Source organism: Lathyrus oleraceus, chromosome 6 (assembly GCF_024323335.1).
Source record: "Lathyrus oleraceus cultivar Zhongwan6 chromosome 6, CAAS_Psat_ZW6_1.0, whole genome shotgun sequence".
Taxonomy (NCBI): Eukaryota; Viridiplantae; Streptophyta; class Magnoliopsida; order Fabales; family Fabaceae; genus Lathyrus; species Lathyrus oleraceus.
In genome coordinates, this window is record NC_066584.1 from 53,621,322 (window position 1) to 53,693,410 (window position 72,089).

The following is a 72,089-nucleotide window of genomic DNA, read 5'->3' on the forward strand; positions in this document are numbered from 1 at the left end:
ACCCTCGCTAGGCGAGCCATTCTGCTCGCCTAGCGAACATGACAGACCAGCTGAGGTTTATAAGTAGCAGGTGCCACTTTTGAGCACCAGACCTCATTTTTACCAACTTTTTCCACTTTTGTACTTTCTTCTAGATATTTTTGCAGCATTTGTTCTTGGGATTTTTATGCCCTAGTTTTCATTTTCTCTTCATCTTAGAACCATCTTCTACAAAAAGAAGGTGGATTCCCATCCAACTTCGATTATCCGACTTGGATGTTGATCAACCTTCTTTCCTTACTTGCCGACCAAGCTACCATGAAAATGAGTAGCTAAGTCATCCATTTGTCAAGGTTAGATGTAGGTGATTACTAGCTTTGTGTGTAAATGTAAGGATCCTCATATGTAAACTCTTTAACGGTAAATATATGATGAAAACCTTGTTTCTATTTAAAACTCTTTGTGTTGGTTTATGATCGAGAGATGTTTACCGACTCTTGACCTAGGTTTTCATCCAAACTTGTTTGTTAGCTAGAGATAGTAACGAATGATTTTGTTCACCATAAGGTTGAACCAAAAAGTTGTCATTTTGATAGATTGTGTTCGAGAGAAACAATGGATCAAAATGGCAAAACTCACAATATGTGTTCGAGAGAAACATATTGAGAGGACTTTGTGAAATGATTTATCATCTAAAGGAGTTTATAAGATTGTTGACCGAGCAAATACATGCAAAGTGATCATTGAAACCTAACTTTGACAATATTTCTCATTTAATCAAACCATAACTTTTACCGAAACTTATTACTTTTTATGCAAGATAACTTGATTAAAACCAAAACCCTATTGTTACATTGAGCTAAGATTAATACAACCATCGAACGGCGGTGATATCTTACAATCCCTGTGGATACGATAACAAAAACCCGACACGAAATATACATTTCAACAAAATGGCGCCGTTGCCGGGGATTGTAAATTGATATTGCGAGCATCGCAATGGTTGTTTAAGTTTTAGCTTGTGAATTTTTGACTTGTGCTTGTAATTTGTTTGGTTTAGTGTGCAGCTTACGTTTTATGCGAGGGCAAATCCCTGTGGACGAACTTCTTTTTGATCCTGAGATCGAGAGAACCGCAAGGAGGCTCAATAGCAAAACGAGACGTAGGAGGCAACAGGCTAGACAACGCCAAGAGCAAGGAGAAAGTTCTTCAACCACAAATCCACACCCATTCATACCAAACATGGAGCCACAACCACCACCACCTATTTCTACTCCATGTATCAATAGTCCAAGGAACACCGCTCAGTTTGCCAACCAAACAGGAAGGCAAGCTGAGATGAAGACGGGAACTCTGAATTTATTATATGGGAGTCCATTCACCGGAATGGACCATGAAGACCCATTTGCTTTTCTCACAAAATTTTATGAGATAGCATTGGCTGCCGGAGTGGATCAGGCTCAGGAGCTTCCGTTGTTCAGACGATTATTTCCCCACGCTTTGCTCGGTAAAGCAAAGGATTGGTATCTTGATCAAACACCAGCCGTAATGACAGACTGGAACGTGTTAGAAGAGAAATTCATTGAAAGATTTTTCTCCCATAACCGATTCATGGAATCAAAGACGGCCATCTCGGTGTTTTCTCAAGGAACCAGTGAATCTTTGAATGAAGCGTGGGAGAGATTCAAGTCCATGCTTAGGAAATGTAAAGGGCATGGATTTGATGAATTAACTCAAATCCATATCTTCAGAAATGGACTTCAACCAAACTGCAAGACGTTGTTGGATGCCACCTCGGGTGGCTCGTTGATGTCAAAAAGTGCCGAAGAAGCCACCAACATTATCAATCGAATGGCTTTGAATGATCTTCAGAGTCAAAGTCGTGGAAATTCTTTGAAGAAGGCGGGAGTGCTTGAGTTAGGGACGAATGATGCCATCCTTGCCCAAAACAAGCTCATCTCACAACAAGTGGAACTCTTAACGCAACAAATCAAAGAGTTAAGGGAACCGTCAAAAGCTAAACAAATAGCTTGTTGTGAACTGTGTAAAGGTGAACATGACACCGGATTTTGTCCACCTCCCGGTTTTGACGAAGTAAACTACATGGCCAATCAACGGGACTATCAACCGAGACAACAACAACCTTATCAACCGCACCCTCAACAACAACAAAGACAACAACAACAACAATTCCAAGGGAACCAAGGGTTCCAACCTAGAAGCAACTATTATCATAACCAAGGTTATGGAGGTGGTTCTTCTAGCCGTTAAAACCCTCCCCAAAATCCGTATCAATCTCAACAACCGCCGGTCGTCAATTCTAAATTGGAAGAGACATTGACGCAATTCATGCAAATGTCAATGGCCAATCAAAAGAGTAATGACGCGGCCATAAAAAATCTTGAAACTCAAGTTGGGCAACTTGCCAAGCAACTCGCGGAACAACAAACTGGTCCTTCTTTTTCGGCTAATACGCAAACAAATCCTAAGGAGCATTGTAAGGCGATTATGACGAGAAGTGGGAGGGAGTTGGGTAGTGAGAATGAAAAAAGAGTTGAGAGTGAACAAAGAGAGAAAGAGAAAGAAATTGAGGAGGAAATAGTGGAGGAAAATGTTGATGGTGAAATAGGAGTGTGGAGTGATGAGGAAGTAGTTGAAAAGAATAAAAATAATGGTGAAGTTGAAAAAGAAAAAGGTGTGGAGATTGAGGAAAATAAAAGTGATGAGGTAATAAGGGAGGTAGTGAAGAAGCCTAGATGGAAAAGTGCTAGAATTTCAAAGGGAAAGGAGGTAGTGAGCGCTACTCCTGTCCAAAACCTTCCTTATCCTCATGCTCCTTCCAAAAGGGAGAATGAACGGCATTACGCCCGGTTCATGGATATTTTTAAACAGTTGCAAATCAACATTCCGTTTGCTGAAGCCTTGGAACAAATGCCAAAGTATGCCAAATTCATGAAGGACATACTAACCAAAAAGCGGAGGTATACGGAACCGGAGACCATCGTCCTTGATGCGAGCTGTAGTGCCATTATTCAAAGGACGCTTCCTAAGAAAGAGGTTGATCCGGGAAGAGTTACATTGCCGGTTAAAATTGGTGACGTGTATGTCGGAAAGGGACTTATTGACTTGGGGTCGAGTATTAATCTTATACCTTTGTCAATTATCAAGAGGCTTGGCAACATCGAGATTAAGTCCATCCGAATGACATTGCAATTGGCGGATAAGTCGACGACCCATCCTCATGGCGTAGCCCAAGATGTGTTGGTGAAGGTCGACAAATTCTTTTTCCCGGTGGATTTTATTGTAATTGATATGGAGGAAGATGATGATGCTCCGCTCATATTGGGCCGACCATTCATGAAGACCGCAAGAATGATGATAGATGTTGATGACGGTTTAATGAAGGTGCGGGTTCAAAATGAGGAAGTCTCATTTGATCTATTCGAGGCGATGAAGCATTCCAAGGATAGAAATGATAGCTTTCGCATCGATGTGATCGAAGACGCTATTATAGAGGTTTCAAAGCATATTCATGAGATATCTCCTATGGAGTTAGCTCTTGACGACTCATTGGAGGTTTTCACTGTTGAAGAGGAGCTAGCTCTTGAGGAATGCTTAAAGGAACTAGATAGTTTGGAAGACCTACAACCGTGGGAAGTAGAGGAAGAAAACTTGAAGAAGGAGGTCATTGACGAGAAAGCGCCAATTGAATTAAAAGAGTTACCTTCGACTTTGAAATATGTGTTTCTAGATGAGACCGAGGCAAAGCCGGTCATCATAAGCAACCTCTTGACAAAAGAAGAAGAAGCCCGTCTAATCATTGTGCTAAAAACCAATCAAGAAGCTATGGGTTGGACTCTTTCCGATCTAAAAGGAATTAGTCCATCCTATTGTATGCTCAAGATTTTGATGGAGGAAGATTTTAAGCCGGTGGCTCAACAACAACGCCGCTTAAACCCTACGATGAAGGAGGTTGTAAGAAAGGAAGTGGTGAAGCTATTGGATGCGGGAATGATTTACCCGATCTCGGATAGTCCGTGGGTTAGTCCCGTGCACGTGGTTCCGAAGAAGGGTGGAATGACCGTAATTCGAAATGACAAAGACGAATTGATCCCGACTAAAGTTGCCACGGGGTGGAGAATGTGTATAGATTATAGACGGTTGAATACCGCGACTCGTAAGGACCATTTCCCACTCCCATTTATGGATCAAATGCTTGAAAGACTATCGGGCCAACAATACTATTGTTTTTTGGACGGCTACTCCGGGTACAACCAAATTGCGGTTGACCCGGTTGATCATGAGAAGACGGCTTTCACGTGTCCGTTTGGAGTGTTCGCATACAGAAAAATGCCCTTTGGGCTGTGCAATGCACCGACGACCTTCCAACGATGTGTCCAAGCCATTTTTGCCGACTTAATAGAGAAAACAATGGAAGTCTTCATGGATGACTTCTCGGTATTTGGTGGGACGTTTAGCCTATGCTTGGCAAATTTGAAGACGGTGTTGGAAAGGTGTGTGAAGACCAATTTGGTGTTAAATTGGGAAAAGTGTCACTTCATGGTGACCGAGGGGATCGTGCTAGGCCACAAAGTCTCTAAAAGGGGGCTTGAAGTGGATAGAGCTAAGGTTGAAGTAATTGAAAAATTACCCCCTCCGGTGAATGTGAAGGGCATCCGTAGCTTTTTGGGGCACGCGGGGGTTCTACCGGCGCTTCATCAAGGACTTCTCAAAGGTGGCTAAACCTTTGAGCAATTTGCTCGCCAAAGACCAGGTATTTCTCTTCACCGAAGATTGTTTGCAAGCTTTTGAGGTTTTAAAAGAAAAATTGGTTACCGCTCCAATAATAGTCGCTCCCGATTGGAATGAAAATTTTGAACTAATGTGTGACGCGAGTGACTATGCTGTTGGAGCGGTACTTGGCCAAAGAAAAGACAAAACTTTTCATGCGATACATTATGCGAGTAAGGTTCTTAACGAGACTCAAATAAATTATGCCACAACGGAAAAAGAACTACTCGCAATAGTGTATGCGCTAGAAAAGTTTAGGTCCTATCTTATAGGGTCTAAAGTCGTTGTGTACACCGACCACGCGACGATTAAATATCTGCTAACCAAGCCGGATTCGAAGCAAAGGCTCATCCGTTGGATCCTCTTGTTACAAGAATTCGATGTCGAAATCAAAGACAAGAAGGGGTCGGAAAACTTGGTAGCGGATCATTTATCCCGCTTAGTGAATGTCGAGGTTACCGCATCTGAAAAGGAAATCCGGGAAGAATTTCCTGATGAAAAACTGTTTAAGGTTCAAGTTAGGCCGTGGTTTGCAGACTTTGCAAACCACAAGGCTAGTGGTTTTGTGCCTGCCGACCTAACTTCGAACCAAAAGAGGAAGTTCCTTTCGGATGCGAAGTATTATGTTTGGGATGACCCATACTTATTTAAGTTGGGTAGCGATAACCTGTTAAGAAGATGCGTAACTGGTGATGAAGCCCAGAGCATCCTTTGGCATTGTCACAACTCGCCTTATGGCGGACATTATAATGGGGTTAGAACGGCCACTAAAATTCTTCAATCGGGATTTTATTGGCCAACTATTTTCAAAGACGCACATATCCATGCGCAAAGTTGTGACAGCTGCCAAAGAAGCGGTGGGATAGGTAAGAGAGATGAGATGCCTCTCCAAAATATCCAAGAAGTGGAAGTGTTCGATTGTTGGGGCATAGATTTCGTAGGACCTTTCCCACCCTCTTATGGGAATGAGTACATGCTTGTTGCTGTTGATTATGTCTCTAAGTGGGTTGAGGCGATTGCCTCACCTCGGGCGGATGCCAAAATGGTGATAAATTTTTTAAAGAAAAACATATTTTCCCGTTTTGGAACCCCCGAGTGTTGATAAGTGACGGAGGGTCACACTTTTGCAATGCACCTTTGGAAACAATTCTAAAGCATTATGGTGTATCGCATAGGGTGACAACTCCGTACCACCCTCAGGCTAACGGGCAAGCGGAGGTCTCTAATCGAGAGATTAAGAGAATCCTAGAAAAAACCGTGTCTAATTCTAAAAAAGAGTGGTCCCAAAAATTGGACGAAGCATTATGGGCCTACCGTACGGCCTTTAAAGCTCCAATTGGCCTAACTCCCTTTCAATTGGTATTTGGTAAAACTTGCCATTTGCCGGTTGAATTGGAGCACAAGGCCTTGTGGGCCTTAAAGTTTTTAAATTTTGAAAATGAGTCGGCCGGTGAAAAAAGGAAAGTACAACTACTTGAGTTGGAGGAGATGCGCAATGCCGCATACCACTCAAGTTGGTTGTACAAGGAAAAAGCAAAGAAGTATCATGACAAGAAGATCCGTAACAAAGAATTTGTGCTCGGACAATTGGTCCTATTGTTCAACTCCCGGTTGAAGTTGTTTCCCGGGAAGTTGAAATCAAAATGGTCCGGGCCATTTCGGGTGAAAGAAGTAAAAGAGTACGGGGCCATTGTCATTGAAGACATGGACGAGAAAGATAGTTGGACCGTGAATGGCCAACGATTGAAAGTGTATCTCGGCGGTCATGTGGATCGCGAGAGTTGTGCTCAGCCGCTCGATGCTCCTCTGTGAGCATCGCACCGTCGAGCTTAGCCGACGTTAAACAAGCGCTAGTTGGGAGGCACCCCAACATTGTAAGTATTTACTGTTTTATGTTTTATGTTGTATTGAGTACACTGTGCTAAACCCATGCTGGATGACTTGCAAGTGCTGCATTTGTCAATGCACTTGCTGTCATGCTCGCTTGCAGCTCGCTAGGCGAGGCAGCAGCGAGCGCTGCAGTACTGTTTACTATTTAAATCTCAGCAGGGCCATTTTGCCCCAAACCTGCAAAAAAAATTCTGAACGGCTCTGCTGAGGAATTTGTGTTACACTTCTCAAACTCTCTCATTTGCATCTTTATCACCAACACTTGTTCGTTTCGGTCGATTGCAAACTCTTCTCACTTCACATTTCCGAATCCGTGTAACTAAGGTTTGCCCTACTACATTTGTCTTTTTGTTTTAACTCTTAATTTCCAAATGTGAATGGCAAATAGGATGAGTGTGGTATGGGAACATTGAGGTTGCATGTGGTATTTTCGAGTTTGCAAGTCTTGAAGATTTAGGTTTTCAAATTGGGGATTTAGTGTTACTTTAGGTTTTGCATGCAAGTAGGCAATCCCCAATAGCTTAGAACGATTAATTTTCATGAGAAATCATTAGGTTCTGATGTGGGAACCATTAGAGTACGGGTATTGGGGGAAACATCTTTGAAAATGCAGAAAACCCCAAAACCCGTAAGGTTCGCTAGCACTCGCTAGGCGAACCTGGGGCGAGCGTTCGCTGCCACTTCGCTAGGCGAAGCAGCAGCGAGCAAGGCAGTATTTTAAATTATGCTTTGTTGGCTAATCTGTTGTTTGGTGTGTGTTGTTTCTTTATATCTTTTGCAGATGGAGTCTAGATCTGGAGCTGGTAAGAAAAGAAAGGGAGCATCTGCATCTCGAACGGTTCCTATTCAATTCGACCAAGACAAATTTGTCGGCCCGAAGCAGGCCGCCAGATACATCGCTCTGGAGAAGCGAAAAATACTTCCAGAGAAGCGATTTCTGATCAACCCACAGGGCACTTACAGAACTTTCGCCGGGTTGATAGACGCCAAGAAGTGGGATACGTTGATAAGTCCCTTAGAGCATTACGACATTGCAACAGTGCGGGAGTTTTATGCTAACGTACTGCCCGACGACGACGAGCCCTTTACTTGGGTTTCTAGAGTTGCCGGGCGTGCAATTCCATTTGACCGGGATGCTATCAACCGAATCCTAGGGGAACCGCTCCAGCTGGGAGCTGACCAGAGAGACCAATACCACACCGACCTCAGGCTTCACCGAGATGTCCCTGCCATTACCGTCGACCTGCTTTTACCTGGGAAATCGGTTGAGCCGAACCCATCTGGGGTTCCAGTGAGGTATCACCGGGAGGACATGACTCCCATGGCTCAGCTGATTCTGCTCTTGGTTTTGACCAACATCCAGCCCAAATCACACACCTCTACTGTGCCGATCCCAGTGGCACATTTGGTCCATTCCATCCTCACAAATGTTGAGATTGATGTGGCGAGGATAATCGCCAATGAGCTGAAGACGGTGGTCGAGAGCGGGCTTAAGTCGGGTTCGTGTTAATTGTCCCCTGGCCTTCCCGTGTTTGATTATGAGCTTATGTGTTCAGGCAAGGGTGAGACTTCCGTCTTGTGGGCAGGTTAGGATCCCGGCACCTATCGATGATAGGTATGTGGCTAAGTATTGTAGACCTAAGACTACCGGTGGCAGTGCAGCCTCGGGAAGTACTCGGGCTGCTGATGGTCCTAGTGCTTCTACTCCCGGGCTTGATCCCTACCTACGAGCGGTGTGTGACTACAGTTTTGAGTGGATGGCGGCATCCCAGAGAGCTATGATTGATATGCACAACAGTATGCAGAGGTTGGAACTGCAAGGTAATGACCCCTCCGGTGCTCGAGCATTGTTGGCGCGTGAGCAGTTTATGCTTAACGCTAATTGGCCTGTGGACAGGCCAGTCTATGGTGAGGGGGTGAGTGCTGATGCTGATGCTGATGATGATGATGTTGATGATGAGGCTACCGGTTCTGAGGCCGGTAGCGAAGAGGAGTCCTGAGCCCTTAGTGGGTTAAGTTTTTGTATTTTTTTCAGTTTTTATGTTATTTTTATTTGTATCTTCGGATTTTGTATTCTGACCATGGTGTTGTACTATTGGGGTGTTTTGTCCCCCATGAACAAATTTATATTTTATGTTAACGTTATTTATTTATGTTTTTAATTTTGTGTGTTTAATAAATTTTTGGTTGATTGAGTGACAAACCCTTCTAGATTGGTTGCTCCTCAAGAAGTACCCAATGAAGGTGCATCCGAGCTTGGATGGCAATGATAAGAATAAACAAGTGAATGAAGCTAAGGTACATGGTTACCGTCGGCTAGAATTTTAGAATGCATTAGGAACTTTACTCTTTTTGGTAAATTGAATATTGTCTTTTTGCAACATAATTGAATGAATGCTTCATCTAGAACTTAAAACCACAAATTGTGAGGAAACCTCCATTGTTCACTTAAATGCTGGATTCTAATAAGTTTTGTTGATTCATTATTTGTCTTTTATTATTGTGAAATTGTGGAAGCAATTAGAAATGATCAAGGCACTTGTTTTCTTTCGAGCACAACTACATCCAAAAACAACTTACCTGTGAGCAGAGAGAGTATTTGTTAACCCCTTTGAGCCTAAACAGTTGAATCTCGGCTTGAAATAAAGCGAGATCTCAAAAATCTTTTCTTTACAACCCGGAAAATCTTGTTTATTGTTCTTTTGCCGTAAAAAGTTAAGAGCATTCACTTAGGGTGTGGAAGAAATAAGTTGGGGAGAACGAAAAAGAATTGGTAAGTACCACAACTCTTGAAAAAGAAAAGAAAAACCGAGCAAGCATAGAAAAATATATGTATAGAAAAGATAGAAAAGAACAAATAAAAGAATGAAAATGAATGTTTGCTTGGAAGAAAAAAATAAAAATGGAGTTGTGGAATATGTGTTGTGAAGGTTTCAAATAAGAAACAAATGAAACAAAAGTCGAGTAGTGTGAATAATACTGTGAATGTCTTTTTTGCATCGGCATTTTCGTTTCAATGGCCTTAGAAATGACCCTTGTTTGTTAACCTAACCAAGCTTCAACCGAAAAGCCCTTAGTGATCTTTATGCTTCCACAGTACCATTTTTAATTGTTAGACATTGTATGAATCTATTTGATATCTTCATTATTTGTTAGTGAGTGAGATTAGTCCCGCGGTTGCAAACACGCAAAATCTTCATTCCTTATTCGAAGAGGAGAGATAGGATGATTCATTCAGAATAGTATTGTTGTAGATAGATAAATATTTTGCATTGCTATTTAAGTTTTAGTTCTTATGTATTATTTTATTCGAACCGTTGGGAACTTGTATTTGCTGATTTCGCTTGTGTTTGAGCCGTTTATCCAACTTCGGAGAAACCAGTTTCTTAAAGCAAATCCTCTTGTCCTTCAAGAGGCATACTTTGCTTGAGGACAAGCAAGAATCTAGTTGGGGAGAGTTGTTAGATGCCCAAAAGTGCTTATTAGAGCTATCATATGTGGGCATCTTTCACTCTTTTTCCTTGCTAAAACTGTCAAAACCACATTTGTTTTACATGAAATGCATTACATTGATAAACAAGCTTGGTGCCTTTGATTTGTGTGTTATTGTGCAGGAAAGACATGAACTAATTGAAAATGAAGACACAAAGAAATTGGCAAAGGAACCAAAGAATACAAGCATTTCATCTGCCTGCTCGCTAGGCGAGGCTGTGGCGAAGCTTTGGTTCGCTAGGCGAGTTCCAGGCGAAAAGCTCCAGTAAATTAGCAAATTAATTCGCTAGGCGAGCTCAAGGCGAAGGTGGTAGCGAATTCATTCTGTTTTGGTGAAAAAACGCAGCCAGCACTCACTCGCTAGGCGAAGCTCTAGCGAGTCCCCAGCGAGCATTCCAGTAGCAAAACCTCTCAACCTCGCTGGGGCGAAGGTTGAAGCGTGTCCTTCGCTAGGCGAAGGTATGTTCGCTAGGCGAACATCACAGTTCAGCAGGCCCTGTTCTCTCTGGGCGCAAGGGCCTTTTGTGCCCATTTTAGACCCTCGCTAGGCGAGCCATTCTGCTCGCCTAACGAACATGACAGACCAGCTGAGGTCTATAAGTAGCAGGTGCCACTTTTGAGCACCGGACCTCATTTTTACCAACTTTTTCCACTTTTGTACTTTCTTTTAGATATTTTTGCAGTATTTGTTCTTGGGATTTTTATGCCCTAGTTTTCATTTTCTCTTCATCTTATAACCATCTTCTACAAAAAGAAGGTGGATTCCCATCCAACTTCGATTATCCGACTTGGATGTTGATCAACCTTCTTTCCTTACTTGCCGACCAAGCTACCATGAAAATGAGTAGCTAAGTCATCCATTTGTCAAGGTTAGATGTAGGTGATTACTAGCTTTGTGTGTAAATGTAAGGATCCTCATATGTAAACTCTTTAACGGTAAATATATGATGAAAACCTTGTTTCTATTTAAAACTCTTTGTGTTGGTTTATGATCGAGAGATGTTTACCGACTCTTGACCTATGTTTTCATCCAAACTTGTTTGTTAGCTAGAGATAGTAACGAATGATTTTGTTCACCATAAGGTTGAACCAAAAAGTTGTCATTTTGATAGATTGTGTTCGAGAGAAACAATGGATCAAAATGGCAAAACTCAAAATATGTGTTCGAGAGAAACATATTGAGAGGAATTTGTGAAATGATTTATCATCTAAAGAAGTTTATAAGATTGTTGACCGAGCAAATACATGCAAAGTGATCATTGAAACCTAACTTTGACAATATTTCTCATTTAATCAAACCATAACTTTTACCGAAACTTATTACTTTTTATGCAAGATAACTTGATTAAAACCAAAACCCTATTGTTACATTGAGCTAAGATTAATACAACCATCGAACGGCGGTGATATCTTACAATCCCTGTGGATACGATAACAAAAACCCGACACGAAATATACATTTCAACATGGACCTACTTTCTCGGATACCACTGTATAACACCCTAAACTTCAAAATGCGAAATAATGTGAATATAAGACAACAACACACACATGGTGTCACTCAAATACAACACAAACCTGCTCCATAACACAGGTTATATAAAACATGCCATAACTTAAACACTTGACATTACATGCTCGCCTTTACATAGGCTCATCGCAACAGAAATAAGTAAATCAAAGTAACTTAACAACCAAATAAGTCTCATAAAATAAAACATGTTTATGGCAAAATGCCTTTAATGTCAATAACTTCAAAACATATAACAAATAATGAGACCAAAATGTTCGCCCGCTTAGTGTTACAGATCAGAGAACCGAAATCAAAATATCGCTTAAAATAGGAAAAAAAAGAATAAACTCAACACCATCTTTCATCTTCTAAGCAACTACTCATTTACATGCTCATATGTACCCCAAGAAGGAACACATAACAACACAAAAAACAAAGGGGTGAGAATACGCTCATAATATATAATGGTGCAAAAGTGTTCCCGGGTAGCCTAAGCAACATCAATAATTATTCAACATAATTCATTCATATACACCATAAAAGTATTCTCAATCACCAATATCAATAGAACCATTCAATTACATATGTAAACACTGGATGCAATGTACTTAACATCACGACAGTACAATGTATATGATACCATTATGGACAACACATGTCCATATCACTCCTAAATCCCAATCATAGGACCATAGCACACCAACTCGCTACTATCATCATAAGTAACACTTCATCGATTCCCATATGGAACCAGCTACTGGCTCCTGAATCCACACCATTGGATTATAGAACACCAAAATTGGATCGAAGTCCGTACACCATGATGCATGATCTCATCAACATGCAATATCACTAATTTATCACCATTATGTACAACATCATTCTCCATACAAAACAAGTGAATTAATCCAACATAATGTGATAAACAACATAAAATACCTCAAAATAGTCACAACACAACATAAAAAATCGGAACCTATATTCAATTCCAAGCAACCGAGCAAACAACGCTCATTTCTGGATGTATGACGGTTTATCTGTCACCCAGGCGAAACTCGTCACCTTGCACGTCATCACTATGACGACCGTCCCATAAAATTATGCATGAGAACCATGATGGTATACCCGTCAGACATGTGAAATAGATGAAATATTTTTATTATCCATTGCATGTGAAATTATTAATGAAAATGATGATCCTGAACCCATAACTATAAATGAATGTCAAAATAGATATGATTGGAAAATTTGGAATGATGCAACAGATACTAAGTGGAATTCTCTTAAAGATTGAAAAGTATTGACCCTATTGTGGCTATACCTAAAGGTGTAAAACCTGTTGGGCGTTTGTAAGAAGAAAAAAAAGAGAGAAAAGAGATTGTCAAATACAATGCTCATTTTGTTGCACAAGGTTTTCACCAACGACCATGAATTGATTATGAGGTAACATATTCCTCTATTACGAATGCCATTACTTATGGTTATTCAATTGGTTTGTCAGTATTTAACAATATTGATATGTATCTTATGGATGTTGTTACTACATATTTGTATGGATAACTTGATAATGATATATGCATGAAAAACTCAAAAGGATTTAAGATGCATGAGACACTAAAACCTAGAGAAATGTATGAAATTAAGTTGCAAAGATCATTGTATGAGTTAAAACAATCCATGCACATGTTGTATAATAAGCTAAGTGAATATTTGCTTAAATGAGAATATGAGAGCAATCCTATTTGCCCTTGTGTTTTTATAAGAAAAATAATATTCGAAATTGTAATAATTGTTGTCTATATTGATGATTTAAATATCATTGGAACTAATAGAGGAATTAGGGAAGCACATAATTACTTAAAGAAAGAATTTGAAATGAAATATTTGAAAAAAAACAGGTTCGACCTTGATTTACAAATTGAGTATACTAAAAATAGTATATTGGTACTTCAATCAAACTATACATAAAGGGTATTGAAAATGTTTATCATGGACAATGCAAATATTTTGAGCACTCCAATGATGTGTAAAACACTCAATATTGAAAATGATCCATTTAGACATACAGAAGATAATGAAGAGGATCTTGGCTCTGAAGTATCATACCTCAGTGCCATTGGGACATTAGTGTACCTTACTAATTGTATAAGACTTGATATAACTTTTGCAGTGAATTTACTAGCAAGATTCGATTCATGTCATACAAAGAGACATTGAAAAGGAATAAAACATATATTTCGATATTTCCGATGTACGTTTGATCTTGGTTTGTTTTATTCTAACAATACAAAACCAATTTTGATGGGTTATGCAAATGCATGATATTTGCCAGGTTCACAAAACGCTAAATCACATACTGGATATGTGTTTACATATGGTGACACTACAATATACTAGAGATCTCAAAAGCAAACACTTGTAGCAACTTCTTCCAACCATGCTGAAGTAATTGTCCTTCACGAAGTAAGGAAATAATATAGAAGGTTAAGATCGATGACTCGGCATATCCAAGGAGCGCCTGGTTTACCAACTGATAAGAATCCAACAATTTTGTACGAAGACAATGCTACATGTGTTACCTAGATAAAATAACGTTTTATCAAAAGTGATATAACCAAGCATATTCCTAAAAAAATATTCTCATTCACACAAGAACTCGAAAGAAACAAAGATGTTGAAATTAAATATATTCGTTCGAATGATAATATGACGAATCTCTTCACAAAGGTATTCCCTACATAAGTTTTTAAGAAGCATGTACAAAATATTGAAATGCATCACCTTCAAAATCTTTGAAGAAGAAATATATGTGTTTGGTTGAAAGGGAGCATAAAGTTCTACTCCCTTTCTTTTATTAAGGTTTTTATCCCAAGGAACTTTTTCTAATAAATTTTTTAACAAAACAACATATGTTTCCATAAGATTTTTCTCAACAAGACTTAAATAGAGCACAATCACATATTTCAAAGGGGGTGTGTTAAAAGAAATTAGAAAATCCTAATTATTCTAGAGTTATATGAAACACAAGTCTTATTATTATTTAAAAATATTTATCTAAAATGTCAATTTAAAATAATAATATGAATCATTTATCATAATGTTAATTTAGAATAATAATATTTTATCTACAATGTCAAATTATAATAGTAATATAAAATATAAATTACATCTATGTAATAATTATAATTCTATTAATATAAATACATCATGATTCATGTAAAGATTCACATTTTTTTCTTTAAAAAATCTAAAATATATCATCATACTTTATTCTTTCTTTATTTTATTAATTTAATATATTATAAAATAATAATTTATATCATCATATTAACTCATAAATATCATAAAAATTATATTTAAATATTCAATTTTATTCACAAATATGATTATTTTTCATTTTCTCTCTTCTTCTTAGTAGTATTATTTTGCATTTTACTATTACTATTTTATTTATTTATATTATTTCTATTATAACAATAAAAATTATTGACCATGACCACGAGTGTCCCTTTATTTGTTTCCCGCCAAAAATTGCCAGTTTTTTCCCTCCTTCTTACCAGCCTCGTCTCAGTTCCCTTTCTGCCCGCATCGAACATTTTTGAAGCTAACCATCTCACTCACCGCCATCAATCAATCCTCTACAATGGACGACATGGACATGATGGACATGGAAGAACTCGAATTGCTCGAATCAAGCTATCGTATCTACGAACAAGAAGACGATAACCACTACCTCTACAACCCTCCCGAAGATGAACCCGAACTCCAACCCGAACAATCACCACCAGACCTCGCTTCTCCTTCCGAACCCCAATCCAACAGCCACAAGCGTTCTCGCTCGGATCCGAATTCCGATTTGGATTCGGATTCTGCCGATGTTGAAAAGAGAGAGAAAGTTAGGGTTAGAGCTGAAGATCCTCCCGCGGACGAGGATTGGCTTCGGTACTCTCCTCCTCCTTCTCCAGTTAGAGCTGAAGAAGTGAGATTATCCAAGGAAAAGACATTGTCGCGATTTGCATCGGAGATTGATGGTGAAGTTATGCCGGTGACTGCACCTAATGGAGACAGGGTTTATACTAAGCTAGATAGGTACTATGGTGAAGATCGAGCTACGAAGCTGAATAGCGGAGAGTTTTCTTCTGGTACTAATTCATTTTCTGAGTTAATTAGCTGTGTTCAATTTTTTCATAACTTTACTAGTTACAATCTCATTTAGCTTACTAGAAAGTAAGATTTGTATTGTTGTTTTTTAAGTTCATTTTGATTTGATGAGTTACTTTATTTTAAGTTCATTTTGATTTGTATTGTTATTGTATTGCCAATCTCTATGAATAGATTGAAAGAAAAGGATATTACATATTTCAGATTGGTATGCTGTGGATAATTGGATTTTTTTGTATTTGCTTGTAGATCTTGCTTTAGAACCGATCAGTGTTCTGTTTGAAAGGTTGGAGGAAGAGACTTTTGCTAAGGTTTGGACTTAAGATTCTCTGCTGTGAACTTCAAGTGGCTTAAAGTTGATCAATAATTTGTTATGTTTTTTGGCTGCAGTTGTAGGATGCTTGAAAAATGTTTAGAGTTGGTTATATAATATGTGTTTTGATGTTCTTTTTATGGTTTTTATGATGCTGTAGACCTTGGAAGCTAGTTCTGAAAGCCAAAGTGTTGTAGATGTTCCTGAAACGCTAACGCTCCATGAAAAACTTTGGGTAGATAAATATGCTCCAAAATCGTTCACTGATCTTCTTAGTGACGAACAGACAAATCGCGAGGTACATATTTATTGCAGCATTTAACTAGGGGAACTGTTTTGTCAAAATGAAGCTGTAGAATCTGTTTATTTAAGCTACTATAATTGAAGATACATTCTTTGGTTATCACGGGTGACTTGGCTGTTGTTCCCATAGCTGATTAGAATTTTTGTCTAAGACAGGTACTATTATGGTTAAAACAATGGGATTCTACTGTCTTTGGATCTGAAATTCGAAGTACATCAGAGGATGTTTTGTCTGCTTTGAAACGGCATTCTTCTATTTCCCATAGTCAGAAACCTCTGGGTTCAGGTTTTCCAAGGACAAAGGGAGGACACGTATGGAGTAATAATAGGTATACAAATTCTAGAAGTATGGAAGGGAGTAATAATAGGTATACAAATTCTAGAAGTATGGAAGGGAGTGATAATTCAATGAGTAGTCAGGATACACACAATACTATGACACGGCATATCGGCGCACCAGAGCAGAAGGTACTTTTAAATTCTTGTTTTTTCCTCTTGAGAGTTTTCGGGATTAATAAGCATTGTATTTTCTGATTGTATTTAGACCAGTATTAATTTTCTTACACTTACTTTCACCTCACCTCTTTCACACTACCCATCTTTCCTGCCATATATCCCTTCATCACATCTCCCTCTCTTCCTTAGGTGGACTAAAAAATTATTTATCCCCTCCTGACACAGCTTCATCACATCTCTTGCTTTCCCTCTCTCTCAATCTCCTTTCTATATCTCTTTATTCCTTACTCCTCTTACATCCCATAGGGGGTGCAAAATGATATGTTGTTCTTACATATCCATTATTGTACTTGTCATTTTGGGGAAGCAAATATGAAATAGTGAAATATTGGTATTGTGTCTGTTTTAGATTTCTTTTGTAATATGTCAGGTATAACATACACTAGGATTAACTATGTATTTTATTCTGAAAATATGACTTTTTTTGTTGTAATTAGTCCCTTTTTAAAATTTCTACTTTTTATACATTTTAGTAATTATGCACTTGCAGTGTACTTTTTAATAGTTACTAAACATGAGGAAATATAAGTACATTAATTTTATCAAAAATAAGGGTTGAAAATAAATAGAATCTTAACAGCAACTTAAATAACAAGAATGGTATATTTATAGAGACTAGAAATATACCTATCCCTTAACAAACATTATACTCCAGCTGGTGTCAGCAATGGTGTTATAGTATGCGTAAATTAGAATTTGGTATTATCTGATCGAGTTATGTTTAGTGTATAAATTACTGCACATCACTTTTACTCTACTTGGCCAGCCTTATGCATACTCACAGATACTGATGCACACACTGGTCTGGTGAATAACAATAAAAGTATTAGTTAATCTTTTATGTTTTGGTCCATTTTCCGTTACAAACATTCATAGGGGCTCAATTTGGATACGAATGCACGATAGCAGTTTATCAACTACTAAGCAAATATAACTTAATGTTTTTCTCTGAATGTAAATGTTTTGGTTGAAATATGAAACTGTTGCCGATATTTTATATGTTTGAAACTTAGCTCTTCAGCATCTAACCCGAGTATTTTTTTTTTAAGCTGTGATCATTTACTTCTTTGAGAGAAATACTTATATTCTCTCCAATTACATTCTAACACGTGGAATATTAATAATTGGCACATACTGCATCTTTTATCCTTTGCTCTCTAGAACTAGAATATTCATTGGTGTACCAGCACACCAGCTGCAAGTTGACCAACTTCCTATCTCTAATGTTTTTGGCGGGCTGTACAAACAATTCTGTTAGTTTTTGAGCTTTTGGGACTTCCCAATTCTTTGCCATTATCATTAATATTGAAGCACTTTCAGTATAGGACATACTAGAACTATAAAGTTTCTGCCATGACAGCATGGTCTATAAATTTTCATTATGCAATACAGGTCTATTTTAGGCATTGCATGAGGCTGATTCAATAACTAAAACCTGTTACCTCACATAATGTGTTAGCAATTGCAACCATTATGCCTAACCTAGGCTCCCCTTATTTGAAACAGTTTTTAAAACACAAACATGTTAGTAATAATGTTATCCCTCTAGTCCTTTTAATCATGCAGTTGCACAGTGGTTATGGTTTTGTGAGCACATGGCTTGAGATGCGTTTATTTGTCTTGTTTAAATGTTTTCTCAATCCCGTTGTTAGATGTTGAGAGGGGAATTGCATTAGTAATTGGGTTTTATGATGATTACAGATTCTTCTGCTATGTGGACCACCAGGTCTTGGAAAAACAACGCTTGCACATGTAGCTGCTAGGCATTGTGGATATCACGTGGTGGAGGTATTTTTCTATATGCTACTTTTCATGTATAATTACCTGTCTTCAAGCTGTAGACTCTTTTATATGCTGGGTTTTCTATGCATAGTTTCACTTACTATAATTTATGTATTAATTTGATGAAGGGATTCATTTGTATGTATCCTTGTTAGTGCATATGGCCGAGTCTAACTGAATTTTAAATGTTATTGACACCTTCAATATAGTGTAGTGCCTGTTCAGAAAGTAACAGTAACACACAGAAGCTAAAGGAACTAACACTACTTCTTGAAAGCCATAGACTCTAGTAGAACACAAAGCACACCAATAGATAGGAAAACACACAATATTGCACATAATATAATACTCCAATAGTTTCCACGATTATTTTTCCTTCTGATTAGCCATTATTAGGCTCCTTGTGGAAAAAAGGAGTTGTGTATTTTGAAAGAATGAGAATATAGAATTGGCTTCAGAAGCAAGACATGCAGATGCGTAAGAGTATAAAAAAATACATGTCATGAAATGGAGAGGGGAGAGAAATAAGGAAGGAAGAAGTAACCAAAAGGACAACTGGCAACAAGGAAATGGAGGAGGGAGGTGATGAATTGTTAAAGGAGGGAGAGAGAGAGGGGGGGAATATATAAAAAGAGGTGATCAGATGAAAGGGGTTGAACTGAGGATCGAGGGAATTTCTTGTCTTAGGTGGGGATGGTCTCATCACTAAGAGTATAATTTTATTTTCATCATTTTGCTATCTCTTGCCATTGTATTTATTTACTATTTCATTCATCAAATTGAAAAGGACTCTGCCTTTGAATCTTTTTTTACATATTTATTTATCAAGATCAACAGTTGATATTAAATTCTCTTCATAATTCTGTTGAGTCCTATCAGCTATCTTTGTTGTCACTTTCTCCTTCAAGAATTCTCTCTGCTATCTCTAGTATGGTTTTGTTTCAACTACAATATGACTGGCTCTTTTCTAGTGTTATCATAGCATTGTGGGCGAGAAAGCTTGAAGGTCTTTTTTATGTCATCCTTCAACACTAATGAATCATAATAGTTGTGGTTTCATCAACTTAGGATCATTCTAGTGATGGTTCTTTTATCCACAATAAGTTATACTAGTGATGGCCTATGTTGACGATGACTCACACTAGCCTTGTCTTTGTCCCAGGTGCAATATTTCTTGTCTCTGGTCTTGCATGTTCTTGTTGTTTTGTCTCTAGTCCCAGCCATTTTCTATTTTGACTGTGTTGAATTTTTAGTTTATTTCTTTTAGTCACTCCCTCAGTTCCTAATCTTTGGTCTTTTAAGATTTTTACTTTTGTCCCTTTGTGACCCTTACAAAAACCAAAATACAATTAATCATGTTTTTCCTTTTGACCCTTGCATAAACTAAAAACATGAATTAAATGAATTTTACTTTTACTAAATGAATTATTGCTAAATGGTCTTAACTTATCTAAATTTATTATTTCTTGACAGAGATAATTTTTCTTATTATTGATTAGAGCAGCCTGTGCTCTTAAATAGAATACAATATATTTAGGAAAGGAAATTCCTAATAAATACTTATCATTTCCCTCAATCAATTCTATAAGTAAGGACCAATAATTTCTATAAATACATACACAGCTAATCAAATCCTATTTATGGGATTTTAATCCTATTTAACTATAGAATATATCACTAATTAACACATGTACAGCTCGTTCTGACACTCCCCCTCAAGTTGGAGAGTGGATGTTACTCATTCCCAACTTGCCGATAATAGATTGCAATGTAGAACCACTTAATCCTTTTGTAAGAACATCTGCCAGCTGATTTCCAGTTGATACAAATGGTATACATATTGTCCCACTATCCAATTTTTCCTTGATGAAATGTCTGTCTACTTCGACATGCTTCGTTCTATCATGTTGCACTGGATTATGTGCAATGTTTATTGCTGACTTGTTGTCACAATATAGTTTCATGGGTCCATTCCATTCAATCTTTAGGTCTTGTAGAATTATTTTCAGCCATAGGAGTTCACAAATACCTAAAGCCATAGCCCGAAATTCTGCTTCTGCACTTGACCTCGCAACAACGTTTTGTTTTTTGCTCCTCCAAGTCACCAAGTTTCCTCCAAGAAAAGTACAATATCCGGATGTGGATCTTCTGTCATCTACTGATCCAGCATAATCAGCATCTGTATAGGCTTCCAAAGTAATTCCTTGACCCTTTGTAAATAGAATTCCTTTTCCAGGAGTGCCCTTCAAGTATTGCAAAATTCGGTAAACAGCTCTAAGATGATTTTCTTTGGGATTATGCATGAATTGACTCACCACTCCCACTGCATAAGCTATGTCTGGCCTAGTGTGAGATAAATAGATTAACTTTCCAACCAACTTTTGATAGGATTCTCTGTCCACAGTTGCATCTTCAACAAATTCACTAAGTCTGTGATTTTGTTCAATTGGAGTTTCTACTGGTTTGCATCCCAATTTACCAGTTTCAGATAATAAATCCAGCACATACTTCTGTTGAGAGATGAAAATACCGTGACGAGAGTGTGCCACTTCAAGGCCCAAAAAATATTTTAATCTGCCCAACTCTTTTACTTCAAACTCTTTTAGCAAACACACTTTTAGGCTATCCATTTCTGCTTGATGATTTCCTGTTACAATTATATCATCCACATAAACAATTAGTGCAGTAACTCCCCCTAAGGCTGAATGCTTAGTAAACAAAGTGTGATCTCCCTGACTTTGTTTATATCCCATATCTTTCATCACAGTGGTAAACCTGCCAAACCAGGCCCTAGGGGACTGTTTCAGTCCATAAAGGGCCTTCCTTAGCTTACAAACTTTGTCTTTCTCAAAGTTAAACCCAGGTGGGACCTCCATGTAAATTTCCTCTTCAAGGTTGCCATGTAGGAAAGCATTCTTGACATCGAATTGCTGCAAATTCCATCCATAGTTAGCTGCTAGAGATAACAAAATTCTGACAGTGCTCATTTTTGCGACAGGAGAGAAAGTCTCATGATAGTCAATCCCATATGTTTGTGTGTACCCCTTAGCTACTAGTCTTGCTTTATACCTTTCTAGTGTTCCATCGGACTTGTATTTAAGGGTGAATACCCATTTACAGCCAACAAGTTTTTTGTCATTAGGAAGCTCTACTAACTTCCAAGTTCCATTTTTCTCAAGTGCATCCATTTCAACTTTCATAGCTTCTCTCCACTCTTTGCTATCTAGTGCTTCGGTAACATTTTTTGGGATAGCGGTAGTGTTTAAATGAGCAAGAAAACTTCTATGATTGTTGGACAAATTATCATAGGATATAAAGTGAGACATTGGATACCTTGGCCTTTTTGTACATGCTCTAACATCCTTCCTTATTGCAATTGGAAGATCTCTAGCATCCATGGATATATTCTGCTCCTCTAAATCAGTCCCAACAACTTCAGTTTCAGGGGGCACAATTTGCTCCTCTAAAACAGTCTCATTGATTACAGTTTCAAGAATTGGGTCAGATTCTGGGACTTGCACAGGTTGGATAATAGGTGCTGCCCTTCTTGTGTAAACTTGTAGTGGACGAGTAGCATTAGAAGTCTGTAATGAAGTGGTTATAGGACTTGACTCGGGAGTCTTGGGCATAAAAGAAAGGTCTTTGAACAAATCATCCTTATCTTCGATGCATTCCTTCTCCCCCTGAAGATAAGGTTTGGAAAAAAAGGATTCGGTTTCGACAAAAGTGACATCAATAGACACAAAATTCTTTTTTGTTGTAGGTTGATAACACTTGTAACCTTTTTGGGTAGGCGAGTAACCAAGAAATATGCATTTAATAGCTCGGGGATCAAGTTTTCCTCGATGTGGAGAATGAACATGGACAAATGACACACACCCAAAGATCCTAGGAACTAGGTGGTTTGAAGTTTTGAAATTTGGGTAGAATTTGGAGAGGAGCTGAATGGGGCTGTTATTCTGAAGAGTTTGAGAGGGTAAGCGATTAATCAAGTAGGCTGCAGTAAGAGCAGCCTCCCCCCAATATTGTTTTGGAACATTTGTGTGGAATAAAGATGCTCGGGTAACATTGAGAATATGCCCAATTTTTCTTTCAGCCATCCCATTTTGTTGTGGGGTGTGGACACATGATGATTCATGAATAATACCATGTTCAGTGAAAAAGGAAGACAATGTTTGATTAAAATAATCTTTGGCATTGTCAGAACGAAACCGTTTAATGGTAGTCTCAAATTGGGTTTTTATCATTTGGAAAAACAATTTAAATATTTGAGTGACTTCACTTTTTTGTTTTAAGAGATACATCCATGACACTCTAGTACAATCATCAATAAAAATGATAAACCAACGGGCCCCCGATATATTTGGGATATTGGATGGCCCCCAAACATCACTATGGATTAAGGAAAAAGGAGTAGACATTCTTTTATTATTATTAGGAAAGCTGACACGTTTGTGTTTAGCAAGTTCACAATCATCACAGTGAAAATTTTCTAAGTTTATACCTTGAAACAAGGTGGGAAACATATTTTTGAGAGTGCTAAATGAAGGATGACCCAACCGGAAGTGACGCAACCAGATTTCTTTATTGAGGGAAGGAATAGATTCTGACAACAAAGACAGTGGAAGTTGACTCTTAATGCTACTTGTCTCACGCGCTTCCATAAGAAGGTAGAGCCCATTGTCCTCTCTAGCAAGTCCAATCATCTTCCCCGTTTCCTGATCCTGAAATTTGCAAAGTGTAGGAGTGAATGTTACCAAGCATTGTAAATCTGTTGTAAGTTTGTGAATAGATAACAGTTTGGCAGATAATTTGGGCACATGCAAGACATCTCTCAACATTAAATTTTGACTTAGTGGAATATCTCCCTTTCCTGCAACAGTAATAAAAGTGCCATTTGCAGTGACAATCTTTTTATTACTTGGACACGGTGTGTAAGAGATAAACTCTGTAGAGGAATGGGTCATGTGATTCGTAGCCCCAGAATCAACAATCCATGTCCCTTTTCCTGTAGATTGTAAAACACTAAGAGCATAGGGATGAGAACTACCTGATAATGCCATGGAAGAACTACCTGTGTTTGTGGGTTTGACTAAAGAGTCTAGTAGTTCCCTTAGTCTTGTAATTTCTTCTGAATTGAAATCAGCAGTAGGTTTGGAATGACTTTCCTTGACAACACTTGATTGGACCAAGTGGACATGTGCTGGTCCTCCTCGTTGAATGCCTTTGGTGTTCCAATTTCGGTTCTGATTTGGCGGTTTTCCATGAAGTTTCCAGCATCTGTCTTCGGTGTGCCTTGGCTTCTTGCAGAAGGTACACCATAGAGAATCCTTGTTATCCCCTCTTTCAATCTCCATTTTGGGAGCTCCTCCGGTTTGCCCGTTCTTCCATTGGTCAATGTTCTTCTCTCGACTTTGTGCTACTAAGGCTGAACTTTCAGTTGATTGAGGCTCCATCATCACTCCTCTTCGTGATTCTTCTGTTCGAAAGGCAGCCATGGTTTCATTTAGTGAGGGTAACTCTTTTCCGAGTACTTGAATCCTTATTGGATCAAACTCATTGTTCAGACCGGTTAAGAACTTATAGATTCTATCCTTCTCCTTATAATTTTTTAGTAAAGTAGCATCTGCAGTGCATTTTGCTTCAAAATGTTCATAGTGATCCAGCTCCAACCATAGATTTTGTAGAGTTTGGGCATACTCACTAATGGACTGATCTCCTTGCTTGGTAGTTGCAATCTTCATCTTAATTTCGTAAATTTGTGCAGCATCACCAACCTTGGAATAGTTTTCTTTACAGCTGTCCCACACCTCTTTGGCAGTCTTCATGAATATGCATGCGTCACTAATCTCAGGCACCATGGAATTCCATAGCCATGATATTACAACAGCATCTTCTTCATCCCATGCAGCAAATTTCCCGTCTGTAGCTTCTGGAGTATCCTTTCCAGTAAGATGATTCAATTTGCCCTTCCCCTTTAAAAAGGTTTGGACAAAATGAGACCATTTGAGGTAGTTTTTACCATTGAGACGAAGGCTAGGTTGAACATTTTTTAGCTCAACAGAGCCGGTGTTTGGGGCAGGGGTATTAACTGGTTCAGACATTCTGAATTTTGTTGGGAAAAACGGCAAGATAGACCGTAAAATAAAATCGGCAATGCAGGCCGCACAGCGGAAACAATGACAATGCAGGCCACAATTTTTAACAGGCTCCTATGGATTTTGGAGCTCTGATGCCATGACAGAGATAATTTTTCTTATTATTGATTAGAGCAGCCTGTGCTCTTAAATAGAATACAATATATTTAGGAAAGGAAATTCCTAATAAATACTTATCATTTCCCTCAATCAATTCTATAAGTAAGGACCAATAATTTCTATAAATACATACACAGCTAATCAAATCCTATTTATGGGATTTTAATCCTATTTAACTATAGAATATATCACTAATTAACACATGTACGGCTCGTTCTGACATTTCTTAATACTCATGCCCAAGTTTAAAGGACCAAAGATTAAGGACGGAAAGAATACTTAAATTTAACATGTTTAAGCCAAGTCAGTTTTATTTATAGAAATGCTTGAGTAGTTAAGAAATATATCATAATTTCATTGTTGTATATTACAATCTTTTAAATTATTTTAGGAAATTTCTTGGAGTGGTGTTCAGAATTGCCATTTTAATGATTTGTCTCTTAAAAGTACTTTATCTTTTATTTTGCATTAAACAAATATCAATTTGAGATTGGTCATTTGCTTATTCTCTTTTTCTCTTATTCTTTAAGTAAATCCCTATAGTTTCAATGCATATCAATCATGAGTTTGCAATTTTGCAGGTTAATGCTAGTGATGATCGTTCTTCATCAACAATTGAAGCAAAAATCCTTGACGTGGTTCAGATGAACTCTGTCTTGTCTGATTCAAAGCCAAAGTGTCTGGTATTTTTATTATCATTATATTCATTCTGTATCTTACTATCAATGCCTGGGGTGAAAATAGTTGTCTTTTACCTTTTTTTTTTCTCAGGTGGTGGATGAAATTGATGGAGCCCTTGGTGACGGAAAGGGTGCTGTGGAGGCTCTTTTAAAGATGGTTAGTTATAAATGCTATATTGGTCTCTTTTTAAGTGAGTTGTCTAACCGGGCTTTCTTAGTCATAGTAGTTTGAAGGTTCTTTTAACACTGTCTAAGGTCTATGTCTCATGAAACAAGTTTCAATATTTTTTTTTGTAGTTTCACTAAATAATTATCTGCTTGTTCACTGTTAACTATTTCTACATTCATCATTGCAAATAAAATGCAAAATCACTATTAGAGTGAAAGAAAGGAAGAAGAGAAAAGTAGATCTAAATTCTGTTATTGTATTGATTCTGTTTGTTATATATTTCTGTTACAGTGAATAGGATATATATAAGTATCCTAACCTGTGCCACTACTAGACTAACCTACACCACACACACTAACTAACTACACGTTAGTTATGATGACATGGCACTCTAGAATATACACTAATAATCACAAGTTATCTTACCATGCACATTATATAGGTTTGATATGATTTGTATGTAGTTCTCTGGTTCAATTTTTGTTTTTTGTAGTTCAGATTTTCTGCACTTAACTTCCCTGTTGCCACAACAATTATAAGGGATAGTTGATGCACTTTAAGAGGCTGAAGCTTGATTTTTAAGCTCCAATAACAGGATATCTGAAATATTTGAATACTTTTAATCATACATGCGTTTTCCTTTGTTTTGAAAGCAATGATATGGCTTTTCTAATGGGTCACATGCCATTAGTCTCAAAGCACCATACAGTTTTCTAACCAAAAAATATATTATAGTTATACCGACCAAAAACTGGGAAATTGGGGTTAAGGCTTCATTTCTTGAAGGAAATATCAGCGTTGCTTACATGGAAAAGAACTGCTATGCTTGTTTGTCATTGGGAATTGATAAAACTCATTTCTATCTAAATCATGCAGATTTCTGCTGAAAGGAAGCCCGGTGCAGGGAAGCAGAGTTTGGATAAGGAACAAACAGAAAAGAAATCATCAAAGAAGGGGCGGAAAATTGCATCCCTGTCAAGACCTGTGAGTTTCAGATTTTCATATTGTCATACATCATTCACTAGACTATTCATTTGCAATGATGATCTTGGTTCTGAAATAATGTAGGTGATTTGCATATGTAATGACTTGTACGCACCTGCCTTAAGATCATTACGTCAAGTGGCCAAGTAAGTTACTAATCTGGATAATCAATGTATGACAATGACATTAATCTAGTTCCTGAAAATTCTATATATTTGGCATGCTTATTTTCCATTGTGAAAATTTTGCTTGACCAGTACCTTAGAAGATTGTTTATTAAGTTTCCCCCATTTCACCCAACAATATCAACCAGATCTATCCCCAATTTGGGAAAGTGTTGAAGGAAAACTTTTTTATTTTTCTACAGCTCTTGATGTCAAATCTCTTATACGTTCTACTTCTTCCATAGTCCATAACCTTTATATATACTCTATTTAGATGAAAAATTTAATAGTTACACCAAACATGTTTTTATAGACTCAAGGCAATAAATACAAAACAACACGATTCATTGTGATACTATATGCCGATACTATATGCCTACACAATAACCCTATGCAATAAATACACTGCTTTTAATATATTAACATCCCCTCAAGTTAGAGCATATAAATTATCTACACCGAGCTTGTTAAAAAGATAAGATATTGGAGGACCTATTAGGGATTTGTTGAAGGCATCTTGTAGTTGATATTTGGAGTTGGCAAATCTCACGGTATTGTCTCTTGATGCAATTTTCTCCAGAATGAAGTGACATTCTCTAAATGTTTGATCCTCTCATGAAAAATAGGATTAGAGGCAACATGCAATATTGATTGATTATTACATACAAGTCCTTCCTCCTTTGACTACCTAGTTGTTGGGATAATATACTGGTTATGAAAGTGTTTATTACTTGCTAATCAAGTTATTATTTTTCATATTATTGCGCTTTTATGTGTAGATCGAGTCCTGATCTCTTCCATTTACTAAAGTGAGAGATGAACAGTTAGAAGCTTCCAATAGACGTTTCTCCTAGCTCCCATTGCCACCTCCGCACAACTAACTTATAATTAGTTATGGTTAGGTGCATAGTTAGAAGCTCTACAGGAAGCTTCTCCTGGCTTTCTTTGCTATCCCAACATTACAAACTTAGAGTTAGTTATGACTAGGTGTAGGTCAGGACACCAAGTGGCGCATGATTAGGAATGCTATATAAATCCTAATCATTCTTGTAACCAACTCACTTTTATAATAACAGAATTTTCAAAGCAATGAAACAATTTTCTCTTTCTTTTCTCTAATCTTACAACTAATGAGTCCAGTTTTCAGCTTATTCCACAGATGTCTGACACGTGTCACATTATATTTTCAACAACCAAGATTAAAATGTTAAGATTCAGTAATTTTTAATTTAATAAAAAATGAAAATTGGTGTAATTCATTATAAAGGTGAATTTTGTATGTGGGACGTTTGTTTCTGTTGTTGCAATTGCAATTTTGATCTCCCATCCTTTATTACTTATTTTATATCAGTCTACTGTTCCCTCCTTTTTTCTGCACCAATTTATGTATTATTTGTAAATATCAATTTGTATGTAGTTTAATTTCTTGACAGCACACATTTTTTTTTGACAGGGTTCATGTATTTGTTCAACCAACAGTTAGTCGGGTGGTAAACAGGTGATAATTAACATGAAATAGTTCACATATCAAAAATGGATTTAGGTTTAGTTATAATTACTATCTATTTTATTTATTTTTTAACAGTGGACGAAGTTGATTACATTTTGGTTCCGATAATTATGTTGATATACATAGATATTGAACCTTACCTTTTAGCACCGAACACCAAGCTTGGAAAAAAGAAGTCAACACACAACTTTAGAAATATTACCAATAGGCAATAGCTGCCCATTGTTGTAGGCTAGTGTTGTCAATAGCACACTATAGCAGTGTAGTGGAGCAAATGTGCATGTGGTTGTTACAATGCAGCATTGGAGTGGTTTGTCATAGTGGTCGAAATAGGGAGTGGTTTATTGTAGTGGGCAAAATAGGGAATTTCGCTGCTGCTATAGCGCTACACCAATGAGTTCAAATGTTTCAAAAAGGCTTTTAAAGTTTAAAGGTTACTGCTTTTTTGCTTTGAGTTTTTTTAACAATTTTGCAATTAAACTAGAATAGGTTTTGTGTGTGTGTTTCTTTCATTCTGTGTTGGTCCACCATCTTGCTGAAGTGTTTTTGAGGTGTGCTGTTATGCTGCGCTATGCGCAATTAATAATGGTCGCATACTAGTAAGATATGAATAAAGTGAGCTAGTATTTTATTTGAATGAATTGTAACTCTGTTGGTCAATGCACATTCTTGCTTGACCGCATATTTTGGTAACTAAATCATTGTTTAGCATTACCCTATGTATTGATTCAGCTTCACGAGTTTCTTCGTAAATGACTTTTGTAGACTAAAATATATATGTAACAAGGAGGGGGTGAAAGCCAATGCCATTGCACTCACCGCTTTAGCGGAATATACAGGTATTTTTCTTTCCAAGGTTTGCAAATTGTGCAAAGAAAAGTGTCAAGAGAGTTTAATATCATGCAGGTGTACTGGTATATTAGAATTATGCACATGCATTTGCATTCAAACCTTAAACAATCTAAGCTAATTGCAGAAATATGTGGTATATTTCATTGTATTGGAACTGATTGAATTTGAACACTAATCTGGGCTAATAATCAGGGAAATAATTCCCCATAAACTACCTAAATGTGAGAATAATTCTATTTACTTTAATATTTGTAACTGTTGCACAATCAGAATTATGTAACAGTTTCATAATAATCATAAGCATAAGATTCTGATACTCTCCAACACTAACAATAGCCAGGGAAACACTTTCAGTGCACCACTTAATGCTTATTATCTGCCATTTTTGATATATGTAATGTAAGTGGTGCACTGATGTACCCATAGTTCTAACAGTTTATTTAAGTGTTACTATCCAATAATTGAAACTACACTCACATTGCCCAGAGACGTGGTCAAAGTATAGCTTATAAAGCTTGTGAAATCTCACCTTACAAGCTAGTTTTGAGGGTTGAGTTATGTTGGAATTTTCGCCTTAATTGCGGTCTGCCCCTAATTGCCTAAATTGTGGCATTTGACTTGCCTTCATTGCAGCCTCCAAAACTTTCATCGTGTTGGGTTTGAAGGGTGGATTTAGTCCCACATCGCTTAGAGATATAACCTTTGTTGTATTTATAATTGGAGCAATCCTCACCTTACAAGCCGGTTTTGTAGGACAATTTAACCTGGCGCCTCCTCTTTTATACCTGACAACCCCACTTTATTAGTGTATTCATAATTTTTAGTTAATTAATACTAGGATTTTTAAATATTTCCGGTATGCTTAAAATTTTACCGGTATTTTCAAAAAATACCATGGTATTTCTAGTAGTGTAGTTCAATATTATAAGAGTTTCAATGTTTATGATTTTGCCAATAGTTTTGTATGACTGTGATTGCATCGACCGTTTTTCTGTGGTCCAAACAAAAATGTATAAATAGGCATATCCTTTGGGGAGAAAAACATCTCAAAATGCCTCTTCCTCAATTTCTATTAAAGGCAAAATTGTATAAATAGGGGTCATATTTGTTGTCGAGATGTGGTGCCATCCGGAAGCCGGAACTCTACCGGAGGTGCAACTCCGTTGAAGTACACTTCTGCCTTAATAAAAAATTAAGGAATGTATTTTGAGATGTTTTTCTCAACAATAGATGACCTTTATTTATACAACTTTAAATACATTATGAACCACACAAAACGGTCGGTGCAATCACAGCCATACAAAACTGTCGACAAAATTCTAACCGTTGAAAATCTTATAAAATTGAACTATCGGGAATTTCACATTGGTTGAAATTCCAGTATTACATGGTATTTTTTGAAAATACCAGTAAAATTTCAAGCGTACTAGAAATATTTGATAATTCCGGTATTAGTTCATACTAGAAATTATGAATATACTACTAGAAATTTTGATTGTACTGGAAATTTTGAATTACCTACCAGAAATTTTGTACGCACATTTGAATTCAATTTTTAGCAGGGACACTTTTGGAATTATCAAATAAAGTGGGGGTGATAGGTTAAATCCTCTCTATCTTAGATTTGTTATTGGGCCACCCATTTTATCCAAGACACAAAATCCAATAGCCTATGTGAGAGAGAGAGAGAGAGGTTGTATTGGAGAAAAGTTTAAGACACACATCTTCTACGGCTATGGTCTAATAAAGGTTATGAAACTTTGACATTCTTTACTTTGTAAACAAATTTTATGGGGTTGAGTTAGTTTCAAAACCTAAAAGATGCATTGGTTAGTATCACAAACAATCAACCAGTTTAATTTCTTCTGATGTTCTGAAACATTGATCTTTCCATGTTATTTATACTAAAAGAATACTCTTCTCTTGCCATTGAATATATACATGTATTGTATCTGAAATGGGAAAGACAATGAGAGCGAGATTTGAAACAATATGCACAGACTTAATTTAGGCTACCAACTATTATATCCATGTATTCAGATTTGGATATGTACATACATAGTGTAAGATTCATGTTAAAGTTGAAGTATATAAACTGTTGCTGATATACTAATTCTAACTCAAACAAATTTTACCTACAGTAATGCATAACGTTGAAGTATATAAACTATGGCAGCTCTCAGCTCTCGCACGAATACAGTCAACTTGACTACTAGCGTTAAGTTTGGTGTAGGTAGAGAATAAATCTTGTCATATTGAAATTTCATATCGCAAAACATCTTGTCATATTGAAATTTCATATGGCAAAACGTCTTGTCATATTGAAATTTCATGTGGCAAAATAGACGGGACCTAGATACAACTTATAAAATTTGAACAATTTTTCTCTTTACAAGCCGATCTTGTGGAGTTGCGTTAGTTCCAAAGCTATAAGATGGTACCATGGCCTATTCTCGATCCGTTATTGGGCCACTCTTATTACCATAAACTAGGCCAATAACCACGTGCAGGACTAAAGGGTGTTTCAGAGAAAATCCAAGTCCCATATTGGCTAGCGATGTGGCCTAAATCAACCTTATAAAGCTTTGACAATCATTACCTTTCAAGCTGATTTTGTAGAGTTTTGTTGGCCCAAAATCTAAGATAATATTAGAGCATATCGTAAAACAATGATCAGAATACCTTGCAGATGTCCAGTATTAAGTGTGATGGGGTGTGTTGAATGTCCCACACTGACTAGTGATATGACCGAGATAGTGATTATGAGTATGGGAGCTGTTGGGAATGTCCCACACTGGGCTTAAATAAGCTAATATCAATTCATTCAGTTTTTTTTTCAGATATACATTTTCTCCCAAACTCCCCTCTAACTTAGAAACATAATAACCATCATTCTTAATATAATATTTGATTTTACGGTGTGTCTATATGTTGCAAAGCATTCTTTCTTTCAAATCATTTTTGAAACATTTTATCCTTCTTTTGTTATGAATATTCTTACTGACTTTTTTACCCATCAATACAGCATGTGATATACGCTCATGCTTGAACACACTCCAGTTTGTCTCCAAGAAGAAAGAAACCCTCAATGCGGTAAGGCTTAAATGTCAGTAGCTTTCTATAACTTAATATGAATTCATAAGTTGATTGTGCTGTAGCCATTTCTTATCCAAGCACGGTCACTCATAACATCCTATTGTGAAAAAAATAAGAAACTGTTAAAAGAAATGTGTTGATTCTTTATTTTAATTAATTAATAATTATCTTGTTTTTCCGTTATTATAAGCAAAATTTATAGCACTGTGAAATTGATTGTGTTAAATCTTAATTTTCCACAATTGTCTCGGAATTTCTTCCCAATCACTTTCTTGCATGATAACTTGTTTAATTTGATCTGGACTTTTATTAGTTCCGAATTTGACCTTTATATTCCAATCAAAGACGTCTCTGGGTAGCAGGTTTAATCTTATTCTTTGAGTAAAAGAGATGAAGAGAGAAAGAGAAAGATTTTCATAGGGGATGTCTAACTCAATACTGTTAAGCTCCCAACCTAGTGTGTGTGGGTGGATGTTTAGTTCTCTTGTACTCATAAGCCAGTCCCTATAACAATTCACGGACTTGAAAAAGAAGAAAAAAAGAGAGATGAAGTGCTTGCATGGTTCTATTCTTGTTGTTTCTTTTTGGACATTATTCTTGTTTTGTTTTTAAAAAGACTTAATTTCTCTTTTGATTCCTTAGGAAATATAATTGTGCAATTTAGTCCATAGATTTTAGTTATGTTAGCCTAGGCATCCCAATTGTTACAATTAGGTTCCTTCATCGCTTAACCATCTAATTTTAAAGCCTATGTTCCAAAGAAGGACCCTCAGGTATGAATGATATTTGCTTTGGGTGCTTCCTAAAATTCCTCTTGATCCAGTCACTGAGATACTTTTTTTGGCTATATCGGCTTGTCAGCCTGACTTAATTCAGTATTTGCTCTAACCTTTTTTGGCTTTGCAAGCTCCTAATATTAAAAACTATACCATTTATGGATATACTGGATTCTAACAATTGGAATACTTGGGGATCCAGCTCCCAGAATGGAAACAGTGGATCTAAATTGTATAGTCATGATACAAAATAGTGTAATTTTGCCCTTACCAGAAATGTTAAAAATCTTGTTTGATGAACTTTGTTGAGAAAAAGTTCTGAAAGCTTGAGGATATTCAGGCGGCAGTGGCTATGATGACAGATGAGGTGGTGATAGTAGAGGACTAAATTGAGAGTAGAGAATATATGAATACATGTTAAAGAAAACAAAACTGAATTAACCATGTTATCAGTTTCTACTCTAAAAATAGATTATGGAGAACGAGTTTTAAAAATAGTCAGATAAAATATGATGCCTAAGCATACCTTTTTATGTTATAGTATTTAGAAACAATAAGTTGTTTATGGAAAAGAATGAATACAACGAATAACCTTACCATAATAAAGTGTTAATGGAAAAGTAATCAGACAGGCTTGGACTTTTCTTAGATATCACTCTTATCCCTAATTTCAAGTCAAGGTCATTGCAGCCCTAGCTTGGAATATACCGAGAGTCTTTGGTCTCGCTCCCAATCTCTATTCTCCAAAAACAATTCTTACTTTTTATATCCTGTTATGTCTCTCTCACTAATTAGCTAACCGTTAGTTATTGCGGCGCTGTTAACAGTTTGCTTGCTTTTTCTTGTCATTAAGTTCCTGGCATTATTTAATGTTAAAGGAGGGATATGATGTATCTAATACATGTCTTTTCTTGCCTCTATAGTTGATAATAAGAAAACATGTTTACTGTGATTTTCTTTTAAATTGTGATGTTTATGTATGTTTTTTTTTGGTGTGGCTTCATGGCTCCTGGTTTTATAATTTATATGAAGAGCATGTGTTTTGTTTATTAGATACTGAATTAATATTCACATGCTTTACTGGTGCTCAGTTTGATATTGGATCGCAAGTTGTTGGTCAAAAGGACATGTCAAAAAATGTTCTAGACATTTGGAAGGAGGTAATAAGCACTACTATAATGAATTTGTATATTCTTGGATATAATTTCTAAGATTACTTCTTTATATAAAACATCTTGTGCACTGAATGCTATTCTTTGTAGTTGTTCCAAAGAAAAAGAACAAAAAAGATGGAAAGAAAATCCCATGATAGAAAGGTCTCTGAATTTGACACCTTGTACTCCCTTGTATCATTCCGGTAGGCCATGAATTATTATTTTGCTCATTTCTCTTGTGCTGAAATGCGTGCATGATCCAAGGTAAAATTGGGTAATTAATATGCAGTGGCGATAGTGACCTGATTCTGGATGGAATTCATGAAAATATTCTGCAGCTCAATTATCATGATCCAGTTATGCAGAAAACTGTAAGCACTCGTCGCACACAACAGATTCACTCTAACCAAATTTCATTTACTGGTTTCCTTGAATAACAGATTTTTAAATATGTTTGAAGGTCAAGTGCCTCAACAGTCTTGAAGTTTATGATCTGTTGCATCAATATATAATGCGCACACAACAAATGCCTCTCCTTGGTAGGAAGATAATATACCTTCTTTATTGCCGTTGTTATTAAAAACATAGTTCAATCTCACTCTTGTTTTTTCATTTTTCCTTTCCTCAGTTCATTTGCCTCCCATAGCAATTATTGTACATCGCACAGTAGCTCAAGTCCAGAAGCCAATCATTGAGTGGCCAAAGTCATATCACAGGTATATTTTATGTTGTGCTAGTTGGACTTGCATGACCTTTTAAAATGTTATTTTTTAGACAAAAGCAAATTTCCTAATGCCACATTATATAAAAATCTCCAGGTATCGAACAACAATGATGGAAAAGATGGACATTTTGAATAACTGGCACAACAAAATCTCGCCACTTATTGCAAGGCACTTATCAGCTACTTCTTTTGTCGAGGACTTAATTTCTCCATTGTTACATATTCTGTCTCCACCAAGTATAAGACCGGTGATGTGCTAATTCTATTTGTTATGCAGTTAGTTTAGTTACCTAATTCATTTTGTCTCCTTGTTTTCTTCATTTGTCTTTTTAGTACTGTGTAATCTTACACATGAAGACACAATTCTCTTTAGATAAATAAAGAATACACTGAGCTTTTTAGAATTAGGAAACATTATGGTAAGGAATGGCTCTTGTATCATGTTCCTTAGTGGTTTGTTATTGAATTTAGTTTGTGCTCCTCAAATTTTGAATAGTCGTGTTTAAGTCATGTATGCAGCTTTTCCAATAGTTACTTTCAGAGAAACGACCACCCCAAACAGCGTTGGTTCTCTTGGGTGTGATGCCTTAGAATCCTAGTGTTGACGCCTAGACCACTCATGTTAAATTCAGATATATTTTCCTCACAGTTTCTCATCTCTCCGAACTTAGGCATTGCCATTATTAACTTTTAGCTTATGGGAGCTTCCCGATTGAAATTAATTACTGCCTTATAAAATTATAGATGTTTATGAAGTTAAAGAAGAGCTTATGAAGAAATTAAGATGCAAAAGATGATTTCAACTTATTTGAGACTTGAAGCAAATATTTAAGAAACTTGGTCATTTTAAGATGATTCTCTTAATATTTCTCTTTCTCATAAGTGATTCTTGTTAAGTTTATCCAAACTTACTCCTATTGTTCATGGAGGACATCATTAGTAACTGATTTGAATAAAACCCTAGACCAATTTTGATTTCAATTTCTGTAGAACCTATAGACGTCCCACCCTGAAAGTTCACATACCTACAACAGTTCTCTAAACCAGTTTTTAAGTTTTGTTTATTAAGAAGTCATAGCCACAAGTTTCTCTCCTATTTATCTAACGATGCAGGAAAATATGCTGACATTTAGCGTCAATATGAACTGTTTTAACCTGTTGTTGCCTACCAATTACTTGTAGTCTGATGAATATTTTGACATTCGTAAGCTGAGATTTCATTGCTAACATTATCTTGGCTCAGCTCATGTTAAACGCTTTGTCTGTTCTGTATTCTGATTTGCTTTTCCTTTTCTTAGGTGGCACTGCAACTACTATCAGATAAGGAGAAGAATGATCTTGCTCAATTAGTTAGCACAATGGTGTCATATGCTATCACTTATAAGAAAGTGAAGTCAGATATGCTGCCTAATACCCTGAAGTATGGAGTGAAAGATGAATTGACTTTGTCTCTTGTTCCTTCTATCGGTAACTTTTTGAACTTTAAGGTATGGACCAGGGATCATTGTCTGCGCTTCTATCAAAGAAATCTCAGCCAGTTACTAATATAGTAATATCTATTCTGCTGTCTGCATTTATGCAGGATTATACTTCAAACCATTACGTACTTTCTTTAGCTATGAAGCAGGTTCTGGTGCATGAAGTGAGCCTTCGTAAACTTAAATATTTTATTTTAATTATATATTTTTCTTTTGCTTCTTTTTAAGGATGAAATTCAAACATTTCTTCATTTTTCCTTTTAAGGATGAAATTCAAACATTTCTCCTTCATTTTTCCTTTTAAGGGTGAAATTCAAACATTTCTCCTTCATTTTTCCTGTTCGCTTATGATAAAAATTATAATATGTCAAATGTTTGTTGACCAATGATTGTGCCTATCGAGTTATTATCTTTCTGACTGCTGTTGGTGAGATATTTTTTATCAGTGAAGGTTAAACTGTTTCGATATTTGAAAGAATAAAAATGAAATGTGAATGTCAAATACAACTATGTGGCTTTGTAGGCTTAGGTATATTTCTAATTCCATCCTAAAAACGCCTGTGACATTGGTAAAACCCTAGATTTTTTCTGTTTTAGCCAGCTCAATTTGTTTTTATTACGGTAGGAATGCTTGTGGGATAGCTTTTTCCTTCACGGGTTCTTTTAAATTTGCTAGTTATGTTGTGACTTCCACACCTAGTTTTTCACTGTGTTTCTGTTCAACTGTTTTGAGCCTAACAGGTTGAAAAGCATAAGATTTTACAAGCTAATGTCAAAACAGTGAGTTTAGAAAATGGAGGGCATGGAGCTATCCAAGCTGGAAATAACTGTATCCCATTTGCCAATACCAACAATAACACAGCTATAGTTGATAAGAAAACCATTGAAAGTCAAGCTAATGTTTTTGCAAGGAAATCAAATGAAGCCAAGATAGTTTCACCAAACTTGAACCTCACTAACATAGTAAATGCAACAGACAAAGTTAAACTGCTAGACATGGGAAATAGGAAAAAACCATCTAGGACTTCCTCAAGTTTCTTCGACAGGTGATGCCTCCTCAATAATTTGTACATTATTTCTTATTTCAACCATTATCATAACTCAGTAATTCTTACTTCTAAAATTGAAAATTACTTCCTGAATTCATTTCTGTTAAACATAAACTATGTCTTGTATAATGCATATCTTTTACTTTTGAGAACATATAGTGCTAAAAAATAAGGAACATATTTTGACTGTATTTTGAAATTAAACCTTGGAGATTACTAATCATGGGCTTTCCTCAATTGGTCATTAATAAATATGTATGGCCAGTATGAGGCATTTTATGGCCTTCATATTTGGCATGGTATTGGTTTATTTCTCTGTAGGCATTGCCAGCATATCCTAATTCCCCTTTGTTCCATATTGTTGTACATAAAATGCCTCATCCCGGCCATACATATTTATTAATGACCAATTGAGGAAAGCCCGTGATTTGGTCATTAATAAATATGTATGGCCAGTTTGAGGCATTTTATGGCCTTCATATTTGACATGGTATTGATTTATTTCTCTGTAGGCATTCCCAGCATATCCTAATTGCCCTTTGTTCCATATTGTTGTACATAATGAAACCACAATTCATGAAAGAGTTTCACATATGATAATACTATTTTATATTGTAGATGGTTATACTGTACCTCTAAGCTTCTATCATAGTAAACATAGTGATCTTTTTGAGTCACTATCAAAATTGTGGCGTATAACATTTTGATTTTTTCTCCTTAGTTTTTATGTTAGACTTTGATATAGGGTGCAATATAAGCCATACATTTTAGCTACATAACAACTCTTTATTCAGTGTCTTATTTAGTGGTCAATATACAGTACAATCAAAATTATTACAAAAGTTACTGGAATAACCTAGAGATACTTTATAATATTTGTTGAGGAAAACTGTGCACAACAAGGGTCAAAGATGGGAGAACACAAAAGCAAACCATAAAAATTAGCAGAGCACAATAATTTATGTGGTTCGATGTTCCTATGTCCCCATAAATGCTCCAACAAAATGTTTATTATCTCAGATAATTACATGTTTTAGTAGTAACTTGAATACCCTCCCCCAAGTTGTGTATCACCCTACAAACCCTAGTACTCCACTAAAGAGTTAGAAAGAATGATAAACAAACATCCACAAAAGACTAGCTACAAATGATCACTTGTATTACCCTACTGATACAGTACCATAAGAGTGAGAGAGAAGAAGAAAGATGTACTTCTCATATATTGATTGTTAATAGAAAGGGTACAGAGGCACTTATATATAGAAACCTCAAGACTAACAAACTGTACAGCTGGCATACAGCTGTCACAGCACAACACAATAACAAACTAATAGTAAACTAATCTACTCTCTATTAGTCCCCCTTAGAAACTGAGGGTGTGTCAACTAAACTAAGTTTATTGAACACTTTCAGTTTGTCACGCAGTGGTAGGAGCTTGATGGCTGAGAGAGGTTTGGTCAACAAGTCTGCCCACTGATCTTGAGCAGGAACATGCTCCACAATTAGGTTCTTAGAGATCACTTTCTCCCTTACAAAAAATATGTCCAATTCCATATGTTTGTCCTATTGTGCAAAACGGGGTTATGTGCAAGAGTTATAGTGCTTAGGTTATCACAAAGCAGTTTAGGAGTGTGAAATCTGCAGTGAAGTTCCTGCAGTAGAGACTGCACCCAGATGATTTCAGATGCTAGCTGAGCCATGCTCCTGTACTCAGCTTCAGCACTTGACCTTGCCACCAACTGCTGTTTCTTGGACCACCAAGAAATAAGATTAGGACCTAGAAATAAGCAAGCTCCTGAGGTTGACCTCCTGTCATCAGGATCTGATGCCCAGTCAGCATCACAGAAACCAAGTAAAGACAGAGGTTGATGAGACACAGCAGCTGAATCAATAAACCATAGTGCAGAGTCCCACTGAGATATCTCAGTATCCTTTTAATTGCTTTCCAATGCTCCTCCAAAGGGTTTGACAGAAATTGGCACACTTTATTAACAGAGAATGAGATCTCAGGCCTGGTGAGTGTAGCATACTGAAGAGCACCCACCACAGACCTGAACTGTGTGGGATCAGAGACTGGTTCAGACCCAAACCTAGAAAGTTTACTAGTAGACACCATGGGAGTGGGCATGCCATTGGCATTGAGCATGTTTACTTTGGCTAGCACATCAGTCAAGTATTTGGCTTGGGAAAGAAGCAAGGAACCATTGGGCAGATGAGTCACTTCTATGCCAAGGAAATAGTCCAAATCCCCAAGCTGTTTGAGGGAGAAATCAGAATTTAACTGAGTAATTACGCCACTGATAAAGGCAGAAGAATTGCCAGTGATGATTATATCATTAACATACACCAAAACCATAATGCTTAGGCTGCCAGTATGAAGGAGAAAGAGGCTAGGATCACACTTGCTAGCATGAAACCCATGACTTAGGAGAGAACCCTTGAGTTTATCAAACCAGGCTCTTGGAGCCTGCTTGAGGCCATAAATGACTTTGTTTAATTTGCAAACCAGAGTCTTGTCTGCAGCTTCAAAACCAGGAGGCTGCTGCATGTAAACTTCCTCTTCAAGTGTGCCATTTAAGAAGGCATTATTCACATCAATTTGCTGTATAGACCACCTGTGAGTCACAACAAGAGTGAGAACAGTTTTGACAGTTACAGGCTTGACCACAGGAGAGAAAGTTTCTGTAAAATCACTGCCAGCCTGTTGATGGAAACCTTTGGCCACTAATCTAGCCTTGTATTTGTTGATGGTTCCACCAGGGTTCTCCTTGACCCTAAAAACCCACTTGTAGCCAATTGGCTTCCTAGAAACAGTTGGAGACACCAAGGTCCAGGTCTGATTCTTCAACAATGCATTATACTCATCTTTCATGGCCTGAAGCCAATGAGGAGAAGACAAGGCTTGTCCAACAGAGCTAGGTTCCATGTGAGTAAGCAAGAGAGTAGGATGAAGTTTAGGCTTAGTGATGCCACTCTTAGCTCTTGTTTGCATGGAGTGAACATTGTTAGGATGAATAGAAGGGTTAGGAAGTGTGGGAACAGAATTGTTGGATGACTCAGAGACAGGGGTAGAAGAAGAGGAAATAGTGGCAGCCTCAGCAATGTCAGAATGCAGAGGAGTAACAGACAGAGAATTGGCTGGTGTAGCAGATATAGAAGAAGAATTAACAGAATCTGCAGGCATAGAAGGTAGGGCAGAAACAGGGGAAGCAGCAGAATTAGCATGAGTAGGACTGAAACTGCCAAGAGCTGCAGAGTGAGCATGAGAAGGAGTGGTGGGAACAGAGGGAATCTGAGTAATAGGCACAGCAGAAACGACCCTAGTAGCAGAAGCAGGGATGGTAGAAGCAAGAGGAAAAGACCAGTCAGAAGAGGTAAAAGAGGATGATGAGGATTGCATAGTGACAGAAGATGGGAAAATAGTAGAGTAAGGAAACTTAGACTCATTGAAAATAACATCCCTAGAGACATAAATTTTGCCAGAAGCAGATAGACACTTGTAGCCCTTATGAATGGTGGAGTAATCAAGGAAAACACACTCTTGAGATCTAAAATCCAATTTGTGAGAGTTATAAGGGCGTAGGAAGGGAAAACAAGCACAACCAAAAACTCTTAAGTGAGCATAATCAGGAAACTTGTGAAACAACTTGAAATATGGAGTTTTATTCTCAAGAGACACACTAGGAAGTTTGTTAATGAGATAAGTGACTGTAATAAAGGCATGATCCCACATTTGAAAAGGCAAGTGAGAGTGAGCTAACAGGGCCAAGCCTGTTTCAACAATGTGTCTGTGCTTGTGCTCAACAATACCATTCTGATGGTGGGTATGGGGACAGGTAAATCTATGAACAATTCCAAGATCATTGAGGTATTTGGTGAGAGGCCTAAACTCACCACCTCCATCGGTTTGAACTACTTTGATCTTATGGTTAAATTGAAGTTCTACCATAGTTTTGAATTGAACAAATTGGGAAAAAGTTTCAGACTTTAGCCTAAGAGGGAAGATCCAGGTAAACCTAGAGAAAGCATCTACACAAGTTAGAAAATAGGTGTAATCACGAAGATTTGATAGGTGCAGGGCCCCATAAATCACAGACCACTAATTCCAAGGGATGAGTGTAGACTGTGGTAGAGAGGGAAGTAGGAAGTCTGTGAGATTTGCCTAAGCAACAAGCAGAACAAAACTCTGCTGCAGACTTAGAAGGAAGAGAAATGCAGCAGGTTTTGAGCACTTCAGCAAGGACTTGATGATGGGGATGACCCAATCTGGTATGCCACAGAGCATACTTGCTGAGAGGGTGAACAAACTTGGCAGTAGAATAAACCATAGGCAAATTAACAGCAGAAACATCACTTTTATTCACAGAAAATGAAGTATTACAATCAGTAACAATATGACTATTGTCATTAGAATGAGAAACAGTGTTACATGAAACCCTAGGATTATAATTATTCAAGTCTAAAGTTGTGCTAGAGTTGAGACTAGACAAAGACTTGGACACTTGAGAAGAGGGAAGCTGAAACTTGTAAAGACCATCATCTCCAACAATACCATGAAGAAGTACCTCAGAAGAACCCTGAGATTTGACAAGACAAAAATAGGGGTGAAATTAAAAGAAAACCTGGTTATCTTGTGCAAATTTACTCACACTAATGAGGTTTTTGGTGATGTGAGGAACAAGAAGTAAGTTGTGAAGTGTGAGTGGTTTGTGAGACAAATGAGAAGAGGGAAATTTCATGGAACCTATGGAGTTGATGGACAAACCTTGGCCATTTCCCATGAAGACTTGTTCAGAACCAGTCACAGATTGAGCATCAGGCACGTTAGAAGAATCAGGTGTAACATGATGTGACGCACCTGAGTCTGGATACCACCATTGGTTGTTGAAGTTGGAATCAGAACTAGCCACAAAGGCTTGAGGTAGAGATGGTCGTGGTGCAGCTGATCTAGGCGAAGGATAACCAAACGCAGGAGCATAAACAGGACGAGCATTCGCCAGAAATGGATTGAAGGGAGCACGTTGCGGTGGAAACGGCATTGAAGAAGACTGGGAGTACCTGTAGTAACAGACAGATGCATCGTGTCCACCTTTGTGACAGATTTGACACTGAGTCTTGCCAAAACGACCACCCTTACGACCAAAACGATCACCCTTACGACCAAAACGACCGCCACCACGCCCTGAACGGCCTCCTCTTGAGTTGTAACCATTGTTTTCAGCATGAGCAGTGACGTGACTAGTACCAGTGGGAAACGAGTCAGAAGTCTGAGAAACAGAATCAGCCAGAGAAGATGATTCAGACGACGGAACCTGCGTTAAATTAACAGATGCAGGTTTAGTAAGAATCGCTTTCCTGTGTTTCTCCAATCGCGACTCATGAGCAAGAAGACTTGACTCAAGATCCTCTAACGTACTGAGATCTTCCTTGCTATTGACAGTAGCAACAATAGAATCATACTCCTCAGGAAGCGCATCCAGCACAATCTCAATTAGGTTACGAAGCGGAACAGGATCGCCAACTGAAATCAACGATTCATTGATTTCGCGAACACGCGCCATGAACGCATCAATCGTGAGATTGCCTTTGGAGAGACGACGTAGTTCGGAGCGTAATTGACGAGCCTTCGCGTGAGTTGCGCGGCGAAGTAACGGTGAACTTCCGTCCAGACTTGCCACGCGTGAGTACAGTCAACGAGTTTGGGAAGAAGCGAGTTAGAAATCGTGGAGAGAAGCCACGTGCAGACGAGAGCATCCTGCTGCTCCCAATCGAGATACGCATCCGTGTCTTCACCGAGATTCGGATCAGAAGTCACCGGAGATCGCCGCGGAATCATCGGAATAGTGACAAAGCGTTGAAGCTTATGGCCACGCACAACTCCATCGATTTGCTGCTTCCATTGCTTGAAATTTTTATCATCAAGCTTAACGGAGAGCTTGACGTGAGCGGAAGGAAAAGCGCCGTCGCTGCGAAACGGTGACGCCATGGATGAAGATCACTGGATCGGGAAAATAGAAGCTCTAGATACCATGATACAGTACCATAAGAGTGAGAGAGAAGAAGAAAGATGTAATTCTCATATATTGATTGTTAATAGAAAGGGTACAGAGGCACTTATATATAGAAACCTCAAGACTAACAAACTGTACAGCTGGCATACAATTGTCACAGCACAACACAATAACAAACTAATAGTAAACTAATCTACTCTCTATTACCTACAAACCCGAGTATTTCACTCGAGAGTTAGGAAGAATGATAAACAAACATCCACAAAAGTCTCTAACTACAAATGATCACTTAACACGTTTTCTCTTGATGTGGATTCCAATGAATGTGCAATTACAATGATCTTTGATACCAAGTGTAAATTTTTGAATTAAGTAAGAAAGTGATAGAAAATTCCAAGAACATAGGAAAAGTAACATACAAGTGGAATAAATAAGAAATATGGAGAAGATCTCCACTTTCATTGGATGAATGGTAAGATCAATATGATAAACAGCCACATGAGTATGATGCTCTTGATTAGATCCTAGTAATGGTTCAAAGAAGAACCTAGAGAAGTAAACTCAGCCTTTCCTTCAATCAATGATTGAAAACTCAATTTCATTGAATTCTACCAAAAGATGTACTGCATCCATGCTATAGGCTTCAGCCAAGAGGAAAATAAGGTCCATACTCAGTATGAAAGCCGACGGTCAACTACAAGGAAAATGAGCAAGATACAAGCTTCAAAAAGAAACGTACACAACTACTAGTGTTTCACTTATTATAACCAAATTACAAACAGACAAAGAAATATTTAAAATCTATATTTTGTCAAATAGATTAAAAGCTTTGTTCCTTGAGGTTGAGGTCCATTTCAACTTTGGAATCTTGTGGCTGGCCTAACTGTCTTTGCTACTATTAGAATTCGGGTTAGGCCTGACTTAACCTTACCAATCTGACTTATAAGGTGAGGGTGGGTGACTCCAATTTATAAACACATGTTCAAGCCATATCTCATTCAGTGTGATACTTTTAACACACCCTCTTATGCTCGGGACTAGATATCTGGAGCGTGACCTGAGTGCCTGATAGCAGATGATCCAACAAATTTTGGATAGACTCTGGCACCACATTATAATTTGAGTTAGACCTAATACAATCTTATGAAATCGGCTTATAAGGCGAGGACTGCTCCCAACTTACAAACACATGTTCACACCTTATCTAATCTAATTTAAGTCGCTTAACAACTACATTCATCGGTGGTATGTTACAATGTTGTTAAATATCCGGTATAGCGGTGCTATAGCACTTTTGCATAGTGGTGATTTAACAATCTGCCATTTCCCGCTATCTGCATTAGACTACACTTGTTTGTTACAACCTTCTGAAAACAGCCACAATCCCGTTGTTTCTATTTTCTGTGCAGTACTTCCTTCTCACTTGCAACAATTTTATAGATCAATAGGCTTTAGCTGGAGAAGTGTTATAATCAAATCTACATATTTATGATTAGGATTAGAGTCATAGATTAGGATTTGAATTAACAAATCATATCAGTTTGTAGTTGTAAAAGATGAGTGTGGTCTTTAGACTCAAATCACAAGTTCAACACGTAGTTTTTCCATTAATAAGATTTTAGAATTGTGATGAATACCACTTTTAAATTTGTTATGCCTTATGCCATTTAAAAAATTAAACATATACCAAAATATTTTTTAGTTTCAAGTCCCTTATTTTTTAGCATAGTTAATAAAAATATGAAGTCTCTTCTTTTTTATATTATTTGTTTAGAAAAAAGAAAGATAAAGAGGTTTGTGGTGATTTATTCATAATATTAATGGCAGCCATTGATTCATTTAATCACCTCACTTAGTAAAACAAGGCTTAGTTGTTTTACGAGCAATAGGTCTGATGTATAGTTTGGGTGCCTTGGTGAAGGATTATCATTGCATAGTGGTTGTTTACTTCCTCTGATCTATGTTTTGCTTCAAGGGCAGGTTTATAAAGTCAAATGTTAAGGGTCTCCAAAATGATGACGGATCTCTTCAGAAAGAAACTACATCAGAGAAAGACCGAAGCCCTTTACTTTTTAAGTTTAACGAGGTATGCTTTTTTGCTTGTTTATCTTAATAAATGTATGCTATTTCTTATTTTTCATCTTGCATTTGACGGGAAAACAAAAAGTAATTGCATTTAGTTAGAATTAGTCACATTTAATACTCTAAAGTCATATGTTAGTATAAACATAGCTGTGCAAAATCATTGATTTGGAGTATATTAAGTAATCACATCAATTTAGCATTCATTGTATTTATTGTATTTCTGTTATAAAAACAAAAGTGATGCGCGATCTGTAAGGTTACTTTGAATAGTAAGGTTACGTTGTTGAGAAGACATGAAGCCATTCTGGACAATGAAAATGTTAAAAGAGATTATCCATGCATGTGTGTAGAGCTTCTATTATATGGAAATTCACATGAAATTGTATATATGGATATTTCCCAAGTAGAAATACTTGCCACCAATACTTTTTGATAGACGAAATTTTACTTTTATTCTTTTATCTTAATTTATCATTTTCTTTAGTTGTTTATTGTTTCTTATGTTAAATTGGTCCTTTATGACTGTAAATGTTTATACTATTGGACCTAACATCACTTTCAATATTTTCTTGCTAATGATTTTTTAAATTATGCTAGGAGTTTTGTTACCCTACCTCTATAACAAGAACATCCTGAATTTTCACGGGATTTCATGAACTGAATCAAGATAATTTCCTATTTAATTTCAATATCTCTCAAAATGCCACTCACTTTAATTCTCTCTAGTTCAACATTTAAAATTTTTTGTGAGGGCTATCTTTTTATGATCATCAGTGTCAATACCCCCTAAAAATACACGATTTCATTGAGAACATTTGGAAAATTTTGTTCCATATGTGTAGGCTATATAATATTCTCCCCTCATTTTTCATGTTTGATCAAATTTAACCTTTCCGAGAAACCAGCCAATTGTCGGAAATTTATCTTGTTTTCTTGTTTTTGGTGGCTGTGCTTGTATGATACTGTGATCCAAATTTTAGTAGTGACTTGTTATTTATCATGCTCACACTCGATGGTGTATGAGGATGCCCAAATGATAGAGTTACTCTTTGGATGTTAATCTTCTGATTCTTAGTGGAATGAGACTGATAATCCGAAGTTTGATAAAGAGATAAGTAAAGTCTGATAAAAAAATTGTTATCTGAGTGAAATAAGTTTTTTTTCTTCCTATTAGAGTATTTTAACAAAAAAGAGGAAAATCTAAGTTATGCTACTGTCTTCTGTTGATACTTGAAAACAGATGCTTATTGTGAATTCTTCAATTCTTTGCAGGGTTTTACAAATGCAGTCCGAAGGCCTGTTCGAATGCGTGAATTTCTGTCCTAATAGTTCTTTCAAGTAATTTAATTATTCATTCATCATTTTGCTTTAGTCCTATTTAACATAAAAAACTCTCCGAGTATAGTTATCAATTTGGTAGCATGTGTCAGAGTCAAAGTTTTCAATATGACATGCTCTGACAGTGTCCAGGTACCTATGGTGTTTTGGTTGTATTTCATTTATCCTATAAAAAGAGAAAGGTAGTATAGTGACAGACATTTCAAGCAAGAGAGTATGATTGTTGCGTTTTTGAATCAATCTCTTCTTTAAACAGCCAAGAGTTAAAGATTTATTTGCACATAACCCCTAGCTTATTTAGTATGAGGAACACTTAACTAGGCATCATAGCAACGTTAAGAGGCCTAAAGACATCCATCACTTAATATCTACAATATCGTATTAATACTAGGAGTAGGAACTTACTCATTAGCAACCGATATCTTTGATTGAAACAATCTTTATGTCTCTGTCATTTAATCTTGAGTAGTGCTATTTAGTAGTAAGAAATAATGTGAGTAGGAAATGCAAGAATGTGTCACTATTTTAGAGGATAATTTTTAATTTATTATAAATTTTATTTAATTTTTAATAATCATGGATAGTGGTGATAATAAATGGTTGATATTTATTCTTGTCTTTCTTGTTTTCACATTTTTTTACAAATAAACATTTTCCTTTAATCTTTTACCATGTGTGCACACAGAAGCAATAATCAGAATCAACCCTCCGGATATGTGCCTCTATATTGACTCCGCCACCGATGTAATGCAGGTTGTTCGAGCAATTCTTCCTTAGGCACAAATATTAGATTGAAACAAGTATGATAGTATTATCATATCTAATTTCAAAAAAAATGTTCTTAATGTATAAATTTAATATTGTATAATCAAGTTTTTTTTATTCATGTGTTAAAAGATTGCTGTGGTATTAAATTTTTTCTAAAATTTGGAGTGTCCTCTTAAGTAAATTATAGGAATTTATTGCATTTTTAAGTGATATAATAACATGCTTTAGCACAAGTGATTTAAGATTAGCATTTTTTTCTCTTTTACTATTTCATTCTCTCTCTTTTATCTTTTATGTCTAATATCTTTCTCATACCTCAATCTATCTCATTTCTTATTTCTTTTTAGAAATACTTTGTATTTGTATAGGAACACATGGGAGGGGATTCTCTACAACTTTATTCTCAATTTTTGATTAAGTGAAATGTGAGCCATTGATTGAAAATGTAGATTTATAGAAAGTTTGTCTTGGAAAAAATAATTTTTATATTTTTATTAAAATCAATACATAATTTTTAAGATAATATTTTTTAATTTGATTTTTAACTTGGTCCTTAGGACACAAGTTAACATTACCTTTTCTTTTTTATAGCTATGGCTTATAAGTTTGAAAAGTATTTCCCTTTAGAATTGAACATTTAAAAACTCGAACTCATTCATTGAGAATCTTAATTCTCATTCAAAATTTGATCTAATTAAAATTAAATTAATTATTGCGTAGGTGTGTTGAGTTCTCAAAATAGGAATAACAAATCCAATTTTTTTAGACAGAAAATTCTTTTAAATCCTCATCTAGTAAAATAATTATCTTTCTATCATTTTTATTATACTCATGAAAAATTTAAGGATCTAGACTAAATTGACAAGTATATTTAATTGATCCTCAACCTCTTTATAATAAGATTGAATATTTATTAACTTTTGTAACACACTTGCACGCGTATACAAACCTGTATATTTATTATAAAATCTTTATTCATACCTAAAAAATGCACACAATGCAAAATCACCCTGACTACTAATTGAGTTAGTTAGGGTTTGAGCTTTGATTATTAAGTGCATACTCTTATTCACTCATACACTATAAGTTCTACTTCATATAATCTATATTATTCCAAAGTAACTAAAACCTCAAGGCTAGAAATTTATATGCACTATCCAATAATAAAACTCTTCATATGTTCTAGATGAAATTATTGATAGAGCAGAAATGTGATTCACCAATTAAAGATTTAAACAAAATTTTAGATTCTCTATCATAGAATATAATCTTTAATTTGAAGTCTTTTTTCATCTTTAGTATCCAGATCGTTTTTCTACCAATAGAGAAGTGGCAAGTCGTGTTTCCTAATGCATCATCTTATAAATGACTTGACTCAATTTGTATCGGGAATATTTTCTGTGAGAATAGAAGATAACAATTCTGATCAAGTAATGGAAAGAACTCATTATTTGTCTCCATCAACTACGGTCAGAAGTTGAATTCCCTGCCTGAAAATATGCATGAGTTTATGCCAAGCTTGAAGGAACTTCAACTAAGAGGCTGTCCACAAATTGAGTCATCTACAATGAGGCCACTAAAGATTCGGATTAGTAACAAATTCATGGAAGGGAAACAAAACCACTATGATCCTCTTTTTGCAAGGTTGGAAGGTCTAGTATCTGTTCACAGTCCCTCGTCAAATGGTAAGCAATCACCAGCCTTTCGTTGAAACAGAAAGTGTAAGATTGTAATATAGTATCACCAATTGCATCAATAACAATGAATTTAATACACTTTTGATCTCCATAGTCGGATGATATTTAATTTTTAGTCCTCTTATTTTATAAACAAGTTTTTTTATCCCTCAACTTTGCATCCTTGGAATTTAGTTTTAATGATTATGTCAATTTCTTAATTAATATTTTTTAAATTTTTTTTACTGAATAAATTATTAAGTTTATTTAGAAACTAATTAATAAAGAGAATTTTTTAAAGCATCCTAAATCTTTCTATTGCACCACGTGAATGTCCACAAATGCCCTCCATTTTTGGAGATGTATCTCCGGACACATCTCTTGCACACTCAAGTAAGACCACTCTGAGAGACGCCCTATATGTTGGATAATTTTTATTCCGGAGATGCATCTCCGAAATATTTTAAGAAAAACCTTAATTATTTAGCAGTTCAGAAGATATTCCGGAGATGTATCTTCGGAATTATGTGTTACATTTGAAATTTACATCACCTTTGCATGTTAGATATTTTCGGAGATGCATTTTTGAAAATATCTGATAAAAGAACCAGCTGTATGATCACATAACCATTGTTGACATAGTTGATTTTCAACCAAACTCTTCATCCTAAAAACCCTTCATTCTTAATCTATTTTTTCACTCCAAATCTTCATCCTTTTGGTTAATCAAATCATAGGGAGCAAAAGAATATAAAATTTCAAGTAAAGATTCTTCTTTTCCCTTTGCATTGCTCACATAAATCTACCATTTTTACTGAAAAAAGTTATGTCGTGTCCGAAAATGTATCTCCGGAACGTATGTGAACTTGTCCGGAGATGCATTTCAGGAATTTGTCTGTGTTCATTTTTGAAGTCATTCTGCAGCAGTAGTAACACTTATGTTTTGCTATGGTTTTAATTATTTTCATTAGATATGGTGCACCCTGATATTTTCTCAAGACAAGTTGTTTCTCCTAATGTCCAAGGTGTAGTTGTCTCTCTGAATGTTCAAGGTGTTGTTGTGAAGGCGATATATGTTGGCAACGAATTTAAAAACAAGAGTTTGAATCTCGTGATCAAATGCTTAAATGGATTCATATGGAGGCCTTTAAACTTGAATTTGGTGTGGTTAAGGTATGATAATGATTCTTATAGAAGATGCGCCTTTGTGACAATGATTTGCGAAAGAAGTGGGAAATATAGAATTCCTCTCCGAAATTTTAAAAGAAACGACATCGGTACAAGAAAGTGTGATTGTCCGTTTAAGGTTCGTGGTTACATGTTGGCAAACAAAAAACGGAGATTTAATGTGATACGTGGTTTGCATAACCATGATTATGAAGTTCGAGTACTGTTTACCGTCGATTGACAATGTATGGAAGATTGAGTTTAGTAAATTTGAGTTTAAGACGTAAGCAGATGTAAGAGCTATGTGGAATACGTTTTTCCATTTCGAAACAAAAGTTCTGCTCTAGTTGGAAGCGATGATTTCAAGATCGGCCAAGATATTCTGAAGATGTGCAAGCATTCACCTGAATATTGAAGTGTAATGTTATATTTTATGTTGAACTCATCTATGTAATCCTAATTTTATTTTATGAATCTTAATTTCAATTTGGATTTTTTGTTTATTTTTGGATCTGGTACTAATGTCTCTGGTTTACGAAAATATAACTACATGATATTTTCGGAGATTCATCTCCGAAATTTCTACTAAATTGATAAATATATAAGGTATTTCTTAAAATGTCCCGGAGATGCATCTCCAGAATAAAATAAATAAAACAATAGGGCATCACTCTCTGAATGATCTCACTTGAGTGTGTGTTGGGGTGCTTTTGGAGATGCATCTCCGAAAACAGGAAACTTTTTTGGAAATTCGTGTGGTGCAGTAGAAACATATATGGTGCATTAAGAAGCTCTCTTAAATAAAATTCTTAAAATAAGTATTCAAGGCCCAAAGCCCATTAAGCTTCAACATGGACCAAACACCCATGATGACAATGACTTATGCATAAAAGATCTATATAAATATTTGTTATATTTTATTAAAAATATGGGACCAAGCTTCAGTGGATCATGAGGAATAAATTAGTAACTTGTTTGGAAGGAAATGATGGTGTTAACTACCTTGTCGGGAAAGAAGTCAGATGGTGGTTCTGGCGTATATGGAGAGCTAAGGTGAGGGTGTTTCAAACACTTCTAAGAATTCAATTAGATTCAGGAAGGTTCAATGAAGGTGTTGAGATGTTTTTGTGGTGCTGGAAATGCTTCAAAGGTGATAATCGATTGCTCTGTTTTTGAAGGAGGTGGGGTATGTTTTCAGCAGGGTTTCGATGGCTCTGAAGCTTGGTTATTGAAGAGAGCATGGTCTTCTATTTATAGGGAAAGTGAGGGAGTGTTTAGGTTGAAGCTTTAGGGTTGGAAACTCTGATTTGGTTGGGATCTGAAATTGTGACAAAAACCAAACTTGTTGGCTAAGGGTGTGTGATTTGTCACATGCAGTTACCTTCTATCCACCTTGTTCTGCAAACATGGGTGAGAAAATGGTGGTCCCTACACTTGCTGAGGTTATTTTAGCTTGTATCCAATTTTGGCAACTTTGTGCTTTTGGGGATTTTCGGTTTGCCTCACATATGTCCCTTTGCTACTTCTATTTGGGCTTGCATTTTAGTGCCCTTGGTTGTTTGCAACACATGCCTTGCTCAGATGGAAAAGGGAACACATGGATTAGTGATTTGGTGCATGACATAGGTCATTTGGCTGGTCTGGTCTTGTGTGGTGCAACATGGCAAGAGACGATTTTTGCACTTGGGCAATTTAAAATTGGCTCGTGCATTTTGAACAAAAATTAGGACAAATCATCTTTGTCATGCACTTAACACAATGCAAAAATAATTAGGTCAAAAGGTGTTGTGAGGTGAAAATGGAATTGGTGCAAAGTGGAGGCCATGACATGTTTTTAGGCCTGACTAGGCAACCTGACCTGACTTGGACAATCCCCATTTTGAGGTCTTTATGCATTGAATTAGGTTTTGGGCCTTGAAACAAAGTTGGGGAGGAGTTTATTTAGGACATTTGAATCTAAGTAGATCCTCAAAAGGTTAAAAGATGAAAATGTTATGGCGTTTGGACCAAATGGTAGGCCAAACTTGCCAAAACTTGACCAAACAAACATGACCTAAGTTGTATTTTTGTTTTTTCTTGAATTCCAAGGCACAATGATGATTGTTTGAAGACCAAATGATAAAGTCTTGGTAGAAACCATGCCTTGATGCTTTATGGGATGATTATGGGCCATGCTTATGGATGAACCTTTATGATTTCAAGTTAATGATTCAAAAAGACCAAACCAAAACCTTTACTTGTATTGGCATGTATGAATGAAATGGAGTGGATGTTTAGTGGATGATGATTGAAATTTGTGGAAATTAGGGTTTTGGAAATGTGTATTGACTCTGGTCAAGGTTGACTAAAAAGTCAATTGTTGACCAAAGTCAAACTTTGGCCATAATTGATCTCTTGGGTTCCTTGGGTGAATGATGAATGGAATGGGCTTGAATTGGATGTTAATGGAACAATGGATGATGGAGTGATTAAGTGCAATCAAGAAAAATTTGGTAAAGCATAGAAGCAAATAGGCACAACTAGGGTTTCTTGGACCAAAAGGTTCCTCAAGGACCAAGGTTATACAAACTAGGGTTTGGGTGTGCATGAGGTGTTATGATGTGGTTTCACAAGGTTAGAGAATGATTGAAGATGAGAATTAAGGTTTAGGATGGATTGGACACACCCCATCATGATCAAGAGATCTTGGTGGTTCTCAAATATGAACATCATGCCTTGATTTTATGCTTTCTTGTTATGAGTGTAAATGCAAATGAGATGATGAGATGATGAATGTATGCTAATGCGTTAGGGTCATCAAAGTTGTATAAGAGGTAGGGTAAATTTGGGGTATGACAACTTGTGTCAATGCAAGATCTCAAATTAGTTGGCTTAAAATCTCATGATTGTCATGTCTTGATGCAACAACTTCTACCAGTAGCTATCCGTGGCATTCTACCAAAAAAATATAAGGGTAACTATAACCATATTGTGCTTATTCTTCAACACTATATGTAGTAAATTCATTGATCCTAGAAGTTTAGACGAATTGGAACATGAGGCTGCAATTATCTTGTGTCAATTAGAGATGTTTTTCCCTCTATCATTCTTTGACATTATGGTTCACTTAGTTGTTCATATAGTAAGGGAGATTATAATTTGTGGTCCAGTTTATTTACGGTGGATGTATCCGATAGATAAATACATGAAGATGTTTAAAGGGTATACGGAAAATCATCACCGCCTGGAGGCTTCAATTATTGAACGGTACATCACAGAAGAAACTATTGAGTTTTGTACAAATTATTTTTTAGAAGAAAACTCTATAGGAATTCCAGAGTCTTATCATGATGAAAAATATGATGTTAGAGGTACTCATGGTTTAAATGTTAAGACTTTTGGTCGAGAAGTAGTTCTTCAAGCACATTTGTAAATATTGAATAACATGGATGAAGTTCAACCTTACTTGACCGCTCACAAAAGTCTTATAAAGGAAAAATTCCCCCGGATGAATGAAAGATGGTTGTTGACAAAACATAACAAAACTTTCATAACTTGGTTTAATGAAAGTGTTTCTAAAGAGATTAGTGCATCATAAACAATTTAATGATTGTCACGTATGCCTAAGTTTAATGTAATTACTTGGAGTGCATACGACAATACTAAATTTTCATTCTATACAAAATCAAAGGATGATCGTAATACCATACGAAATAATAGGGTTATGGTCGAAGCTGAATCCATGTATCTCTCTAGTTCCAAAGATAAAAATCATGTACTAGCATCTAGAGCGTATTTTTGGGGTCATTGAGGAGATTTTGGAGATGAATTATGTTGTTTTTAAAGTGCCTTTACTTAAGTGCAAGTGGATTGACAGTAACGTTGGTGTAGAAACCGATGAATTTGGATTCACACGGGTTGATCTTCGAAAGACAACTTATAAGAACAAACCATTCATCAGGACAACCCAAGCAAAATAAGTTTTTATGTCATTAATCCTTCTAACACTAGATGATCAATTATTCTTCACATAAAATATATTCCTAATAATACCGATGAAAATCAAGATTTTAACTATGAGCCCCCTTACTTCGCAACACATGTACATCATTCATCTAAAGAAAATGATTCAGATGATGTGCATGTTATTCGTCGTGATCATAAAGAAGAGATATAAGAAAACTAGTAAGTAAATGTTTTATATCACTTAGTATTTTATAATTATTCATTTCACTCATTTTTATTTCTTTTACTAAAGGTTTAATGTTGTTGTTGATTATCCTAATTGGTTTCAAATGTTATTCAAATTATAGGTGCTTAACGACCAATGACAAATCTTAACATATAAATTTTGGACAACTTACAAGACTTTTCATTTTGGTTATTTTTTTTTGTTGATTAATAATTTGTTTTAGTTTTCTTGTAAAATTATAAGGTGTGTGTCATTTTGGCTTTGTATTTGGTGTAAATAATAAGTATTTATGGTACAATGTTTCTGTTTGAGAAATTGGCAAAATGTACAAATTTCTGTTTAAGAAATATGCAAAATATGATTCTATATTATGTATATGATTATGTAATACATGTACAAACGAAAGTATAAGAAAATAATGTCATCCCTCAGTTTTTACTTAAAATCGAGGTAAAAGTATTGCGATATTACTTCAACTTTACACAAAACCAAGATTTTATATTGGGCGCGCCATCCAGTTTTGAAAATAATAAAAAGGCAGATGCTGATGATCGAACCCATGTGCAAATAACTTTACCCCTCGATTATTTAAAAACCAAGGGGTAAAATGACCATTTTTATGATGCCATTCGTTAGCTCGCTTATGTAGCCGATGTTAAATGCATTTTGCATCCGAGGTTAAATATATTTTTTGTAGTAGTGAAGAGTCCGTAAAATAAACACAATATCAAACATTTGTAGAGATATAATAATAAAAGAGAAACAAACCTTTCAGATTCAACATTGCGAGTTTTATGTCATCCATATTGATGTGGGTGCATGTTTGATGGGTTAAAGATGATGAATTTTTTCCGAACATATCATGCAAGGATTGTGGAGATTAGCGAAAAGGAAGTGGTGAGATTGGAAAGTGTAATATGTAGTTGGAGGTTGGATAATGACATTGGTACAAGGGAATGTCATTTGATGAGATGATGTCACAAGTAAAATTGGAGGGAGAAATTTAAGCTTAGAGTTTTGTTAACATAATAAGTTTTATTAATAAGGGATTAAAAAAACTTATAACATTAATTACTCTTTCAATTACAATAACAATTAAAAAAAAATAATTTATATTAATTGATTTTCTTCTTTTATATTATTATTTAAATACTTTTGTAACATATATTCTTTTATAACATTTTTTATTTGTCTAAAATATTAAAAGACTTATTGAGTTTAGTAAAAGAATTGATATACACAATTATTTATTATTTTAATTAAAAAAATTAATTTTTAAAATAAAATATTTGTTAGGTCCAATGACCAAATTTACAAATTGTTTTATTAAATCGTCTTAAGAAAATTATTTTAAAATATATTTTATTAATTATAAGTCGGCTAGTCAATAAATTGACTTACAAAAATAAAGAATAATTATAAAATCATTATATATTTTTTTGTTAAGTCAGGCAACATGTTAAACGATTTAAGAATATTATCTTAAAAGGTATTTCTGTTCTAATGAGATTCTCGATCGCTATTGTTTAATTTAAAAGATATAATTTTAAAATTAATCCGTGTAAGAGTTCACTCCTAATCTTAAAAGTTTAAAAGTTCACCTCTATATTCTAACTTGAAATATATTAAATTAATCTTAAAAGTTTAAAAGTTCACCTCTATATTCTAACTTGAAATATATTAAATTTGTTTATGGTTTAATATTAGGAACATAAAGATAGGAACTAGGAATGAGGAAACAATTGTTATAAGATTTATGTTTTGTTAATAGTTTAGGTTCGTAAAGTGTGTTGTATATAATTATTAAAACAAGTGTATCAGTCTAAACTTGAGATATTATTATTTATATGTTATTGAATATCATTTGTTAAAACTCTAGCTAATATTTTAGACAATTATTGAGTGTCTTGTATATAATTTTGTCCTCTTATGCCTTAAAGATAATCCTTAAGCATTCTTTGAGTGTAAAAATTCTAAAATATTTCTTTCTTGATTTTTTTTTTGTATGCAAGGATTAGGTTCTAATTTAAATAAAATTGATAAGTTGGAAATTGAGTGAGGAAATTAGAATTTGACATTCTTTAACCTAATTATAGAAAATTTAGAAATAAGAGTTGGGAAAGAGGAAAAAAGAGAGTATGATTCACTATTGAAAATGATTGTGACATAACTTATTTTAAAATCACACAACTTGAGTTAGGAATTCTTTAAGGAATAAAATAGACTAGGTTTAAAAACTAACTTATAGTGTCATTATTGAAAAGTTTGTAATTTTATATTATGAAGTAGATTAAATTACTTGGCGGTAGCCAATTTCAAAATGTCTATATGAGCTAGGTAGCTCCTTTATAAATAAAACAACACATCAATTTATAGATAAGGATATTATCACATCAACAATGCATGGTTTCTACAATTAACTTTGGAAAAATATATTATTTATTTCTTTAGTTTTCTCTTATTTATGATGAAAGGTTAAAAAATAATGAACTCCTATTCTTGACAAGTTTTTTTAATTAAACCTCCCTATCAAGTGTGCAAAAGGAGTTATAGTACAACATTGATATACTTAAGAGATATTTATTAATTATTTTATTTTAAAAAGAGTTTTTTTATTTATATAATTCCTTAAATACTAAAAACTATTCATTTGATGTGAAGTTATCTAGCCTTATATGATGTTATAAGGCGATCAAATTATTGTTCATTTTATACAACAAAAGAAGAAAAATATGGTTAAAATTATCAAGTATGTTTTTGCTATGATGTTTTTTCTTTCTCAAATTATTTTTGCAGCAAACTGTAATGGTGAGCTTTGTTTTCTTTTCTTCTAAGTTTTTATATTAACTTTGTATATAATATTTTATTCTCTTCTATTGATATATTTTTATATTTATTATTTTTATTGTAGCTTATAATGAATGTTATGAAGATGAAGATTGTCCAAATAAAATGTGTAAGATATATTTTGTTGTAAAGTGTCTTTATAATAAATGTCGATGTGTTCACGATGATGATTTACAATCATTACTCCCTATATTTCGTAATTAGTTATTTAACTTTTATCCATCAAACAATAATTGGATTTGTTTTTATTTTCTGTTTTGTAATATTAAGAAGTTTGCATTTTATAACTTTGTAAATTAAGATGATGGTTTTGAAAAAAAATATGGTGGTAAAGAATATCATCTAGATTAATAGATATACCTTTTTCAAACATTTTGATGATCTGACATGATCATGATTTAACCCTTACAACAATTGTTACTTCAACTATACTAATTGTCGTCAAGTAATATAACTTATAAAGTCTATATCCACGTAGATTATTCCAATTTTTATTTGACAATTATTAATTCACTTAGGATAATGTAAGACTACCGAGGGTTATACAAGACATATGCTTCATAAACAAGAATTTGAAATAACTTTTAAGAAAATTGTTGATTAAAAACGATGAAGCCTTTTCTAATCTTTTATCTATTGTTGCTTGGTAATCATGTCTAATTCCTACAATTGCATTGTTTTGTTGAATTAGGTGTTTAGAAAATTTATAAAGTTGGCGACATTCTTTTGATATTAGAAAATTTACTGGTTAAATTTTACTGGTTTTATAACAAAAAAGTGATGCCGTATTTTTCTAGTTAAATATATGAAGTGATTTGCAGAAATATAAATGCAATAAAGTAAATTGCATAATGATATATCATGGTTTTTCTTTTCAAACAAGAGTACTTTAATCTCCTCACACCCCGTCAGAGATTTTAATTATTGTCATATATTTGTACAATCCTACCACAAAGAATTCTTTAACAATAACAAAGAAGCATACCACTTTCTTGATTTCTAAACACAAACAACTATGGTGGATTTAGAATCACCACGATTTAAAGGATCTTTTCTAACAAATAGAAAAATATTATTTTCTATTTGTAATAATATGTAATAAGTACAACACTTTCTTACATATAAAGAATCACCACACACTTGATAAAAAATTACAGATAGATAAATAATTTGTAATAAGAAGACTTTGCAACAACTTTGGTAATTTGATTACTTTGTTGCTTTTTTGATATATTGACAAGTTGTACTTCAATGAGAAGACTTCTTCAATGAACAAATCAATAGAATATAAATATTTAAATGCTCAAAACTTTTTCACATATGGTTTGAAAATTAGGCAAAAAAAGTTTTTCTGTCAAAATATTTACCAATACTTAAAACAGAAAAAAATTGTTCATGAAGAAGGTGATTTTGAATTTGAAAGATCCTTCTATTTATAATGAATCATATACCTTTTGAATTTTAAGAAACAATGGTTGGAAAATGCTCATGATCATTTGCAATGTTTTGAAAAGGTTCTATCATCATTAGAGATGAAGAGGTGATGAATTGGTTTAGAATTTTCCACTTTGGTACAGAGGTTAATCGATTAACTAATATGAGTTAATCGGTTAACAGTTCCATAACATTCAGAAATTATGTGAAAATGTACTTGATTAATCGATTGACCTATGAGGGTAATCGATCATCCTAGTGAAAAATTAGAATGGTTAATTGATAGACCAAAAAGGTTAATTGATTATCCTTATGGAAAAAATGTAAATTCTATTGAAACAGAGACATGGTTAATTGATTGACAAGATATGGTTAATTGCTTAACCTGTGTTATACTTAGAAAAATTTCTAAGTTAAAAATCTCAATTTTTGCCATTTTGAAAAAAAAGTAAAAAATGAGTTTGAAACTTTTTCCTTAAGCATTTCTATAAGCATTGAACTTAACATTGTACCTTTGTCTATGATTTAATATAATTGAAATTCAAATCTTGACTCAAACTTGATATTTGATTCAATCTTTTTCTTCTTTGATCTTAATTATTAAGATAATCTTTTGTCTTCATCAAATCAAGCTAAGAAGGATGAAGATATCTTCTTCACAATCTCCCCCTTTTTGATGATGACAAAACATATTAATGAGAAGTTTTTTCTTGATGCTTTAAATCTCCCTATCTTGTATATCTCTCTTTATCTTACATATCTCCCCCTATATTTTGCAATATATGTTATGATGTCTTTGATATCATGAAAAACCATGAAAAACAATAAAAAAACAAGCATCTCTTCTCCCCCTTTTTACATTATAAGGGAAATAATACATTAGACATAGAGATACTTATCTTCTTCACAAGACTAGCATATGAAGTCAAAGTTGATATCAATATTGATGTCACAACTATAAATAACATATCTAACATCGGTCGCGAAATGTATTTAACCTCCTCGGTTACACAACTGAGGTAACAAAAGATGACATGAAAAGGAATCATTTGTCACCTTGGTGTTCATAACAAGATAAAACAAGATAAAAAAAATTAAGGAAATTTACACATTTACAACAAAGAAAAAAAATTGTTTTAGAGAATCATAACAAGATAAAAAAGGCTCTGACCCAACGTGATCGGATGTCATCCATATTTACTTTTCAGTAGGGTTTTTGGTTATTAAACTGCTATAATTAGAACAAAAATTAAATTATGATAAGCTAACAACAACAACATGAACTTAAGAATATATGGATTAAGTTAATACTTTATGCTTCATCCATCCCTCTCTAATGCATGTGGAGACAATATAAAACATATATCTCATAACATAGTATCCACATGAATGTCGATCAGGTCGTTTTTGTGACTACAAATGATTTTCATATATTTATATCACACTAATACACATAAATAATATAATGTCAATAAATGCACAAGTAATATACTTACTTTTGGGGAAACATAGAATGACCTTTTACCAAGTACATTATATTTGAGTGAATTATACTTCTCCATCGCTCTACACACGTCGGTTAAAATTAAACATGAATAAAAGTTATTCAATTATAAAGTTAAAAGTAATATCACTTACCCATTCAAAGTGTTAACCGCTTCTTCGGACAGTTCAGAGTGCAATGAGCAAAACAAAACTATAGTATTTTTCTTGGGACATATAACAATTAGTTGTCAATGTTCACTGCATAAACATTCAAAATAATTAATATGTATAAAATTGATTTATAAATGAAAATACAAATTAATATATACTTACTTGCAGTAAAACAGGGCCAAATAACAATCTTTGATGTTCCTTTTCAATTTATCTTTTAAATAAATAAGGATAATCTTTCCTGTTGAACCGCGAGTAAGAGCCATGTGCACTGGATCTAAGATGCAATACTTGTTTTGAAGTTTCCTTTCAATACAAAAGTCATGGATATGCCTGCAAGAGCAAATATTTATGTTAAAGTAGAAAAACGTATGAATATAAATAGAGACCAACATAAAAACTATACTTACGAGGATCAAATTTGTAATACGAAATTGTCTAGATACATTTTTCCCGACAAAAATTCATGGACAAAAATCCTAGAAAGTGCGAATATCTGTTATGGATCATGGCTTAATGTAATACCCAAGAATGAGTCTGGAATACTGTTAATGATCATTCTTATTCTCTCAATGTTATCTACTTTTTACGGTGTGAGTTCAATACTGCCCTGGTTGGCATAAGAACTTTCTTTCGCGTTTGTACCACCCGTAACTTTTTGAGCTTCATTCTCTCAAATTTCCAACTAATTTGAATTTGTGTAGCTTAATAGACCCAACGAAGTCAATTTCCACACCACAAAAACAACATAAATACAATCCAAAATTAAAATACACAAACAATAATGACAACAACGTACAACTTACACCTCAAGCACATTGCGTGTACACTTCTCAAACACCTTCTCCTCAGTCATCCTCTCTAGCTCCTCCTGCTACTTATGGACATTCTCTCGCACCGCCTGCAACAACCTTCCCCTCTCATCCTCCAACTTCCTATCCTGCTCCTCCCTCCACATATTCTTCTCCTCCTCAAACTTCTTCTTATCCTCCTCCAACTTTCTATCCTGCCCCTCCCTCCACCTCTTCCTCTCCTCCTCAAACTTTTTTTTATCCTCCTCCAACTTTCTGTCTTGCTTCTCCCTTTCCTTCTCTAACTCAACAACAACAATATCTTTAATCTGTCTCTCTTATGGGTTTTCCCACTAGATGATTTAGATGGTCTAAAAGATGCCTTGAAGCCAACACCTCTTCCAAGACCACGAACACACCCAGGATGTTCCTCGGTTCCAATCGCTTCTACCAAGATGTCATGACGATCTTCTGAGATGAAGAGACCGACTTCAATTTGTTCAACCAGATCATCCTACAACACATGAAATTTCATATTTAATAAATGGATTTAACGAAAATAAATATTATTGAAAAAGTATCTACTTACAATCCTTTGAGCCACTTCTTGCGTAGCATCTAATGTGAACTTGCCGTCTCTTCTTTAATGTGCACTTTTCCATTTCTCATGACGTGACGATGGAGATGGAATGAGATCAAAACTTATAGAACCTCTCAGCTCTTCCTCCCTTTGTTTTCTTTTTTCTTCAATCATCTCTTTTTCAAGTTTTCGATATCCTCCACGAGGCAATCTATGTGGATAGATATTTCTAGCTCGATTATCCTTTCCTTTTTAGCTCTCTGCCAAGAAGGCAGGAGTGATGAAAGACTCTACAAATTTCTCACAAACATCTTGATCAATAAATTAATACACATTGTATGAAGGCTTTTCTTTATCTTCTCCATGTTTAATATAATCATGGGTGAGCTGTATCTTAAAGCCACTCCAATGCTCACCACAATATTTAAGCATTTTCTTTATCACATTATCATCATCTGGATTAACAATGAACACATCCTATGTTTACACAATAGAGATGTTATTAGTATTAAACAAAAAGTAAATGATCGTATATACTTGCAAGCAAATCATAAAATACCTGAGCATCTTCCCATATGGTGTCTTTGAATTCCTCTTCAATATCGTGCCAACTATCTATCAAAATACTCACTTTACTTCTACCTTGTAACGCAATGTAACCCATAAAATCGTCAGCATGTTCACCATAATCCCTGCCGGTTGCAACATCAACTGTAACTAGGTAGCAAACACTAGTTTCTTGGGATTTTTTCACCTTCGTATACATCCTGACACATCTATTTTTCTTCTACGATTTGTATTAATAGATGTTGCAACAAATGTTGTGTGGGAGGTGCTTGTCGAGTCGGCCATGACTATGTGCTGAAAAATAGGTAGAAACAGAATGATATAAACTCATTTTAGTGATATATAACTCGCTTCAGTGATATATAACTCGTTTCAGTGAAGAACAAACCTGTTGAAAAATGATATTTATTGATGAAATAACTCTCTAAATAAACCACAAAATGATCAAGAGAAACTATACTAACTAACGTTTCAATAAAAACAAATGGAAATTGTAGAAACAAAATGATCAAAAGACAAACTAACGTAAAACCCTAGACAAAATGATCAGTGAAAAAAAGGTGATATATAACTTGTTTTAGTGAAGAACAAACATGTTGCAAAAATGATGTTTGATGAATATTTGTTGGAAGAGTTTTGATGAAGATAAACTTGAAAATTGCCTAAGGTTTTTTGCGAAATGAGAGTGACGAAATGACGTTTGAGCGTTGATAGATAAACAAAATGTTAGAAACTATCTATTGTTGTCTGAAGTATTTCACACAATATATGTGTCAAGCCGGTTTTATATAAAATCCGATGTGACAATATTAATTGAAAATATAAAATATAAAAAACACAATAGCGTCATATTCTGGAAATTCAATTAAAAGATATATAACGTCAATTTTTTTTGTATAACCGAGAGGCTTGAACATATCTAATAAAAAAATTAAAATAAGATTTTGAAAATAGTTTTTAAAATTGATTAATACAAAATATATTGCCTCTTAGTTGGACCATGTAGCTGAGGTAAATACTAATAATTTTTTTATAAAAAAATAATGATAAAAATGAAACTTAGCTGAGGTAAATACAATAGCGTCATATTCACGGAAACTCAATGACTGGAGAAAAAGGTAAGCAATTATCCATAATATGTAAGATAGTCAAAGTATTCTGAAACGCAAAGTTTCCCAATATGCATAGTCTTCAAGACATATTGTACGTTATTCAAGATTTCTTCTTATAAAAGTAGACGTTTGCATAACCATCCAGATCACATTACTCTTCAGCTAAAATGGGTAAACCAAAGCAGTATAAGGCTCAAAAGAGGGATTTATAAGAGGAGATTAGGAAGATGATGAAGAAAAAAGCAAAGGAAGACAAGTAAAAGCCCGAGGAAGCTTTAACGGTTCAGAAGTCTGAGGAAGTCTCAAAAGGAGTAGGCACAACTGCTGGGTCCCAAAGTGGGCAGAATAGAGACAACAATGATAAAGCCCAAGAGGAATGAGGATCTAATGGAATAAGAGTGATATGAAGTATAAAATTATTTAATGTCTTTAGGATAAAAAATGTAATGCCTTCTTAATGAATAAAAGAATTTCCTTCTCTTAGTATCAGTTGCCATTTACTTCCTTTAACAACACAAAAACCATGACTACAATCAACAACCCAATAATGAGTTTGTAACATAAACAAAATTATATTCACAAAACATGAACAAAGTTATAGTCACAAAACATAAATAGTGAAACATGAACAAAGCTATAGTCACAAAACATAGTCGAAGAGAATAAAGATTTCGTTTTAAAAAATGATATTCGTTTCCAGAAATGATTTTGTTATCGCTGTCGTCTCATTTTCTAGGACACACTTGAATGTTATAAACAAAATGAAGTACCTCTTATGTTTTAATTTTGTGGGGAATAATTTCACAACGGTACAAGCTTCAACCGTAGTGAAATATGGAACATATAACCACAATTGAATCAAACAACCGTAGTTGTTATACTTTTAATTTTTAAATAATAATAAATGTGAAAGGACACACACTTATTTTTATTGAAAAAATGGACAAATGTTAAAGCTGGGATTCGAAGCTTGTTATCCAAGTTCTACGACCACGATTATTTTCAGGAACCGTGATTAAAAGTTTCTTGATAAAATAAAAACAGCATATGCGTAAAAAATGAGATATGACTACGGTGGAAAAATGGTCGTTGTAATATTGTATCACCGGAGGTATATTTTATAGTAATGGAAACTTTTAAAACTACAATACCATATGATATTGTATATTGAAAGATCAATCTTGAGTTGACAATACTAGCATATGATCTTCAAGTACCTACAAAATAATTAATAGTACTTTGGTACCCAATATTTTTTGGGTCCTCTTGGGTTATATCCCTTCCTTACCCACACATACTCACAATAAGGAATAACATAATTTTTTATGTAGCAAGTATTAGAAGTATGACCTTTTGCATTGCAATTAAAACAAATAGGTCTAAAAACATTATTCCTTTTATTGACATAAAAGTTATTTCTATCATAATGTCTTTTATGATAATCTAAAAAATGTACTTTCTTTGATTCCTTATTGTTAAATTTGATAGTAGCCTTTACAAATATAGTTTTAGTTGTACTGGGTTTATCCAAGTTAGAAAAGTCAAGTCCACACTTATTATTTGAATATCTTTGATTACTTAACACATTTTCTAAACCAATTTGACATTTTTCATATTTATTTATCACTTATTTTAATTCAACAATTTTTGATTCATGATCTTGCCATTTATTGTATGTAGAAATTTTGACGTTTTCTATTTCTATTTTTGTATCATTAGCCACACTTTATAGATTTAAAATAGTTTTCTTTTGTTTTGAGCATTGTCTATAAATTTTCAAAAATTCTTCATGTAATTCATGAGAATTTTGTAATTCATCATATGAAGGTCTATCATCAATTTCAGAATTATCAACCTCATGTTCTTCATCACTTCAATGATGTGATGCCATAAATGCCTTGTTTGCATGACCTTCATCTAAAGATGAACTTATTTCATTGTCATCCCATGCTACACATGCTTTCTTTGGAATTTTTTACTTCTTGTTTTTGAAGTATTTATTCTTCTTTTCAAGTGTAGGGCGTTCACTCTTCACATGTCCTCTTTTTTTACATTCAAATCATGTAACCTTCCTTATTGGTGTTTCTTTCTGAATGATCTCTTTTTTCCTCTATTTTCTTAAGAAATTTTCAAACCTTTTGATAAGATCATCATCTTCATCATTATTGGATTCATCATCTTGATTGCTATCATGATTTTTTACTCTACTCTTTAAGAAAATATTTTTAGAATTCTTTTCTTGATCTCATACTTCTCCAATCTTTCATGTTCTATCTCATACTCTTGGAGTTTTCCAAACAATATTGCGGAAGTCATTTTGGTTAAACTCTTCTTTTTTTGATATCGTTGTCACTTTTGGTTGATATACCTTTGTTAATGGCCTGAGTACTTTGAGATTTAATTCATCATTAGTAAAAGTCTTACCGAGTGCCATTAAATGGTTCGTCAAGTGTGCAAATATTTTCTCCAAGTCAATAACTGATTCTCTAGATTGCATCTTGAAAATTTCTTATTCTTGATATAATGTGTTCAATTTTGACCTTTTTACTTCCACGGTTCCTTCATGAGTGACTTTTAACATATCCCATATCTCTTTTGTTGTTTTAGAATGAGAGATACAAAAGAACTCGTCCATACCAAATGTTGATTGAAACATGTTCTTTGCCTTCTTATCAAATAAGACTTTCTTCTTATTAACATCATTCTAAGAACTTTTGATCTTGGGTGTACCGACATTATTAACAACACCCATTAGAATGAAAAGACCATCTTCAACAACGTCCAAAATATCATCACCGTGTGCACTAAGATACGTTTGCATGCGAATTTTCCAAAAAATCAAAATGTTCACCAACAAAGCATGAATGTTTGTTGCTACTACCACCATCTTTAAAAGTTAGATTACCAAAAGACATATTTATCTGGATCTAGGAGCAAGTTATCTTAACCTGCTCGGATGCCAATTATAAGATTAGAGTGCACCTAATAGGGGGTGAATTACGTGTTTAGAAAAATTAGAGATTTGGTGACAATTTTTTTATATTGGAAATTTTACTGATTTACTTTTACGGGTATTATAACAACAAAGTGATGACCTATTTGTCTGATTAAATGGATTAACTAGTTTGTAGAAAAATAAATGCAGTAAAGTAAATTGCACAATGATATATCATGATTCCTCTTTCCAAATAATAGTACTACAGTCTTGTCACATCCCGTGAGAGATTTTCACTATTGTCTGATCATTATACAAGCGTACCACTAAGACTTCTCTTACAATCTTCTAACACTAACAAATAAGCACACCACTTTTGTGATTTTGAAACACCAACAATCTTTTAAGAATTACCCCGATTCAAAGGGATTTTTCCAACAAATAGAAAAACAACCTTTCCTATTTGCAACAACTTGTAACAAGTACAACACTTTCTTATAAATAAAGAATCACCACACACTTGATGAAAAATCACGGATAAACAAATAATCTGTAATAAGCAAACTTTGTAGCAACTTTGACAATTTGATAACTTTGCCGCTTTTCTGATATATTGACTATTTCAATCCTCTCCTTCAATGAACATGTCAATAGAATATAAACACTTAAATTCTCAAAATTCTTTCACATATGATTTGAAAATTATGCATAATTTTTTTTTTCAAAATATTTACTAATACTTAAAACAAACAAAATTGTTCATGAAGAAGGTGATTTTGAATTTGAAAATTCTTCTATTTATAATGAATCATGTATCTTTTGAAATTTCAGAAACAATGGTTGGAAAATACTCATGATCATTTGCAATGTTATGAAAATGTTATATCATCATTAGAGATGGAGAGGTGATGCACTGGTTCAGAATTTTCCATTTTGGTACAAAGGTTAATCGATTGACTACTATGGGTTAATCGATTAATAGTTCCATAATGTTAAATATTATGTGAAAATGTACTTGGTTAATCGATTGACCAAGGAGGGTAGTCGATTATCCTTAGTGAAAAATTGGAATCGTTAAATGATTGAAAAAAAAGGTTAATTGATTATCCTTATGAAAAAATGCAATATCTCTTGAAACAGAGACATGGTTAATCGATTGACAGTATTTGGTTAATTGATTAACACATATAGGTTAATTGATTAACCTGTCTTATACTCTATAACCATTGAATTGAAGGTTCTACCTTTGTCTATGATCCAATATTATTAAAATCCAAATCTTGGCACAAACTTAATAATTGATTCAATCTTTTTCTTCTATAATCTTTTTCTTTAAGATAACCTTTCGTCTTCATTAAAATAAAGCTAAGAAGGATGAACATATATTCTTTACGAATACCACAATCAACTAAAAAAAATTGTTACGACCAATGTCTTGACTTGTAACCATTTTCTTCAGATACACCCCCTAATATTTTTGACGAATTAGTAATTGAAGAAATTTTTCCTACTGTTAATTCTTACTGTCAGAATCAAATAATACTATATGTCTATAAATATAATATGTTGAACAGTAAAGATATGTTAAATTGTAAAAGTTATGGCTAGTAATAATTCACAACTTAGAATCGATTCAAATATTCGTTATTAAAAAAAACCATTAAGAATATACCTTACTAAATATTATTTGGAATCAATTGCACGAATTATTAGAAAACCATTAGCTCCCATTTATCTAACAAACAAATCTACAAGGATGGTAAATACACAATAAATTGATCAGTTGCAGCTTGGAAGAGGAGAGCCACACAAACACTTGTTATGAACAAATGAAGACACATCAAAAGTGTTGAAATATCCAACCTTTGGAATCTCACCACATAGCCTATTATAGCTCACATTCAAAAATGTTACATTTTCCATTGCCATAGGAAAACTACCATAGATCTTATTGTGACTCACATCCAACGTTGCTATGGTTTGAGACAACTCAACTCTTCCAAAATCAAAAGCAAAACGGTTCCCCGAAATGTCTATCACCAATGTCTTTTTATTGGAACCGAAAAGCATAGAAGCATCACCTTCAAACTTATTATAAGCCAATTCAACAAGGTAAATATCTAACTTGGACAACGAAATCGGGAGTTTCCCCGAAAGTTTATTGTAAGAGAGATCTAAAGTAGAAACATGGCTGTTATTGAAGTAACCATATGAAGTCGGGATCGAGCCTCTTAAGTTGTTATTGTTAAAGAGAATCCCTGAAATACTTGGCAATTTATATAGTGAAGGAGGGAGTGTTCCAATGATGTTATTGTGTGATAGATCCAACTCAACTAGGTTTTTGGATTTGTACGTAAATTTAGGTATTGGACCTATTACACCGGTTTTACTGATTGTAAGGTATCGAAGGTTGGTGAGTTTGATGATGGATTGTGGAATTGGGCCAGTGAGATTTGGTAAATTATAGATAAATAAGGTCTCTAAGTAAGGTAGGTTAGCAATAGATGGAGGAAAATGAGAAGTAATGTGAATGTCATCCGAGATACTTAGATCGGTGATGCGATCGTTGGTTAAGGAGGAGCAAGCAACGCCGGACCACTTAAAGTTACAGCAATCAGTGTGTGGTATCCATGAGGAGAGAAGAGATGGATTGTTGAATTCTTTTTTGATTTGGAGAAGGATGGTTTCATCTTGTGGATGGCATGCTTTTGAGAGAGATGTAGTTTGAGAGAGGAATATGAATATGAATATGAATAGAAGGGAAAAGTTAGTGATAGTGGTCATTTGTTGGTTAGTGTTGGGGATTGGGATAAGAGAAATGGATGAGGAGTTTGGTTGGTTTATATGATATTGTAAAGTGTGAGTTGATGGCTAATGGCTTGCAAGTTGAGATGCATGCCACTAGGAGATGTTTATAGGAAGGTGTGAATATATTAGTATTGTAAAGTGAGAATAATGGTTGATGGCTATTGTTGTCTTTCAAGTTGTGATGCCATTATGAGATGTGAAGAAATGTTGAAGTCAAAACAAGTCAGCTCCTTGGTATAGAGCTTTTTAGATATAGAATAAAAAATTACCACTCGGATCCATATTGGTCAACTTGGGAGTAGTACACAAGCCTTAAGGTATATTGGTCCATATAGTGATTGTCAATTATTATTTTGGGGTCTCTCCCATTTGGGTGCTGCATTTATGCTTTTTGTGTTAGGTTAATTATTGTCTTTTCTGTGAAAGATTCATGCTTATAAGCTAGTTATGGTTATGATATTGCGCAATGGTTGAAGTGGCAGAATTTGTAGTGTTTTGGGGTCGGTGGTCCTTGTGTCCATTTTAGCTTATATATTACCCCCTTTTATATATATATATATATATATATATATATATATATATATATATATATATATATATATATATATATATATATATATATATATATATATATATATATATATAAAAGTAAGAAAAAATGTATTTTGAAGTATTATATTTGTGAGCGTTTTAAATTAGGGACCCTCGCCCAAGGGCGATACCACCTATGTGACGATTTAAGGACTCGCCTAAGATATTGATGATGTGTGTAAAGTCGTCAGTCAAGGGAGAGGAAGTTCACCACTGCTTCTGAAAGGTTAGGTAGTCAATAACTTCTCCTGGTCAAGAGGGAGCAGTTGTCGCCATTCAGGGTTATCCAAACCCTAGGCCTAAAAGACCTCTATAAATACCTCTCTCTAAGGGGAGAAAAGGACAAATCTTAAACAATACCGATCATTCTCTCATACACACATATACACAAGCAATCACTCTATAGCAAACTCTACTACATAAAACACCTGTACAACGGTTGAAAAAAATGATACCACCACGCTGAACCAACCGTTGTGAGGTAAGGTGTGGTTGTATGTATGATGCTTTCCATCACGGTCGTGCGATCGTGATTTCATCTATGTAGCACGCTACCTACAATAACAATTACTTTAAACAACCATTGTTATATTGTTTAATGCATAATATTTAACAATGGTTGTACTAAACAACTACTGTGATAAATTATGTGAAATACTTATTTCGCCAAAGCTCGTTAAACATATAACCTTTCAATCTACACTAGAACATTATAATATGACAAATTAAGTTATATTAGAAGAACAAGTTCACGTTCAATGCTTGACAATAGTTCTTCAACTCCTTATCCATATTTTACTCTTTAACAATTATAACTTGATTTAGTGATTGTAGTTCTTCAACCACCCAGAAACGTACCATACATATCCTATAATGGTGTGTCCACAATGAAAAGTATGAAGCTAAAGTTAGAGCTGCCAACTTGTGTCTATCTTGAATGGATATCATTATGGAATTTTGACACAAGTTTGCAACGCTAACTTTAGGTTCATCCTCTTTATTGAAACAAACATCCCTACATACAAGTCAAAACAAGCAGGAAGTTCAAACATTATGAAACAAGCTATTGAAATGGATTTGAAAATAAAACTATAGTGAAAACGAACATGTAAATATCCATTGGATAAGATTTGATGTTATAGTTTCATTTTAAGTTTTCCATATGAGAGAGACGGATGACATAGTTGTTAGGGTTTCGTTTTGAGAGAGATGAGCGAAAGAGTTGTTAGAGTTTTGTTTTGAGAGAGACGACTGTTACGTACTAAAGCGAGAGATAATTTCTCTTATATATAAATAAGTAGCACCTTTCACCACGGTCGAAAACAAAATTCATGGTGATATACAAGGTCAATCACATTATTATTCCGATAAATGACCAAATTGTTGGTGTTGGGATTCAAACCATTTCACTCCATGTATATTTGACCACGGTTGATCTATGTGACCATTGTTACATGTCCTTTAGTAAATACAAAAAAAATCGTCAAAAAATAAACTACTACCACGGTTAAAACGACAGTCGTTGTAAAATTTGTTTTACGAAAGGTCTATTTTCTAGTAGTGAAGGCCTCCCACCTCACGTGGGCAGGTCCCTAAGACCTCCATAATTCACCATCATACAAGGCTTCTCGTCACCGTGGACAAGCCCTAACTACCATTATATGTTATACACCTAGTAAGGCCTATTATCCCCATGCCCTTGCAAAAGGAACACATACTTGTACTTTTTGACCAATACAGTGGCACCCACAGTTGGCTTTGGTAAAATTAACATGGGTCACACCTTCTCCATCAACGGCACCCAACTCACGTTGACCTTTTACTCCTATACTTAGCCATTTTCGGTCATGATTAACAAACAGAGACCCGCCCCTACACTAGAAGGTACCAGAGATATCAGTGACACCTACGCCCTAGTG

The 72,089-nt window shown here is 35.0% G+C and overlaps 2 protein-coding genes across 3 annotated transcripts; one reads left to right on the forward strand and one right to left on the reverse strand.

Annotated features, from left to right (window-relative positions):
- Positions 1-15,171: 15,171 nt before the first annotated feature.
- On the forward strand, positions 15,172-48,077 carry LOC127091725 (uncharacterized). Of its 2 annotated transcripts, none has more exons than XM_051030408.1 (24): positions 15,172-15,807; positions 16,076-16,137; positions 16,300-16,437; positions 16,599-16,910; positions 18,660-18,746; positions 25,579-25,680; positions 25,769-25,834; positions 26,723-26,830; positions 26,915-26,976; positions 28,448-28,492; positions 29,270-29,343; positions 32,382-32,449; positions 34,320-34,388; positions 34,491-34,585; positions 34,672-34,753; positions 34,843-34,921; positions 35,011-35,098; positions 35,201-35,354; positions 36,405-36,593; positions 36,689-36,748; positions 37,326-37,630; positions 45,625-45,730; positions 47,002-47,067; positions 47,753-48,077. In XM_051030408.1, exons 1-23 carry the CDS (start codon positions 15,309-15,311, stop codon positions 47,053-47,055), a joined length of 2,904 nt encoding a protein of 967 aa, XP_050886365.1. In that variant the 5' UTR covers positions 15,172-15,308; the 3' UTR covers positions 47,056-47,067; positions 47,753-48,077. The 2 variants fall into 2 exon arrangements, with proteins under 2 accessions (XP_050886365.1, XP_050886366.1); XM_051030409.1 differs by having other exon boundaries at positions 47,821-48,077.
- A 20,380-nt stretch (positions 48,078-68,457) lies between these two features.
- Positions 68,458-69,714, reverse strand: LOC127097249 (polygalacturonase inhibitor 1). Its single transcript, XM_051035749.1, has one exon. The coding sequence runs from the start codon at positions 69,553-69,555 to the stop codon at positions 68,551-68,553; it is 1,005 nt and encodes a 334-aa protein (XP_050891706.1). The 5' UTR covers positions 69,556-69,714; the 3' UTR covers positions 68,458-68,550.
- Positions 69,715-72,089: the final 2,375 nt, after the last annotated feature.

Excerpts from the sequence above, each read along its gene's own strand:
- LOC127091725 (XM_051030408.1), top strand. The coding sequence starts at position 15,309 with ATGGACGACATGGACATGATGGACATGGAAGAACTCGAATTGCTCGAA. Across the intron at positions 15,808-16,075 it reads TAGCGGAGAGTTTTCTTCTG|ATCTTGCTTTAGAACCGATC; the intron begins GTACTAATTCAT and ends ATTTGCTTGTAG. Across the intron at positions 18,747-25,578 it reads GTGGATATCACGTGGTGGAG|GTTAATGCTAGTGATGATCG; the intron begins GTATTTTTCTAT and ends GCAATTTTGCAG.
- LOC127097249 (XM_051035749.1), bottom strand. The coding sequence starts at position 69,555 with ATGACCACTATCACTAACTTTTCCCTTCTATTCATATTCATATTCATA.